This window comes from Cervus canadensis, chromosome 4, assembly GCF_019320065.1.
Source record: "Cervus canadensis isolate Bull #8, Minnesota chromosome 4, ASM1932006v1, whole genome shotgun sequence".
Lineage (NCBI taxonomy): Eukaryota > Metazoa > Chordata > Mammalia > Artiodactyla > Cervidae > Cervus > Cervus canadensis.
In genome coordinates this window covers 68,282,480-68,352,439 of record NC_057389.1, presented here as the reverse complement: position 1 = coordinate 68,352,439, position 69,960 = coordinate 68,282,480, and the positions used below count along the sequence as shown (strand labels likewise).

At 38.9% G+C, this 69,960-nt stretch overlaps 1 protein-coding gene, 1 non-coding gene and 1 pseudogene across 5 annotated transcripts; 1 reads left to right on the top strand and 2 right to left on the bottom strand.

The window, feature by feature from the left end:
• Positions 1–18,969: 18,969 nt before the first annotated feature.
• Positions 18,970–40,736, bottom strand: CLK4 (CDC like kinase 4). Of its 4 annotated transcripts, XM_043465713.1 has the most exons (14): positions 40,572–40,730; positions 37,369–37,529; positions 36,502–36,568; positions 32,287–32,509; positions 31,104–31,194; positions 30,636–30,702; positions 27,135–27,251; positions 26,878–27,044; positions 26,580–26,674; positions 26,200–26,329; positions 23,336–23,418; positions 20,362–20,441; positions 19,556–19,646; positions 18,970–19,469 (listed from the first exon to the last, which is right to left on the bottom strand). In XM_043465713.1, exons 2-14 carry the CDS (start codon positions 37,469–37,471, stop codon positions 19,329–19,331), a joined length of 1,455 nt encoding a protein of 484 aa, XP_043321648.1. In that variant the 5' UTR covers positions 37,472–37,529; positions 40,572–40,730; the 3' UTR covers positions 18,970–19,328. The 4 variants fall into 4 exon arrangements, with proteins under 4 accessions (XP_043321648.1, XP_043321649.1, XP_043321650.1 ...); XM_043465714.1 differs by lacking the exon at positions 36,502–36,568 and having other exon boundaries at positions 40,572–40,736; XM_043465715.1 differs by lacking the exons at positions 36,502–36,568; positions 40,572–40,730 and adding an exon at positions 33,588–33,646 and having other exon boundaries at positions 37,369–37,507.
• TRNAA-UGC lies at positions 36,119–36,190 on the top strand. Its single transcript has one exon. It is a non-coding gene; the product is annotated as a tRNA-Ala (tRNA).
• Positions 40,737–61,210: 20,474 nt separating the features above from the next.
• On the bottom strand, positions 61,211–62,124 carry LOC122440888 (annotated as a pseudogene).
• Positions 62,125–69,960: the final 7,836 nt, after the last annotated feature.

Genomic DNA, 69,960 nt, shown 5'->3' with positions numbered 1-69,960 from the left:
CTTTGAGAAAATTGAGACTTTTAACAAGTGCAAAAGATAGGGGAAAAGAATTCCAACTTTTGATGAGCTGATAGCTTCATTCTGTAATGGAAGCACAAGAACGCGTTAGTCGCTCAGTCGTGTCCGCCTCTGCGGTCCCACGGACTGGTAGCCCACCAGGTTCCTCTGTCCATGGAGTTCTCCAGGCAAGAATACTGGCGTGGGTTGCCATGTCCTTCTCCAGGGGTTCTTCCCAACCCAGGGATTGAACCCAAGTCTCCAGCATTGCTGGCAGATTTTTTACTATCTGAGCCACCAGTGAAGCCCAATGGAAACACAATATGGCCAAAAATAATCATCTAATATGTACCACATTTAAGCCATACTGTGATTCTGTATATTATTTAACACGTGGTTAAAGTAGGAAAACCTGAATGATAACCAAGCGGCTGGAACAGTCTTTTTTAAGAAAGGGGGGCAAGACTGAAGTCAGGCGCATTCTCTGCTGGCTCAAATTCCTACTTGGCATATTATATCCTAAAATGGGTCCTACATAGTCTCCCACTGACTCCAGTAATACTCAAATAAAAACAACAGACTAACTTGGATCTTTGTAATTTGGGCAAATACACAGTGGTTTTTGGAAAAAAACAAAAAAAGGACCTCTGTATCTTCCTGCTCCCTCTCTGGGTATCTTCGGATTTATTAGCTTCTTTGGACACATTACAAAGCTCTTAAAACTGCTGAGGACCTTCAGCTGACATGTTCCTCCTTACTCCCTTAACTTGGAGGAGAAAAGTACCTCTGAGATTGGAGTAAAACAAAAATGGTTGGCACCTCACCCCTGCAACTTCATAGCTGTAACCTTAGGTGACTTGGGGTTACAGTTGAGTCGTTCGACAGAGAAGGTCTTGCTAAAATCTAGTATATGCCCAATAAGTAGCCTGAAAAGTATTTGCTCAGCAAACTGGACTGTCTTCTTTGAAAAGAGGTCAACACCATATTATAAGTTGGCACTTCGTTCTTGCTACAAACACATAGGCAAATTGCCCATCACCTGCATGTATTGTTCACTATATTCCAGAAGCTTCTGTGTATCAAAAAAGCCAAGCTCATTGGTTCCTTTGGCCTTTGTCCTTGCCTACTGCCTCACTATCTGGAATACCCTGCTCTAGGATCTTTGAGCAAGCTCCTCCTTTAGGATAAGGTCCTCAGGTCCTTAAACCTTATTATCTCCGAAAGACCTATCCACATTGTCCAATCTAAGGAAGCTTCACTCACAGTCTTCAGAAGGATTACTCAGGGGAATCATTTATCACTGTTTGAAGTTACCTCTATTAACAAGACAAAGTTGCCCCTTTGTCTTGTTCGCCACTGTTTTCTCAAAGAACAGTGCAGGATCTGGCAAATATTTGTCTAGTGAATTAAGGAAAGGTGAAAATATGTTTACTGTCTACACATCATTTTAAAAGGTAAGGAAGAAAATACTCTATCTTATGTCAGTTAGGACCCTGGAAGGAAGAGACAGTATTCAAACTGAAGATAGTTTGATTGTAGAGACTGTTTATATGGTGGGGCAGATTAAGTGAAGCCGACAGGGGATGTGAAAGAAGCATTCTGGAGTATAAACAGTTGGAGGCCATGACTATTTCTCGCTGAAGTGAGAAGAGGGAACTGTTGTTGGAATCCTGTGAATGCTCAGAGCTAAACAAAGGTCTGCTCAAGAGGAGGTGTGTCCTTTGACAGGTCTGCAAAACCAAGACTTGGAAGATAAGAAGCTAGGAGATAATCTCTCCTCTTACTCTCTGATCTGCTGGGCCTCCCAGTGATCAAACCTACAGGGCAGGGGAGCCCAGATGATGCGGTAACAAAGAGGTCAGCCTCCTAAGGGCAGAGAGCTGAGTCAGAGTGGTGGAGGGAAGATCTGGGGGATGGGAATCCACTGCATTCCCTAACGTGCATATAGATTACCAAGGTCAGTCTAGCTACTCTTGCCTCTGAAATGGCTAACCTGTCAGCGATAGGCACTAATCCTCAGAGAGACCAACTGGCTACTTGGTGGCAAATCAAGTACTTCAGACTCCCTTCATCCCAAAAGGGCCAGCAATTTGTTCCTCACAGGGATGGATAGCTCTTCTAGGTAAGGGCTTGTGTTCCCTGTTTGCAGAGCCTCAGCCAGCACTACTATCTATATAGACTCCGCAATCCACAAGTATCCTATATAACATAGCATCCAACCAGGAAACACACTTTACGGCAAAGTAAGTGTGGGAGTGAGCCCATTACCATGGAACCCACTAGTTATATTATATGTTACATCCTGCACCAGCCAGAAGCAGCCAGCCTCACAGAACACCAGAAGTACCTTTTGAAGGCACAAGTGAAGCACCAACTCATAGTATTCAGAGTCAATACACTAAAAGACTGCACTGCCATTTTTCAGAATGTGGGATATGCGTTAAATGAGGGACCTCTCATGATGCTTCTTTCTCAATAATATGTGGGTCTAGGAACCAAGGGATAGAAGCAAGAGTAGCCCCATTCACTGTTACTCCCCATGACTCACAGTGGTGGTGGTGGGGTTACCCTTGCTGTCCTCACAAAGCTGGGCCCTACAGGGTTGAAGGTCCTACTTCTCAAGAGGGTTACACTTGCCAGGGCCCACAGCGAGAGTCCATTCAACTGTAAGCTATGGCTGCCCCCCAGGGCACTTTGAACTCTGTGTCCAGGGACCTGAACACAGGGGTAACTGACCCTCATCAGCAGGGAGAGGAGGGCCATTTTAGTACAGTCGGGGAAGTGAGGGACCTGCTAGCACTTCTTTGCCCATCACAATTGCAGCAAGTGCAGCAGTCCCAGCCTGGTGATTGTCAAGGGTCCAGATGCTTCAGGATAAAAGGGATTAACTATTAAACCAATTAACTATTTCATTAAAAAGGGATTGCTTAGGTCGGATAGGGTTGATAACCATGACAGAAAATTGTAACTAATATTAATAATGTAGAGATTCAAATATGTTCAAAATGCTCTTTTTAAGAAGGCTCCTCTGTCCATGGGATTCTCCGGGCATGAATACTGGAGTGGGTTGCTATGCCCTTTTCCAGGAGATCTTCCCAACCCAGGAATCGAACCAGAACCTCTTGGGTCTTCTGCATTGGCAGGTGGGTTCTTTACCACTAGCGCCACCTTGGAAGAGGTTTAAGAAGGCAGGGAATACTTAATCATTTTTTAATTTTTTCCAACAAAAAATGGCTTAGCTTAAACTTTAAGGCTTAAAGGGGTAAACTTCAATTACATAAGGAAATTGCTACTTAGAAAAGGCAGCACGACATTATGGGAAGAGCACCAGGTCTTGGTATATAATGCCTTATAATGCCTAGATTCCAGTTCTGGCTCCACTAATAGCTCACAGCTACTTAGTGTTTCAGACCTTCAATTTTCTAGTTTGTAAAATGGATATACCAACCAGGACTAAATTTACTCTATCTGAAACTAGAAAACTAGAGAAACTGTATGAAATGGCAGTTTTCAAGATACTGGACAGTGACCACAATGAAGGACAGTGATCCTTGGGAGATGGGGGTGGAAAGTGAAGTGAGCCCAAGGATTGTCCCAGCTTACTGTCTGGAGAGATGCTCTCAGGTGACAGTGCAGGGAGGGGAAGTTAGGCACAGTCACTCTAAGGTGAAAGAGCTGCAAGTCCAGAGACGCGGAGGCAGTCAGAATTTGCAGGGTAAAAGACTGGAGAGCAGAGCTGTAGACAGAGAAGTCTCCATCTGAGATCATCACATTTGTGAGGAAACTACCGGGGCCAGGACAGAACCACGAAGAAGGATGAGACTCTAATTAGAGAGGAAGCAAACCCTACAGCTCACACTGGCCAGGAATAGCTCTTCTTCTCACCAACCAGCATGGGAAACCTGACAATTCAGAGGGCAATGGGTAAAGTACTCAAAAGATTTTGCATCAATAGTGGGGATAAACTAGCCTTAGACTAAACGCTGCTCTGATCCTGTCTAACAGAGCTCAGGCCACAAACCTGAAAGGATCAAAATGATTCAAGTAATTTAATCATGTTGCATAATAAAGCTCAAGTAAATATAAAAATACCCAGCATCCAAGGAGGTAAAACAAAAAGCCACAATCACCAGGCACACAAATAAGCAAGAAAATATGACCCATGATATGATAAAAAGCAATGCAAGCTCAGAAATGAAAAGATGATAGCAAGGATATTAAAAGTTATATCAGTATTCCATATGTTCAAGGAAATAGGAGAGATTGAAGATGTTTAGGAGACACAAAAGATTTTTGTTAAAAGATCTAATTTAGAGGTTAAAATGGCAACACTTGACATGAAAAATAAACTGAATGGGATTAAAGGCAGAGCAGACACTGCAGAAGATTAATGAACTTGAAACTGTAACAATAGAAACTATCCAAAATGAAACAGAGGAAAAAGACTGAAAAATGAGAAAAAAAAAAAAGAACATCTATTATCTCTTTAAAAAATAATAGAAGGCTTAAGGCAAAATAGCAATGTATTGTGGGGTTTTAACGTATGGCCAAGTAAAATGTATGGCAAAAATAGTATAAAGCCCAGGATAGGAACAGGAATGCAAAAGTAGGAAGTCAAGAGAATAATAATGGAATAACCTGGAATAACAGGCAAGTCTGGCCTTAGAGCACAAAATGAAGCAGCGAAGAGCTAATACAGTTTTGTCAAGGGAACATACTGATCACAGCAAACATCCTCCACAACACGAGAGACGACTCTACACACGGACAGCACCAGACGGTCAATACCGAAATCAGATTGATTATATTCTTTGTGACCAAAGATGGAGAAGCTCTATACAGTAAGCAAAAATAAGACCTGGAGCTGACTGTAACTGAGATCATGAGATCCTGTTTGCAAAATTCAGGCTTAATTTGAAGAAAGTAGGAAAAAATACTAGGCCATTCAGATATGACCTAAATCAAATCCCATGATTTTACAGTAGAGGTGATGAATAGATTCAGGGATTCGATCTGGTAGACAGAGTGCCTGAAAGAGTTAGGGATGGAGGTTTGTAACACTGGAGAGAAGGCAGTGACCAAAACCATCCCAAAGAAAAATAAATTCAAGAAGGCAAAGTGGTTGTCTGAGCAGGCTTTTTAAATAGCAGAGAAAAGAAGAAAAGGCAAGGGAGGAAGCGAAAGATGTACCCACCTGAATGCAGAGTTCCAGAGAATAGCAAGGAGAGATAAAATGACCTTTTCAATGAACAATGCAAAGAAATAGAGGAAAGCAATAGAATGGGAAAACCTAGAGACCTCTTCAAGAAAATTGGAGATATCAAAGGAACATTTCATGCAAGGCTGGGCAGCACAATAGACAGAAATGGTAGGGACCTAACAGAAGCAGAAGAGACTAAGAAGAGCTGTCAAGAATACACAAGAACTATACAAAAAAGGTTTTAATGACCCAGATAACCACAATGGTGGGGTCACTCACCTGAGTCAGACATCCTGGAGTATGAAGTCAAGTGGGCCTTACAAGCATTACTGCAAACAAAGCTAATGGAGATGATGGAATTCCAGCTGAGCTATTTAAAATCCTAAAAGATGAAGTGCTGCAGTCAATATGACAGCAAATTGGAAAATCCCCTATGATGAATGGACATTTTTTTTTTTTTTTTTGGGTGTTAGTTCTAGAAGGTGTTATAGGTCTTCATAGAAATGGTCATCTTCAGCTTCTTTGGCATTAGTGTTTGGGGCATAGACTTGGATTACTATGGCTATATTACTATTACTTTGCCAACAAAGGTCCGTCTAGTCAAGGCTATGGTTTTTCCAACAGTCATGTATGGATGTGAGAGTTGGACTATAAAGAAAGCTGAGCACTGAAGAATTGATGCTTTTGAACTGTGGTATTAGAGAAGACTCTTGAGAGTCCCTTGGACTGCAAGGAGATCCAACCAGTCCATTCTAAAGGAGATCAGTCTTGAATGTTCATTGGAAGGACTGATTTTGAAGCTGAAACTCCAATACTTTGGCCACCTGATGTGAAGAGCTGACTCATTTGAAAAGATCCTGATGCTGGGAAAGATTGAGGGCAGGAGGAGAAGGGGACGACAGAGGATGAGATGGTTGGATGGCATCACTGACTCAATGGACATGAGTTTGAGTAAACTCTGGGAGTTGGTGATGGACAGGGAGGCCTGGTGTGCTACAGTCCATGGGGTTGCAAAGACTTGGACACGACTGAGTGAGTGAACTGAACTGAACTATGACTATAGAGGATACACAAAATAATTTGAATGTTTCTAAAAAAATTGAAAAACATAAAAAATAGCAACATCTTTTAAAATTAAAACTTCTCTATTAATGACACACTCTAATCATTTAGGCTTGTTCTTGGCATTTATTCTCAAAACTGTACCTACCTATGTTGCCTTTAGTCAAGAGTAAATCCAGCAGTTTTTAAAAGCACTGGATTTCTTTTTAAAAAGGCATCCAAATTGGACAGGAAGAGGTAAAATTTTCATTATAAGCAGGTAGCATGATATTCTATATAGAAAACCATAAATATGCCACACAAAAATTATTAGAACTGATGAACTAATTCAGCAATGTAATGGGATATATGATTAACATACAGAAATTTGTTGCATTTCTTTACACTAGGGTTGACATATCAGAAAAGTAAGTGAAAATAATGTTTTATAATCACATAAAAAAAAAAACCTAGGAATAAATCTGACCAAAGAGGTGAAAGACTTATTCGCTGTGAACTATGTAAATGATAAAAAAAATTGAAGGATTCAGAGACATGGAAATATATCTCATGTTCTTGAATTGAAAGAATTAATATCATTAAAATGGCCATACTATCCAAACCAATTTATAGATTTAATGCAATCCCTTTCAGCTTACCCATGACATTTTTCACAGAAGTAGAACAAATGATCCTAAAATTTAGATAGAACCATAAAAGACACAGACTTGCCAAAGCATCCTGAATAAAAAAAAATAAACCCTCCCAGAATTCAGACAATAATACAAAATTACAGTAATCAAAATAGTGTGGTCGTGGCACAAAAAGACATATGGATCAATGGAACAGAATAGAGAATCCAGAAATAAACCCACTTATGGCCAAAAAATTGATGCTTTTGAACATCAATTGGATGTTGATGTTGGAGAAGACTCTTGAGAGTCCCTTGGACTGCAAGGAGATCCAACCAGTCCATCCTAAAGGAAATCAGTCCTGGGTGTTCATTGGAAGGACTGATGCTGAAGCTGAAACTCCAGTACTTTGGCCACCTGATGCAAAGAGTTGACTCATTGGAAAAGACCCTGATGCTGGGAGGGATTTGGGGGCAGGAGGAGAAGGGGACAACAGAGGATGAGATGGTTGGATGGCATCACCGACTCGATGGACATGGGTTTGAGTAAACTCCGGGAGTTGGTGGACAGGGAGGCCTGGCATGCTGCAATTCATGGAGTCGCAAAGAGCAGGACACAACCGAGCGACTGAACTGAACTGAACTGAACTGAACTTTTCAATTAACCTTTCACAAAGGAGAGAAGAGTTTACAAGGGAGAAAAGACAGTCTCTTTAGTAAGTAGTATTGAAAAGCTGGACAGTCAGCCACATGTAAATTAATGAAGTTAGAACACTCCCTCACATCATACACAATAATGAACTCAAAATAGCTTAAAGACTTAAATATAAGGCATGGCACCATAGAACTCCTAGAAGAGAACACAGGCAAAATGTTCTTTTACAGGAATAATAGCATTAGTCAGCCTCCTAAGGCAAAAGAAATAAAAGCAAAAATAAACAAATGGGACCTAATCAAGCTTATAAGCATTTTCACAGCAAAGGAAACTATTAAAAAATGAAAGAACAACATACAGCCTGGGAGAAAATGTTTACAAACAATGTGATTAACAAAAGCTTAATTTCCAAAATGTACAAATAGTTCATACAGTGCTCTCTCTCTCTCTCTATATATATATATATAATTTTTTTTTTTAAACAGTCAAAAACTGGGCAGAAGACCTAAACAGACATTTTTCCAAAGAAGATATCCAGATGTTCAACAGGCATACAAAAAATGTTCAATATTGCTAATTAGTAGAGAAACACAAATCAAAACTACTGATTTATCAGCTCCCCCATTTAGAATGGCCATCATCAAAAAGTTTACAAAAAATAAATGCTGGAGAGGGTGTGGAGAAAAAGGAACCCTCCTACACTGCTGCTAGGAATGTAATTTGGTGTAGCCACTATGAAAAACATATCAAAGTTTCTCAAAAAAGTAAAAATAGAACTACCATTTGATCCAGCAATCCCATTCACTCCTGGGCAAATATGAAGGAACAACGAAAATTATAATTCTAATTAAAAAAGATACAGGCACCCCAATGTTCATAGTGGCACTATCTACAATAGCCCAAACATGAAAGCAACCTGAGTGTACATCAATAGATGAGTGGATAAAGATACACACACACATACGCATATATCCACAATGGAATATTACTCAGCCATAAAAAGGGAATGAAACAGTGCCATTGGCAGCAATGTGGATGGATCTAGAGATTATTGACTAACTCAGGCAAAGATGAATATATCACATGTGGAATCTAAAAAGATGATACAAATGAACTTATGTACAAAACAGAAATAGACTCACAGACATAGAAAACAAACTTATGATTACCAAAGGGGAAAGGGAGGTAGGGATAAACTAGAACTTTGGGATTAACAAACTACTGCATATACAATAAACAACAAGGACCTACTGTATAGCACTGGGAACTACATTTGATATCTTATAATAATCTATAATGGAAGAGAATCTAAAAATAAAACATATACCCATACATATATTGCCAAATCATTTTGCTGTGTACTTGAAACTAACACACTTGTAAACCAACTATACTTCAATAAAAATAAATTTCAAACCTCATGATTTTAAAAAGTAGCACTGATTTTTGAAGTTAAAAAACTTTTTTCACTTATATTTGTAATGGGAAACATTTTAAATCACTAAGGGGGGCTATGCATGGGAACTCCTCCAGATCTACAGTTAATCTTTAACTAACCTCATTACATGTAACTGCTGTTAATAGGATCTAGGCTATGAGGTGCCTGCCTCAAAGGATATTTAGGGTGGTTTCAGCTCTTTATAATTAAACCTACATTAAAGTCTTTAATTATATATAACTTCTCTCCAGAACTACATTTAAAAACAAACTGAATCCACGTAAGGAGTGAATGTTAGAAAATGTATCTGAATAGTAGACATTCTTGATGGGTTAAAAATTTTTTTCTTTGAAAATTCTATTCCCCCTTCAATTTCAATGGAATGTCACAATAAAAACAACTATACTAGGGAGTCAAAAGCAGAATTCTTGATAGCTTTGTCATACCTGGTGCCATAAAGAGGAACAACCAACATTATTGGGAATTTTTTTTTTTTAATGAAGTAACCTGGGTTAAAGCATAAAACAAAGTACATAATTGCTATTTACTAGTGAGACTACTAAAAGCCAGGTAATCTTCTAGATGTTTTTAATCACCCTGTAACATAGATACTACCCCTAAGTAATTCCAAGTAAGGAAGCACAATTACTTTAAAGTAACTTAGGGGTCTCTTCAAAATGGCAGAGGAGTAAGACGTGATCACCTTCCTCCCCACAAATACATCAAAAATACATCTGCAAGTGGAACAAGTCCTACAGAACACCTACTGAGCTCTGGCAGACCTCAGACTTCCAAAAAGGCAAGCTCATGTCCACATAACAAGATAGGAAGGAATTGGGACAAGATTTGTGCTTTTGGGAAGGAGCTGTGAAGGAGGAAAATTTTCCCCACACTAGGAAGCCCCCTCACTGGCAGGAACAGTGGAGAGTTTGGAGACTGTAGCAACAGGTATGCAGAAGGCAAAGCAGAGAGAATTCTGCAAAGAGATCAGTGCTGACCAGTATCCCCACAGCCTATGCTTTCTTTGCCTTTTTCTAGTTTGCTTTCTGCATTTGATTTGCTCTTGGTTTTGTGTTTGTTTTCATTTATGGGTTTGTTTGTTGATTTGATTGCTCTCTTTTTTGTTGCCTCTTTTTTCTTTTTTGTGAGTGTGAAATTGCCTTTCTTTATGTGTTTTTGTATGTTTAATTTTGCTTTCACCACTTGTCAGAGTTTTGTCTGTTTCTTGTTGGTTGGTTGGTTTTTGTTTTTTTCTTTTTTTCCTCTCCTTCTGTGCCATGTGGCTTGTGGGGTCTTGATGCTCCAGGCAGGGGTTGGGCCTGAGCCACTGAGGTGGGAGACCTGAGTCCAGGGCTTTGAACCACCAGAGAACTCCAGACCTCTTGGAATATTTGTGAGTGCTCTCCCAGAGGCTTCCATCGCTACACTAAGACCTGGCTCCACCAAATGGCCAGCAAGCGCCAGTGCTGGATGATTCATGCCAAACAACTAGTAAAACAATAACACAAACCCACCCATTAGCAGACAAGCTGCCTAAAGCCATACTAGGTTCACAGACAGCCAAAAACACACCACTGGATCCAGCACTGATCATCAGAGGGATAAGATCCAGCTCCACCCACCACAACAGAGGCACAGTCCCCCCACCAGGAAGTCTAAAGAAGGCAATGGTACAACCACAGCCACAGGGGGCAGACACAAGTAAGAACCATAACCCTGCAGCCTGCAGAAATGAGACCCCAAACAAAATGAGAAGATAGAGAAATATGCAGCAGATGAAGGAACAGGGTAAAACCCCACAACCCCAAGCAAATAAGGGGAAATAGGCAGTCTACCTGAAAAAGAATTCGGAGTAATGATAGTAAAGATGATCCCAAATATCAGAAATAGAATGGAGGCAGAGATAAAGAAAATGGAGGCCTGGATCAAGAAGATACAACAAATTTTTAACAAAGACCTTGAAAAACTAAAGAACAAACAATCAGCAATGAACACCACAATAACTGAAATAAAAAAAATACACTAGAGGAATACACTAGCAAAATAACTGAGGCAGAAATACACTAGCAAAATGCATTAGCAGAATAACTGAGGCAGAAGAAAGGATAAGAATGGTGGAAAAAAGCAGAGCAGAATAAAGGGACAAAAATGAAAAGAAATGAAAATACTCTTGGAGACCTCTGGGACAACAGTAAGCACACCAACATTCAAATAATAGGGATCCCAGGAGGAGAAAAGAAAAAGTATATTAGAAGATATTTGAGGAGATCATAGATGAAAACTTCCCTACCATGGGAACAGAAATACCCATCCAAGTTCAGGAAGTCCAGAGAGTCTCACATAGGATAAACCCAAGGAGAAACACGCCAAGACACGTATTAATCAAACTAACAAAAATTAAACACAAAGAAAAAACATTAAAAGCAGCAAGGGGAAAGCAATAAATAACTTACAAGGGACTACTCATAAGGTTATCAGTTGATTTTTCAGCAGAAACTCTGCAGGCCAGAAGGCAGAGGCAGGATATATTTAAAGTGATGAAATGAAAAAACCTACTACAAAGATTACTCTACCTAGCAAGGATATCATTCAGATTCAACAGAGAAATTAAAAGCTTTACAGGCAAGCAAAAGTTAAGAGAATTTAGTATCACCAAACCAGCTTTACAACAAATGTTAAAGGAACTTCTCTAGGCAGGAAATACAAGGTAAGGAAAAGACCTACAAAAACAAACCTAAAACAGTAAGAAATGGTAATAGGATAATAGATATCAGTATGCAGGCGTGCATGCTAAGTCACTTCATCTGTGTCTGGCTCTTTGCGACCCTATGGACTGTAGCCCGTCACTTTCCTCTGACCATGGGATTCTCCAGGCAAGAATAATGGAGTGGGTTGCCATGCCCTCCTGCAGGGGATCTCCCCAACCCTGTGATCAAACCCGCATCTTTTACATCTCCAGCATTGGCAGGCGGGTTCTTTACTGCTAGTGACATCTAAGAAGTTCCAATACATAACAATAATTACCTTAAATGAAAATGGATTAATGCTCCAACCAAAAGACACAGACTGGCTGAATGGATGTGAAACAAGAACCGTATATATGCTATCTAGAAGAGAGCCAGTTCACATCTAGGGATACATACAGACTAAAAGTGAGGGGCAAGAAAAAGATTCCATGCAAATGGAAATCAAAAGAAAGATAAGAGTAGCAATACCCCTATCAGCTAAAATAGACCTTAAAATAAAGACTGCTACAAGAGACACATGATCACTTGGATCACAGCACCATGTAATTCAGTGAAACTATGAGCTATGCCTTGCAGGGCTACCCAAGATGGCAAGGACATGGTGAAGAGTTCTGACAAAATGTGGTCCACTGGAGAAGGGAATGGCAAACCACTTCAGTATTCTTACCTTGAAGACCCCATGAACGGTATGAAAAGGCAAAAAGATTTGACAGTGGAAGATGAGCCCCAAAGGTAGGTAGGTGTCCAATATACTACAGGGAAAGAGCAGAGAAATAACTCTAGAAAGAATGAAGAGGATGAGCCAATGCAGAAATGATGCCCAGTTGTGGATGTGTCTGCTGGTGAAAGTCTGATGCATAGGACCTGAAATGTTATGTTAGGTCCATGAATCAAGGTAAATTGGATGTAGTCAACAGGAAATGGGAAGACTGAATATCGACACTTTAGGAATCAGTGAACTAAAATGAATGGGAATGGGTGAATTTAATTTAGATGATTATATCTACTACTGTGGCAAAGAATCCCTTTGCCACAGAAATGGAGTAGCTGCCACAGTCAACAGAGTCCAAAATGCAGTACCTGGGTGCAGTCTCAAAAATGACAGAATGATCTCAATTCATTTCCAATGAAAATAATTCAACATCACAGTAATCCAAGTCTATATACCCCAGCCACTAATGCCAAAGAAGCTGAAGTTGAATGATGCTATGAAATCTACAAGACCTTCTAGAATTAACAACAAAAAAAGATGTCCTTTACATCATAGGGGATTGGAATGCAAAAGTAGGAAGTAAAGAGATACCTGGAGTTAACAGGTTAAGTTTGGCCTTGGAATACATAAAGAAGCAGGGCAAAGGCTAACAGAGTTTTGCTAAGAACACATTAATCACAGCAAACACCCTCTTCTAGATGACTCTACACATGGAGAGTACCAGATGGTCAACACCAAAATCAGATTGATTATATTCTTTGCAGTTGAAGATGGAGAAACTCTACACAGTCAGCAAAAACAAGACCTGGAGATGACGGTGGCTCAGGTCATGAGCTCCTATTGCAAAATTCAGACTTAAATTGAAGAAAGTAGGGAAAACCACTAGGCCATTCAGGTCCTAAGTAAAATTCCTTATGATGATACAGTGGAAGTGACAAATATATTCAAGGGATTAGATCTGATAGAGTGCCTGAAGAACTATGGACAGAGATTGGTAACAATGTACAGAAGGTGGTGACCAGAACTATCCCAAAGAAAAATGAAAAATGAAAAACAGATGTCTGAGGAGGCCTTACACATGGCTTAGAAAAAAGGAGAAGCAAAGAGCAAAGGAGAAAGGGAAAGATATACACAGATGAATGCACAGTTCCAAAGAACAGCAAAGAGAGATAAAAAAGCCTTCCTAAGTGAACAATGCAAAGAGAAAGAATAGGAAAACCTAGACCACTTCAAAAAAAAAAAAAAAAATAGAGATACCAAGAGAGCATTTCATACAAAGATGGGCACAATAAAGGGGAGAAATGGCAAGGACCTAACAGAAGCAGGAAGGAAAGTTATGACCAACCTAGACAGCACATTAAAAAGCAGAGACATTACTTTGCCAACAAAGGTTCATCTAGTCATGGCTATGGTTTTTCCAGTGGTCATGTATGGATGTGAGAGTTGAACTATAAAGAAAGCTGAGTGCTGAAAAATCGGTGCTTTTGAACCGTGGTGTTGGAGAAGACTCTTGAGAGTCCCTTGGACTGCAAGGACATCCAACCAGTCCATCCTAAAGGAGATCAGTCCTGGGTGTTCATTGGAAGGACTGATGTTGAAGCTGAAACTCCAGTACTCTGGCCACCTGATGCAAAGAGTTGACTCATTGGAAAAGACCCTGATGCTGGGAGGGATTGGGGGCAGAGAAGGGGACAACAGAGGATGAGATGGCTGAATGGCATCACCGACTCGATGGGCATGAGTTTGAGTAAACTCCGGGAGTTGGTGATGGACAAGGAGGCCTGGCGTGCTGCGATTCATGGGGTCGCAAAGAGTCGGACACAACTGAGCGACTGAACCAACAGAAGCAGAAGAGATTAACAAGAGGTGGCAAGATTATACAGAAGAACCATACAAAAAACATCTTAATAACCCAGATAACCATGATGGTGTTATCACTCACCTAGAGCCAGACATTCTGGAGTGAGAAAACAAGTGGGCCATAGGAATCATCACTTAGAACAAAGCTAGTGGAGGTGATAGAATTCCAGCTAAGCTATTTAAAATCCTAAAAGATGATGGTTAAAGTGCTGCAATCAATATGCCAGCAATCGGGAAAACTCAGCAATGACCACAGGACTTGAAAAGCTGTTTTCATCCCAATCCCAAAGGGCAATGCCAAAGAATCTTCAAACTATTGTACTGTTGTGTTCATTTCACATGCTAGCAAAGTAATGCTCAAAATCCTTCAGGCTAGACTTCAGCAGTATGTGAACCGAGAACTTCCAGATGTACAAACTGGGTTTAGAAAAGGCAGAGGAACCAGAGGTCAAACTGCCAACACATGTATCATAGAAAAGGCAAGGGAATTCCAGAAAAACATCTACATCTGCTTCATTGACTACGCTAAAGCCTTGCACTGTTTGGATCACAAAAAACTGAGGAAACTTCTCAAAGGCATGTGAATACAAGATCACTTTACCTATCATCTGAGAAGCTTATATGCACACCAAGAAGCAACTGTTAGAACCGGACATGGAACAACAGACTGTTTCAAAATTAGGAAAGGAGTATGTCAAAGCTGTATATTGTTTCTCTATTTAACTTAAATGCAGAGTATGGGCAGTGGAGAGGCCAGGGCACCCTCTGTCCTGGGCAGCATATCGGCCCCAGGGTGGCCAGTGGCAGCAGTGATGGCAGGGACCGTCCACTCCTGGGCATCCTCCAACACCAGCTCGAGACTTCCCTGGACCCCCTTCCCTGTGACTCCAGCAGGGCCTCTGCCTCAGCCCCCAGGCAGCACAGTGATCAACATCCAACAGCTGGTGAAGGTTTACACACTCAACAAGGACCAACAGTGGGACACCCAGGATGCCAGACATGTCATCCAGCTATGTGGAGCAGCTGAAGGACATGTGCCTGCTAGTCAGGGCCTGACAAAATGTGGTCCACTGGAGAAGGGAATGGCAAACAACTTCAGTATTCTTGCTTTGAGAACCCCATGAACAGTATGAAAAGGCAAAAAGATACAACACTCAAAGATGAGCACCCCAGGTCAGTAGGTGTCCAATATACTACTGGGGAAGAGTGGAGGGCAATTACTAGTATCTCCAGAATGAAGAGGATGAGTCAAAGCGGGAACAACGCCCAGTTGTGGATGTTGTCTGGTCGTGAAGGTAAAGTCCAGTGAAATAAGGAACAATATTGCTTAGGAACCTGAAATGTTAGGTTCATCAATCAAGGTAATCTGGATGTGGTCAAACAGGAGATGGCAAGACTGAGCATTGACATTTTAGAAATCAGAGAACTAAAATGGATAGGAATGGGTGAATTTAATTCAGGTGACCACAGTATCTAACTGTGGGCAAGACCTCAGAAAATAAGCAGTAGCACATTTAACAATGGAAATAAAATATTTCACTGCACTTTTAAAGCCAAGTTTGATGTCAATGAGATTTCTAGAAATACTAAATTATGAGACATCAAATCATTAGGGAAAATGCTTTTACAAAAGATGCATATTTATACACTGGCCATTCTCTAAACCTCTCCCATTAGTCCTGACGCTCCCAACACTTTCAAATAAAAACCTGGTGCTTTCGGAAAATGAGTTCAGAAGTACAAGGAAAAAGGCAATTAAGAGTAGGAACGTGGTAATCCACCTTCTAATACTGGGAACATGGGATCTCTGGCCGGGGAACTGTTGGGTTGGTGCAAAAGTAATTGTGGTTTTGCATTGTTGATCTTTGCTTTGATACTGAAATACATTCTTAAATAGGGTTATGCTATACATCATTTTAATGTGCAGTCGTCGCTTTGTTTTTCTAATGACAATACTTGCTGTTTATATTTAGACTAGGGAGATGTTAGACAAAAAGGAAAATTGAGTAATTCTCTTATTCGAGTTCAAAATGGGTCATAAAACAGCAGAGACAACTTGCAACATCATTTGCAAAGACAAGAACCTTGAAGATGAGGAGTGCAGTGGCCAGCCATTGCAAGTTGACAATGACCAACTGACAGCAATCAGCAAAGCTGATGCTCAAAATTGATTCTCAATTACATGAGAAGCTGTCAAAGAACTCAAAGTCAACCATTCTGTGGTTGTTCAGAATCTGAACAAATTGGAAAAGTGAAAAAACTGTTAAGTGGGTGCCTCTCTAGCTGACAAGAAAGTCAAAAAAATTCTTATCGTATGAACAAAGGACCATTTCTCATTTATATCGTTATGTGCAATGAAAAGTGGATTTTATACACCCAACAACCAGCGATGACCAGCTCAGTAGTTGGGACCAAGAAGCTCCAAAGCACTTCCCAAAGCCAAACTTGCACCAAAAAATGGTCATGGTCACTGTTTGGTGCTCTGTTGTCCATTTGACCCACTACAGCTTTCTGAATCCCGGTGAAACCATTATACCTGAGAAGCATGCTAAGCAAATTGAGAGGCACTGAAAACCGCAATGCCTGCAGCAGGTACTGGTCAACAGGTCCAGTTCTTCTCCATGACAACACCCGACTGCACATCACATAACCAACATTTTCAAAAAGTTAAACAAACTGGGTCACCAAGTTTGCCTCACCCACCACATTCACCTGACCTCTTGCCAAATGACTTAAGCATCTCAACAGCTTTTTGCAGGGAAAATGCGTTCCAAAAATTTACTGAATGCCAAAGCATGGATCTTTACTTTATAGGAATAAACAAACTTATTTCTCATTGGTAAAAACATGTTGATAATAATGGTTTCTATTTTGATTAATAATGATGTGTTTGAACCTAGTTAAAAAGACTTACAATTCATGGTCTGAAACTAAGTTTGCACCAACCTAGTAAGATCCCACATGTGTGTGCTCAGTCACCAAGTCATGTCTGACTCTGGTGACCCCATGGACTGTAGTCCATCAGGCTCCTCTATCCATAGGATTTTCCTGGCAAGAATACTGGAGTGGGTTGCTGTTTCCTCTTCCAGTGGATCTTTCTGACCCAGGGACTGAACTTGCGTCTCCTGCATTGGCAGATGGATTCTTTATCACTGAGCTACCTTGGCAGCAATACCCCACACGTTGCACCACAAAAAAGACTCAGCAAAGCCAAAAAAAAAAAAAAGGAAAGTTTCCAGAAGACAGGAAAAATTAGTAGACACTCATGTAATAAAAGTACCATCCTCACACCACTTAACTTTTTCTACCTAATTCACTGAAGTTTCACTTTAATTCCTAAACTTCCATGAATTAGGCCTAGACACTAGCAAGTACCCTTTAGTAAAGAATGCAAACGTTTTTCAGAAAGGAAAGGAATTAGCAATCATTAACTTATTAGTAAGAAATAATGCGATTTTTTCCCTTCCCTCCTATATCCTGGTATCAGCTAAATAAATTTGAGTTTCTGATAGGGGAGAATGTAAACATTAATTTGGGAACTTGGAAGTACTTGTAGGGAAAGGTTGGATGCTTAGGTAGTTCACCGGCATAAGCAGTATGGAAATGGAGAGGAAAATAAAGGATGGCTGACTCCTTAATCTCTATAACTGTGTTCAGGAAAAACCTTTTCATCAAATGCGCCTTTAAGAAACCTTATTACATATGACATAGTTCAATTACATGTGGACTGCATCAGAGGACTTAACATAACTTATGCAGTGATGCTTTGCCAAAATTTATTTCAGCACTTTAAAATTTCTAGCCAACTTCAGGAACTTATCTCTACTGTATGTGCAAATGCTGCCAGTGGATTCCATACAGAAACCCACCTTGGTTTCACTATTTGTCATGCTAAAACTTACATGCACTTGATGTTCAAAAGCGATAAAACTCAAATCTTTGGTAATGCACTTCAGAAATGGGGATACCTTTAACAAAAAACCTGTATCCAGATAATCAATCATGAATTCTACAACAAAAAATATTTTTGCCTTGCAGACTGATCAACAGCTTTTTTTTTTAAAAACTAACATTTACCATATAGTTTTTAGTGTGAAATAGGTAATAATAAGGAAAAATACTTCCAGGCAAACAAAAAGGTCATATTAGCCAATGAGGGTCTGAAAACTGCAGTTTTCTTATCCAAGTGTTTTCCATTCAAATCATCTTTTTTCCAATGAAGATTAACATAAATATAAGCTGCTTAATAATAACCTTAAAGTCTCATAGGCTGAGGTGTAAGTATTTATACTTCATATGATAAGGAAATAGATACTAGACAATTTCAACACCTGAAGATTTGGCATTGAAAACCTCAGTAATCAGAAAGTCTATTTCTATGTTTGTGATATAGCCATTGGAAAATAGGGCTTTCCAGGCTAACTTCCCATTTAATCTTAACTGAAGTGTGTTGTGCTTTCCTTAACCTATCACAATGCACAAGTTGATATCTTTCCATGCTACTTACCACCACTGACATCACCCAAGGAAACAGAACACAGTACTTAAAATTTAATGAAATTTCAACAGCGAACATTTCCTATGGGATCTGGTTTCTAATGCCTGCCTACCTAGAGTTAACAACACTTATTACCTGTTCAATACTACAGAAAAAAAAATTAAAAGTGTGAGGTAAAGTCATTTAAGAATGAAGTAGTCAAGAGTTCCTTTTACTCAGAAAAAAAAAAAAATCACTTCAAAGAGTCAACTTTCATGTACAAAACACAAGATCAATCACAATTATCACTGGACACAAAGGGTATTCCAAAAGTTTTTAAAAATGGTAATTAATCTCAAAAAAGGAAAATTAATTTTAGCTTTTATATTTCATTATCAAGACCATGTTTGCTTAATAAGGTAATTATGCTATTGATACAAAACATACAGTATTTACACTTAAATGTACAAAATAATTTAATGTTTACAAAAATATCAGAATGTTGAGTTGACTGACACAGTCTTAAGTAATCTCTTCTAGAGAAGTATAGTAAGACCACTGATTTCCATTTCATTTCTTTTTTAATAAGTCAAAGAAAGGATGCTGCAATGCTTCATCCAAAGTAATTCTTTTCACTGGATCATATTCTAACATTCTTCGAACTAGGTCAAACAGTTTCTCATGTTCTTCATCATGACAAAGCATAAATTCCTGAGGAGAAAAATGATGTTAAAGAAGGACATTAAAAAATAGTTAAAAGTTAAAAAAAAAAAAAACTTAATTCTTTTTTTTCTTACCTTCAACGGTTTACAGCGTCTCCTAACATATCTACCAGCAGAACTATGTTCATCCCAATCTAGCTGATTATGATGAAAATACTTGCGTTTTCTATAGGAAAGAGAAGTCTCAGTTAGTTTAAAAGATTCACATGCTTACCCTGTCCTCACCAGAGAACAGGGGTAACAGACAGAAACTTGAACCATAAGCAGCTCTCTATATATACTTAAGCACACAATTTCTAAAAATCTCAACAAAAATTACTTATCAGATATCTTGAATGGTATCTTTCTTATCTTGTACCCTATAAGGTTTTAGTATCCCACCTAAGTTGTCCCAAATAACCACACATATAACAATGCCAGCTTTAAAAACAGGTTCTTATAACCATTTGTGTAAATTCTAATGTCATTAGATCTGGAATGAGGCTGCAAATCTTTAACAATTCCATGGGTGACTTGTGGTAAAGCTGTTTTGAAACCTCTTATATAGTATCTTGTCCAAAGACATACAGCTAGTTAGCAAAAGTGTGGAATTCAAACTTAAGACTGACATGACTCCAAAATCAAGGTCTTTTTACTACGCTATGTATTATTTTTGTATTGACCTAGGAAAACATTTATGAAAAGTTTAGCCTGAGTATAAAAACACCATTTTATTAACTAGATCACAAAGTAAACACTGCATTACTTTTCAAAAAACTTCATGAAAAAAACCCACAATCTACAAGTTTTTGGAATAAGCGATAATAAACAAAGATGGATTTTCTGTAGTTTGAATAAGGCCATTGTACGTACCCAAGGGCTTTAATCTTAAAAAAACATACCTTGTTTTCTGAATCATGTGTGTTGGTATGGGTCCTAATATTCGTTCCATCATTGCCAGGTGCTCTTTACTATCATGAGTCTAAAAAAAGTAGGAAAAAGAAACTTAGCACTTTCCATTTCTCTACATGCAACAAAGGGAAACAAAACAGTGCTTCCATAAAAGGACCAGGTTAGACAATTATACAACTTATAGTACACTCCACTTCAGAGGACTGTAACTCAATGAGCTGTGTTATTTAATGCAAACCCAGTAAAATTGAAGTCTTTCCGAATTGGATCAGTAAGGGCTGTATAGCAGATGCTGAACAGGTTTTTAAAATGTATTTTATTGACGTAGAGTTGACTTACAAAGTTTGAATAATTTGTTTAATGTAAAACTGAACAGTTTTTCCTTATTTATATTTATTGCAGTGTTTAAGATGCGTGGGGAAGATTACCAAAAATCTGTCCCATTTTATCAGTTGCTTAACTAACCTCCATTTACTGAGTGGACAGCGCCCCTGTTAACACTTCCTAATCCTAGACCATCCCAGTAATTCTTACAACCCAGAGCTAAGTATGTTGGAACATGACTTTCAGAGAGGTTAAGATACTAGCTCAATATTATGTAGTTCATAAATGAGGAAACTTGAGCTATGAACCCAAGTGAAAATGTTTTATTTTTAAATTACCTAGTAAGAGTTTTTGCTAAAGTAGAATAAACTGTTAAACTGACAGCTGAAATCATACACTCCTTGAGCAGAGGCTGGCAATTTTTCTATAAAGGACCAGAAAGCAAATATTTTAGGCTTGGATGGTCACAAAATGGTCTTTATCACATATTCTTTTTCATTGTTTAAAACAGGCATCAGGCAGGATACAGTTTGCCAACCTCTGCTCTGGAGAGCAGTCTGTGAACAATGCTTTTTAAACCCATTAACTACTGTGCCTAGCACACTGCTTTCAAAATGATATTCTTAATTCATGACAGGAATAAATAATACAAGCTCCATATCTTCACAAAGCACCTTAGCTGAAGACATTTTGGAGGGTGATATCCAAATATAAACCGAATGTCAAACCAAAGCTAATAATCCATGCTTAAGATCCCAGTGATTTATAATCATAAAACCATTTGAAAAATTTTTTGTGTCAGAATGAAGAAAGCATGCACTGTGCTCAACTTCTTCCTTGACCCTACAGCTTACTACCACAAAATCAGATACCACCTCCTAGGAATGATGCAATAGCTACTTCCTAGAAATCAAACTTATCTAGAGTACTTTTAACAAGATCGCTACAGATCGGACAAGAGCATGAGGTGTCCCACAGTAGTAAACACATGCATTCTGCAACAGCCACCTAAATGACTTAATTCATCACAGTTTCCTCCTCATCCTGCACTGTCATAACCTCAAATCAACCTTGACAGAATTAGCCAGGAACTCCCTAACAGCCCTCACCCTGCCCAGAACATACTTTGATCATATTACAACCCTATTTCAAGTTCTTCAATGGTTACACCACTTGAAGCTTTCAAGAGTTTGAGCTTTCAGACATTAAGTAAAATTATGAGGAAAAAATGTGGAGACCTAAATAACATTTTCACCCTTTTACTTTGCCAAGTGAGGACTTTTATTTTTTAAAAAATAAATAACTATTATCATCTCATAAAAGGGACATTTTAATTCTAAAAAAACCCACAAAAAACCAAACAACAAAAAACAAGGAGGGATAATTTCTACTTGAAAGCCAGAATGGCAACTCTACAAAATCATTTTCATTTTAGACCAGTCTGTATCTGGAAACCACTGACTTGTAGGATCAGTGAAGCACTGACTCACTGGAAAAGACCCTGATACTGGGAAAGACTGGAGGCAGAAGGGGACAATAAAGGATGAGATGGTTGAATTCTATCACCGACTCAATACACATGGATTTGAATAAGCTTCAGGAAGGCAGGGAAGTCTGGCATGCTGCAGTCCATGGGGTTGCAGAGTTGGACATGACTGAGGGACTGAACCGACTTGTAGGATAAAACAAATGGCAAACAAGTACACTGCAAGTGTCAGTACTTGCCTACTGACACTAGTTTTCTACTTATCCGAAACACTTAATAGCACTATTCATTCTTCTTCAACTAGAGTACCTTCCTGTATGCCCGCTGCATTTATGAACACAATTTCTTCTTCCTGATATGGCCATCACACACACTCTAACTTTATGACAAACTTCTCCTCCTCCTTATGCCATGGATTAAATTCTCTACTCCTCAGTGATGCCTTCTCTAAGGAAACTTAACTGTTCACTGTTTCTGGGTTTCCACCACACTTTTTACACTGTTCCATTTTAACAAATATCACATTATACTCTTAACAGTTCTCGCATTATCTATCTTGTGTATGACTTCCTTGAGGACAGCGATACTGTCTTTTCATTTTTGTACACGTAGTGCTTAGAAATGTGCCTAAAAGTGTCACAGATGCTTAATACAACATACTGTTTCTGAATTCCTTTAAAAAACAAGTGCAACATAACCAGAACTGAATGAAAACTGACCATAGTTACACTAATATAAATTCATGAAAGCATGTCACACACACACAAAAATGGATTACATTCACATGAACCATGTTTTTCATATTCAATACGAACCATATGTTTAAAATCTTCAATCACACGCAGAATGAATTATGACCATTCACTGAGAGTAGTATTTCATTCCATTATGGTTTTAAAGGATGACTATTTTGCATATGCAAATTTTAATCTTAAAAATAATGACACACAATGGCAACTTTTCAAAAGAGAAACCAAAACTTCAATAGGCCTGTAACATTTAAAGCTCCTTATAGTGCAGTGGAACGAGAGGAACCCTTGCTCACCATAACTAGAGAAAGCCTGTGCATAGCAATGAAGACCCAGTGCAGCCAAAAATACATACATATATACATAAAGCAAAGAATTAGTAAATAACATTTAGTAAATACATACCTGAAAGACTGTGAAACCAAGGTAATATTCAATAAGAATGCAACCTATGCTCCAAACATCACAAGGCTGAGACCAACCTAAAGCTATTTAAAAACAAAACCAAACATTTTATTATGCAACAATTTAACTGTCAATACACTAAATCCTTTCCTATGTGGGTGCTCTCTTTATATAGCCTATTTAGAAGAATGATAGTAAATCCACAGCTTAAGTTTTTAGTTTTATATCAAACATATTCAGTATCCTTTGAGTCCTCCATATCCTCGTTATCAAATTAGAGTATTTTAACCTAGGGGAAGAGGCTTTCTATGTAAAACAAGAGGGACTAGGAAATGTTTCATAGTCTTTTTAATTGCTTGTGCAAAGAGGAACTCTGTTATATCCAGTTCATGGCTGTTCTATGAAATTTTACATTTTATTAACGCAAATACAGATCAACAATTATCCTCAGAATATAATTACTAACCCCCTATCAATTGTCAGCTTGATATCTGAGTTTCTTGTTTCCATTAAAAGAAATATTGTACCACATAAATTATGTAGGAATTGTAAGACAGTATAATAGATACAGATATAATAGATATTAGATATTCTAAGCACCTATAAGCAGAATTACATATTTAAAAGTTCACACAGAGCTATTTATATATGTACTTTCAGATTGTTTATACATGATCTATATTATACTTTCTCCTTCAGAACTCTCAATAGTAATATTATTCAAAAAAGAAAAAGACACCTAGCCTTAAGTCTATATTTAATTAGAAAAGAGGAAACCACACAGATGTTTTAATCTTTCAAAGTTTAAATATTTAATACAACAATAATGTACAAAGAAAACCTACTTTAAAAGACATTTCAATTTCTTCCAGTAATATCACTGAATTTAAAGACAAAGGAAGAAACGATATATGCAAGGAACTTATGATTTAGTCATTTTTGTTAACCCTCACAGGGCGTATCATTTGAACAAATGGAAGATGGAGCCTGTTTCTACTTACAGTAACACATAAAAAATTTGCAAATGATTAAGAGCTTCAACCTAAGATGAAAGTTTTCTTTTCCAACCACTCCTTTCTCCCAGTTCAGCTTTCTCGCAAATGACTGTAACCTTCTGTAGCATACCACTGTACATCATCTCATTCTGTTATGGGTTAGCTCCAACACTCTTTGGAATTTCACATCATTCAGTTTTACTGGAATTTCCCAACTTCTGTTTATTACCAACACCCAAGACGTAAGATCAACTGTCTTCCTCTTACATCTTCCTCTTCAACCTAATTCTGCCTTTATCTTCAGGAGTAACACTTCACACAAACACATAATGAATGCTTCTAATCTTCCCATCTCTTCATTTCTTCTCCTAAAGACCAAGAACCCCGGTTTCGGATTTATATCAACTATTTCCAGCCTGGCAACCCATGGGACTGTATTAATACCAAGAATCACTATATCTTACCCAACCTAGGAAAAGGCCATTAACTGAGTGTAAGATACACTGCCGTTTTACGTACCAATAACAAAGAAAAAAATGCCATTGTTTTATGTTCTCCCACATTTTAACATGTGGGAGAAAATCTGCTTCTTAAAATTGATAAAACACAGCAAGTTATCTCTCTTAATTTTTTTGGCTGCACTGCACAGCACGCAAGATCTTAGTTTCCTACACCCATTGCGGCAGAAGAGCAGAATCTTAACCACTGGACCGCTGGGGAAGTTCCAGCAAGTTTACTCTTTTTAAGCTCTCAAAATACCTCTCCATCCACATCTCTTTCCACACTCTTTTCTCTTACCTTCATTGCAGCCTTCAGTCCTCAACCATAAACATACTTTCTGAACTACTGCAACAGAAGCAGATTCTTTCAGACCACACTAGGCAGAAATCCTAGTAACATCAACCTCAATTTGAAGACATGCTCTAAACCTGCACTGTCCTATGTAGTAGCCACTAACTACACGTGGCTATTTAAATCTAAAATTTAAATTAATTGGCCATACTCTAAAGTACACAGTAGTCTACTTATAGCTACTAATGGCCACCATATTGGACAGTGCGGATAAAACACTTCTATCATCATGGAACGTTCTACTGGCTAGTACTATAGAACATTCTTAATTTCCTTACCCTTTTAGCAATCCTCTACTCTAGATAAACATCATTAGTTTGATTTCATACTCCTATTCTGAACTACCAGTCTTCTTGGACAAAAACGTAAAAAGTGGAAAAGACTGATTCCATGAAAATGTTTTTACTATCCAACCTCAGTTGAAACTTACATTCAGCCATGTATTATGGTTATTCCATTTAACTATTATGTCTCCCAGTATCACCCGATCTGAATTTTCCCACTGTCTCCAAGCCCCTCAAAGCCGTCTTTGACTTCCCTGCTCTATCAACATGACCTGGTGGCTAACTTCTAAATTTTGAGGCACAAGATGCTCTTTCCCTAAGCTCCCTCTTATCATCCACCCTGCATACAAATGTCTGCCCACTAGCTCTTCAGCATTTTCATCAGCACCAAGCTTTAGTGATGAGACAAAAATAGGTGTTCACATCAGTTCAAAAAAGACACTACGATGTAATTAAGCCAACAGAACTTGTTCTCTTATGATCACGTAAGACTGACTTGTTCAAAAATAACGACCACTTGGAATACCTTTACAGATGGTATCATATTATTCCCACTCAGGAAAAATAATTATAGCAATGACCAGACAGCTTTTATGGAAACAGAAAACATTTTCTGTACACTGCTAAGAAAATCACAGCTATCCACCCACTACCTGGCCCCCTACAATAGAAGCTACAGAGAACAAAAATATCTTTTTCAATTCAAGTATTAGGAAGTCTGGTGTCTACTGACCCAAAATGACCTCTGGAGCTCTGTAATGGCGTGTAGATACCAAAGTACTATGATGTTCATCATCGTATGTTGCACTTCCAAAGTCAACAACTTTGATATCTGTGTTTTTCAGTGTGCGTTCATCACGTTTCTAGAAAACAGTTGAGTAAACACAAAGATCAATATATAAAATACTTTACAGCACTATTCCAAAAGGCTTGCCAAAGAACTGCCTTTTTGATTTTCAATATAACCCCATGAGAAAGGCAAAGGATTACCCTTTTTGGGTTAAACACCAGGATATAATAAGTCTTAGAGGTAAAATTTCTCATCCAAGCATCATATCAAGCTAAATTAATTTTAAAGATAACTACCAAAATTAAAACAAGTCTTTAACTTACCATTTTAGAATTGTATTTGACTACATAGTCAGACTTCACAAATAAAATATTTTCAGGCTTCAGATCTGTATGGGTTAATTTATTATGATGCAAAACTACAAAAGAACAAAAAGACATTATTAGTTTCACTGACAAATTTAATCTATACTGGGGGAAGGGAGGATTGGTGATAGACGTAGGAACCAAAAGCGGTTTCATCTTTACTTGTAATACGTGCAGTTTTAGTGACAATGCTTTGATGTTACTTATATAATAAAAACTTTTATTGGTATTTAAAAATTTAACAAAGTGTACTTACAATTTATTGACTGGCAGATCTGATATGCCATTTGCCTGATGTGGTCAATTTGAAATGGCAGAAAGCTATTTTCCTTAATGAAATCATAGGTACTAAGTCCCAAAAGTTCAAACACAATACAAACATGACCATGATGATCAAACCATTCTAGCATCTGGACACATCGGCTACAACAGATCAAAATAAAAATGATTCAGTTTGTAGAACTCTGATTATTTCATGTAACGTGATGACCACAGTTCCAAGTTTATACTTACAAGACACTATTGGGATCAGTACTATTTAAATGCTCTAACACTTGAATTTCTGAACGAGCTGCTTCACGATATCGTCCCACGTTTTTTACAATTTTCACTGCTACATGTATGCCATCCCTTAAAAATAAAATGAAAATGATAAATGTAGAGGATGTGGTTGAAGACATGTGTCCTAAAATAATCTTACAGGGCATATTATAGCAGCTCTATATTAATATTTTTTCAAAACATTTTTAACAAAATTCACTTTATGTGGAGTGATGATTCTCTTAATACGTGTGAATGCTAATATTTGTTTCCAAAAGTTTAAATTTACTGAGATTTTTTTCCCCTTTTGGAGAAGAAAGATAAAAATATAAACCTTGAATAGAGTATTCTACTGCTGAAAGCATTTGGTCATTCACTAAGATAGACTGACTGTGACAGGTGGTGCACAGATATTAGTGATTAAAAAGGGCTTGTCCTATGTATCTCAGTTTAATGGAAAAGACAGACACAAACAACATATTCTGAAGGTTAAAAGTGCTTGATATGGAGTAGACAGAAGAAAGAACCTAATGACTGGGGTTAGGGGGGTTGAGACATCTTCAGAAAAGAGGAGACACACAACTGAGCCCTGAGAGACAACTGTCTATCCATTAGATTTGGGAGAAAATCCCAGCAGAGGCGACACCATCGTTAAGCCGTGAAGTGGAAAACATGTTTAGTTCATTCACGGATGCCGCCAGGTAGGAACAGCTACAATCCAGGGCAGTGTGCTTTAGACTGGGGCTTCCATGTGCATGCGTGTGCTAGGTTGCTTCAGTCGTGTCCAACTCTTTGTGACCCTATGGACCAGAGCCCATCAAGCTCCTCTGTTCACGGGATTCTCCAGGCAAGAATACTGGAATGGGTTGCCATGCCCTCCTGCAGGGGATCTTCCTGACCGAGGGACTGAACCAGGTCTGCACTGCAAACAGTCTCCTACACTGCAGGCAGATTCTTTACCAACTGAGCCACCAAGGGATACTTCCTACAAAGTCTAGAGGGAAGTGGTGGTCAACTGGTTAAGACACAGGCTTTTACTGCTGTGGATTCAGGTATGATTCCTGATGATGAACTGAGATCTTACAAGCCACGTGAGGAGGCCCACCCACCCCACCAAAAGATACAGCTCTGAATGATTTTCAGGAAAAAGGTTTCCAAATATGAAACTTCCTTTTGTCCTCTTTCCTAAAGCTGAGCTTCTTGAAGACAAGCAAGCATTCAAACCTGTTTTCTTCACTATAGCCTTTTCATGTTAGAAAAGAAAACCTCATGGATGTGAAAATTAATATGGCAAGGTATGTGCCCTAGGCTGTCCAAAAAAAAAAAAAACAAAACCTTTGAGGCAAACAAATTTTTCTAGTGGCTGGATAGCAAATCTTTCCAATTCGCTTAAGAAGGCCGCAATGAAGTTATAGGCTGGTAAATCATTCAAAAATTATTTTGATGATCATAAAACCTATGATGCATGGCATATATCTCAAGGCTGAAAAGAATTACTGTATTTAGCATGGAAACATATACACTACCATATGTAAAACAGAGAGCCAGAGGGAATTTGCTGTGTGACCCAGGGAACTCAGAGCGGGATCTCTGTGACAACCTAGGAGGGTGGGATGGGGAGGGACGTTCAAGAGGGAAAAGACATTATATATACTTATGGTTGATCCATGATGATGTATGGAAGAAACCGACACAACATTGTAATGCAATTATCCGTCAATTAAAAATAAATGAATTAAAAAAAAGAATTACTATAAAACTGCTGTGACAAAACTTCTTGTCTCATCTGTTTAATTGTACAGCCAAGTTTTCTAAGGGCTAATAGCTATAAAAATGAAAGATGGGTAACAGTGTTAGCTAATGTTACTATAGTAACCATGCGTGGTGACTGCTTAGCTGTGTCTGTCTCTTTGCAATCCCATGGACTATAGCCTGCCAGGCTCCTCTGTCCATGGGATTTTCCAGGCAAGAATACTGGAGTGGGTTGCCATTTCCTCCTCCAGGGGATCTTCCCCTCCCAAGGATCAAACCCAGGTCTCCTGTATTGCAGGCAGATTCTTTACCACTGAGACACCTTATGAAACCCATTTTAGGTCTAGTATCAAAATTTGTAACAGATATTTGTGTACTTGATCAAATTGAATACTATTAATTGGAATGTCTCAAATACTTAAGTCTTGGAATCTCAAGATATTTTAAGAAAATTTTAATGGGACAACTAGTGCAATCTGAATCTAACCTGCAAATTAGTAGACAAAATTTGAAAATACATATAATATGAAAATATAGAGAATAAAAAATACTATAAAATGTTAACATTTGTGCAATCTGGGTGAAGAATACATGGGAATTCTTTGGACTATTTTAGCAACCTTGATAAGTCAAAGTGGGGTTTCCCCGATGGCTTAGATGGTAAAGAATTGGTCTGCAATGCAGGAGACTTGGGTTGGATCCCTGGGAAGAGCCTCTGGAGAAGAGAAAGGATACCCACTCCAGTATTCCTGACCTGGAGAATTCCAGGGACAGAGGAGCCTGGTGGGTTACACTCCACTGGGTCACAGTCGGACACAACTGAGTGACTAACACTTTCACTAAGTCAAAGTATTTCAAAATATCTTAAAATGTTACTTTATGTTCACATTTTTGTGGTAGAGAGAAAAGGGTAATAAAACAAGACATTTAGGAAAATGTTCTTTATGAAAAGTGGAGTAAAAATAAGTTCAAGGAAAAAGCATTTCTAAGTAGTCAAGAAAAGTTTGTTCGTGGATGACAGGAAGTATGAAGCTATTGCACTTACATTCCCCTAAACATAAGGATACATGTTTACTAAAAAAAGAAAAATCAACCCTTACAATAAGCTGGAAATTATACCCTCAACTATTTTATGATGACAAAGTTAGATGTCAATTTTAAAATGTGCACTTTTCACTCAATAGTTTTAAGAGTTTCACTTACAAAAAAACTTGCAACCACAGAATAGAGATTTTAGAGCAAAACATGAAAAGTGAAGCAGAGAGGATCAAGTAACAAAAAGGTTAGTATAACTCAATCTGAACTTTATTCTGTAGGCTTTAAGTAATTTCTTCATAGTTTAAGAAGCTGACCGTAACGTGCAAATATCTTTTGGAAATAAAGGTTTTTGAACCAAGATTAGCCATGGTTTATTGTCTCTGCAATTCAGAAGTAGGGTAAAGCACTCCGTATCTTTTTTAGAAAGCTAAGGGCCTACGTTCTGAGAAACTCTTCACTGGAACACACTTTAATTTCAATCGACTCCATCTGATAAAAATTTTCAACATTCCTGATCAAAATTCACATTCATGGTAAATAAATCATACACAGTTAAAGAAATTTTGAATACTTACACCTCCCAGGAAACACACAGCTACCAGTTAAATTCAATTTCATCCAAATTATGATCCTTCCCCACCAAAAATATTAGAATATTCCAAAAAGAAAAAACAACAAACTTACATGCCATGATCAATGCATTCTACAACTTTGCCAAAGGCCCCTTCACCCAAAGTGTCCACGATTTCATCTAAAGTGAGGGGGGGGAGAAAGAAGTATAAGTACCTGAGTACAAATTATCAGTTATTCAAACAATGAATGCTTAAGTGTGGAATATTTTCAAATGATCTCTATCAAAGCATAACTAAGGTTTCAGCACTCAAAATTATTTTATTTTCAGCTGTTACAAAAACAATTCAGACAGAGCTATCTTTCTTGCTCTAATCTCAAATTCCACTGATTATTTTGGAACTTTAGAGTAGAAATATTTAAACTCTATAGAAAAGAAGAAATACAAAAGAACAACAAACAAACCCACGAAAAACAAAACAAAAAAGCAATGAAGAGTTCTTTAGCCCCCCGCTGACAAACTATTCTTAAAAAGATTATTCTGTCTGCAAAGTTTAAAAAGTGTTGAAAAATATTCTATACATCTTGCTCTTAGAACGTCTCCACTTTGACAGATCAGGTGACCCTCCTCATCATCCTCTATACTCCTGGATCTTTTCCTTCGGTGGCTCTTCTGGAACGGCAAGTGGGCAGCACCAAGATCGTCCAGCCAATCAATATATCAGAGTGAATTCAGGGCAGAATACGCAATTCATTCAGCGGGGAGATATTCAGGCATTCAGATAAGCACCAGGCCACGAACAGTTGGCAGGAGCAATTTCAAATTCAGTCCCCAGAAATTCACAGGGCACAGTTTATGTTACAGAAGAAAAACATGGCAAGGAACAGATTTTCAGATAAGATACTTAAAGTGGCAATAGAAAAAAACAACACAATTGTCTCTTTAAAATACTGACTTAATTGAAGTCTGAAATTTAAAGAATGCAAATGTCATGATCTATTAATCTCGTTATAAAACAGCATATGCTGTGAGTTGGGATGTCTAGTTTGTCAGAAAAATGTTTTGAAATGTCAATATTAGTTCAACAAATTTATTATTTAACTTATTTTTAAACATACATGATTAAAATATAAGGGGAAAATAAAGGCTAGTTAATTTCAATGTTCAATCTAATCAATGCTAGTTCTATTGAAGAAAATTAGGGAAGGAAAATAATTAACTCAATTTACTTATCAAACAAGTGAAGATATGTGAATTAAAAAAAAAGAACGGGCTTTTTGGACACTTAATTTCCCATTCGGCACCCACTTTCAGAACTCCAAGGTAACTAGTTGCAAGGATGATGCACTGTGCTATGGGACTGTGTTATATTCAGGATTAAGTATCCACCAGTGCAACTGTCTACATTTGTTTCCAAGTATTGGGAAACAGGTTTCTTTTAGAAAAAAAATTTGCGATGAAAGAAAAGATGGGTGCCTTTTCTTTTCATAAGATTGTTATAAAGCATAAAAATACTTTTAATATTAATATGAAGAAACTCATGATCTGGTCTACAGAAAATGAGTAAATGTAGGTAAATGAGAGCTAACTATCAATAAATACAGATTAGTTGTAAGAATTTTGATACTTCCTTTAAGGATTCAAGTAATTTAAACACAATTATATTCATACAGTATTATAAACTTTTCCAAACTTACTGGCCCAGTAAGAGCTTTTACACACAAGTTAAGTATCCACCCAAAATAAAAACAAAATTAATCATACCGAATGTGACTGATGACTTGAACAGTGTCTATTACGCTTCCTTTTAGGACTGCTTCTCCTGCTTCGGACTGAAGATTTACTGCAGTGGATTCGATAACTGCTTTCAACGTCTCTGTGATAATGTCTAGGAACATATCTTTCGCAGTAGTCATTTCTGTATTCATCAATGTATCTCCGGTCCCGATAATCTCTCTCATTCAAGGACCTTGCTTCTAAATAATGACTGCAAACACATTAAAGTATTAAAAATTACACTCTTCATTCTAGAATAATATGGTTAAAAAGTATTGCTGGTTTAAACAGCTAACTCAATAAAAGAAAAAAGTACAAACTGATGGATCGATTTATACTTAATTCATAAAACCTAAATAATTTTACTTTAACCAACAAGTAAATGTGTTCATATATTTCTACTACTATATACTGCTATCAAGAAATAAAGTTGGAGTCAAATCATTCAACATATTCAGTGCTTACTTAAAGAGTCCCTTTATCTTCTGGTCAAAGACAAGACCAAAGAAAATTCACAAAACTGCTCTTCTGAAATTCATCAATCTTAGGATATACACATCTGTAACTAAGCTCTCTTCCTTTTTTCAGAACTACACACAATATGAGACAGGCAAAAAAGGATTCTTTTCTTAATGTAAGTGAATTTTAGATTTCTCTGGCACAGAGAATTCTCTCAAGAAAGCTGAATCAGAGATAAAAGGAATCAAATATATTTCAGTTCTTTCATATTACATGGCTAAACTGAGATCCCTAGAAGGGAAATAATTTGCTATGGTTGAAGAGCACATTGTAAATACTATTGTGTGAGCCAATTTTACACCTCACCTATCCCATCTCTCCTCTTTATTTCGAGCTTCCTATATCCTCTGAGAAATAGACAACACAGTTTTTGAAGGCTGCTTCATGTGCCAAAGATATCTAAAATATATTCCTCGTAAATGGGGAAAAGATCTTGTAATTGCTTGCCTTGGTTTTACCCAACCCCCTACTTCCCTGTGCATTTCGAATTTCCTGTCATTCCTGCTTGAGAAATAAACAATAATTCAGGGAAAATAGCATCACCTGGTACCACAGTGCTTAACTTCCGAATCTACAGATCCCTTTGAAAATCTGATAAAAGATATGGACCCTGTCCCATAAGAAATGCAAAAATGCATAAACAAAACTTGGTGAGAAATTTCAGAGGCCATGGACCTCAGGAAGTCAATGGATTTCAGTTAAGCAGCCTTGATCTGATGGAAAGAAAAAGACACACATTCAATTGGCCCAGTTTCCCGACCCCCCTCTACCTGGGATGAGAGTCCTCTTCAACAGAGTGTGAAGCTTCAAGAGGGATGCACATGGAGCACTGAGGGAGAGAGGGGACACCTGCCCAGTCAGACACATCAGCTAAAATAATCCTAACAAGCAATGGAGTGACAGATGTTGACTAGATTGCCCTCACCAATAGGTTTCTTTTCCCCAGAATATGCTGTCATTCTTTTTCACAGGGGAGCTGGTTTAGGCAGAAGTAGAAGGAGAAGCATCTCTAAAACTCCTACTCAACAGGGCTGGCATCAAATCCAGGCTGGGGAGATGCAGAAACCCCTTTTCCCCTTTCTCCAGTGTCAGCCTTAAGTTCTAGCCACTGGAGAAACAACTCAGGATGTTAGGGTAAGACTTTAGATCTATCAGTTGCTTGGAACCATATGGGATTTACATCAAGCTAGACATTACTATACTCTGAAGGGCACCTGTTTAATTCTGGAAGGCATCCTTCCCATAAAAGGCTAAAATTTATCAGAAAAAAACTAACACTAATTATCTTTAGCTGGACTGGTGCATGAGATTAGAGCTGCTGATAACCATAATCTTCAGAATAACAAACACAGGGTGAAGTAATACCATGAGAATAAACCAAAAAGCTGAGGACTTCTTCAACCTGTAACAACCAAAGCTTAGAGATTACATGAACAAAATCTACAGAATTATAAAGGCTACATGGACAGAGTGAACAGGATGAATAGATTTGATTTCATTTTTAAAAATATTCACTAATCACCCAGTGAATATTTCACTACAGTTCTTCAAAATAGTCAAGACTAATGAGGCTATGCTCATTCCTTTTTATTTCCACACAGGTCCTGTGGGAGATAAAAAATATATATGAGGCAAAAATCTCTGCCAACAAATAATGACTCAACAATGCAAGAAATGCCAAAAGCCTGTATATGAGTGCTTAGGGTCACAGAGGGGAAAAAAAATCTCAAAATGCTTAAAATGGTCATGGAAAATCTCAGGAAAAAGGGAAGAGTTGCATCTTAAAGGGAAATCAGAATTTGGACAAAGTAAAAAGTAGAAGAAATGAGAGGGGAGAAAAATGGCATATTACCATCTTATATTTATAGAGCACTTTCACCACAGTGGCTCAGAGATGAGTTTGTCTACATACTACTTAGGAAATAATTTCAGCAAGACCAATTTTCAAATAGGGATGCATAAGCAAATAAGCCGGGAACAGATCATCCAGAATCTTGCATGCCAGCCTGAAGAGCTTAAAACAGTGTTCTCAGAGGATGGTTTGTTTATTAACAATATCAAAATACTGAATTATTAAAAATGAAGATCTCTGGTCTCAGGTGAGGCTCACTGAATAAGCTGGTAATATGCATTTTAAACATACCTCCAAGGTGATCCTATTCACACTACAGTTTGAGAATCACTCGTGTAAGGCTTGATACTCTTAGGTTATAGGGACTTCCCTGGAGGCTCAGCAATAAAGAATCCCTCTGCCAATGCAGGAGACACAGGTTAGATCCCCAAGTTGGGAAGATACCCTGGAGAAGGAAATGGCAACCCCTCCAGTATTCCTGCCTGGGAAATACCATGGACAGAGGGGCCTGGAGGGCTGCAGTCAGAAGAGTGCAGACACAATTTAGCAACTAAACGACAACAGCTCTATGTTACAGGAAGACATTTAAGGATACAAAGTCAGCGTTCACAGCTACATCAATTTTCCTGTGCATAATTAACCTATCAAGCCTGTAGAAAATGGGCAATTCACAGGCTACTTACAAATCAGGAAAATAAGACACTTCACAATATATGTGAAAAAAGGTACGATAACTCATATACAATAAAACTGCTTATAAATCAGTAAGGAAAATACACTTTTATAGAAAAAAAGGCTAAGAATACCAAAATAATGTTCAAAATGAACTACAATCAAAAAAAGTAATGTTCAAGTGGTCAGTAAATATATGACAGAGGACAAACTCAACAGAAATTTAAAAATTCAAATTATAACAAAACACTATTCTTGGCATTTCAAAATAACCAAGACTGATGAGAGAATGAAGAAACAAGTTGTAGGGAATATAACTTGGTACAAACTTTCTGGAAAAATAAATGAATATGTAGCAAGAGTCTTCTAAGAGTTCACACTCTAAACTGTCCTGCCTCTTCTTAGAATCTATTTCCAAGAAATATCAGAGGCAAAGATTTGTACCCATAGGTATTTTTAAAAATAATCAGAAATAATTTTACTTCCAAATAATGGGAGATTAGCATCCTACCAAGATTACCTTTATATGCTTCTGTATTTTTCATTTTTTCAATATTTTTATTAAAAAACACTCGTAAAGTTTTGAATCTTAAAAAGACTATTAGACTACTCCAGATTATAGGGAGTAATTACCACCAGACATCTCTGGTGCCAAGAAGAAACTATTAGTCTAGCGGTTATTGGACAATGATGTTTATACAGTTAATTATAACATAAATGAACTGTTCATCAATCATAAGAGTTCTTTTTTACCTACACAATGCATAATAAAGGGCTGGGGATGTAGCTCAATGGCAGAGCACATGCTTTGCATGTATGAGGCCCCGGGTTCGATCCCCGGCATCTCCTTTTATAACATAAATGAACTGTTCGTCAATCATACGAGTTCTTTTTCACCTATACAATGCATAATAAACTTATGAATAATTAGTATTATGACATTATGCCTTACAGAGTATTTTGTATTTATTTTAATATAGGATACAAATATCCTCTATAGTACATTAATTTAGCTCAGGTCATTGAAATCCTGGCAGAGATTCTCTTTTCTCTTCATACAATAGCATGTGAAGAATGATTAGTCTGCACTGATTACCAACAAGCTCACTGTTCTGCAGAACAAGTCTGTTTTAGCATGGAAAAGGAAAAAAATTACATACTGTTTTTTAAAGTAACCCCAGCTGGCTAATTTAGAAAGCAATCTGGCAAACAGTCCCAATGGAACATCTGCACAAAACAAGGAGAAAACATAGAACCAACAAAAACAAATGAGAAAGGGAAATTAATGGAGGACAAAATGAAAGAAACTACTCACCTAGGCTTTGTTTAATCGTTTAGGAACTTTACAAAATTCCTCCAATTCTACATAAATGTATTACCTCCAAATTTTACACTGGTAAAAATACACTAAAACAGAACACATGCCATCTGGAATTTTTATTGCGGCCCTTCCCTAAATTACTGGCTACTGCCTATGCAAAGGAATGGTTCTTAAAACAGCCAAGCTTTGAAAAATCCCAAATATATTCCCTGGTCTTATCGTCAATAGAGTATAAGCAACTAATCCCCAAAGCATGTTAACATTCTCATAGGGCACACTATTTTTCTAATCTGGATAACTCTCCCCACCCTTCACTCTCTCTCATTTGTGGAGCTCTAATAAGTGCCCAATGTACACATCTGCCTAGTATTCACATACAAATTGAAGGCACCTGCTGGTCCTTTAATCACTCACTTCACTCGTGTGTGTCCTATTACCACTTTGGTGTCTCGTTTCACACAACTACCTTCCTGGCAGCAAGACTTGGTCAACTATCTCCCACAGGTCCCAAATGGATACATGAGGCAGGAACTCTGTTCTACTCACAGTAATGTCTAGCATATAACAGGCACTCAGGAAATGTTTTCTGAATGAGTATTTGTTGACGGATTTATAAAAACAATTTGACAGATGAAAGCTATACAAGCTAATGGCAAATCATTTAAACTCTTTGTGTTAAAATGGTACTAGTTCAAGAGTAATTTACCAATCAGATTCTTTAAACTGGTGATGTGGTTTACAATATCTGTTCTCTTGCGTGCTGCTGTGGGATCTCCTCTTCCGTTTGTGACTTCCATTGTAGCTTTCATGTCCCCAGCTTTCTCTGCTATCCCAATCAGGGCAGTGAGTTCTTTTGGAATGCCGCATCTGTTAATGGAAATGAAAAGTGAGCTGTGGAATCACAGATGGCTTGTTTAGTAAATACAGTACTTTACATTAATATTGATTAAATACAAAAACACCCAAGACATTGGGTCGTAGAGGTTCTAAAATGTTTGCAGATAATGTTTCCCAAGGCATGGGGGCACTATCCCACTGGTCTGTCAGATGATAGGTTCTAAGTGGCACACAGATCCTGGTACTAAATGATAACACTGTGAGACCTTAATTCAATTCTTCTGGATAAATTCTCAGTTTGGTGCATGTCTTCAACTAACATTCGCCAACTGCTATTTTAAAAATAAAGAGTCAGGATTCAGGCTTGGAGTATTTCTCGTGTCTCCTGTCTTGGCAGGCGGATTCTTTACCACTGCGCCACCTGGGAAGCTTACCTTTTTCCTATGGTAAATTACTACTAACCCCTTAAATTACTGCTATTATCAAACTATAAGTTATTGATGTTAACTTTAAAGGTGAGCTAGTTTAAAACAAGTATCACCAAGTATCATGCACCTTTAGCAAAACATTGTAACACAAATAACTGCAGTCAGAGAAATACTTAGGGATACTAACATAGGAGGTGACTTTGTTTTAAAGGTAAAGAACCACTAATGAAGATCCTTTTTCTCAAACACTCAAGAGTTCCATTCTCTAAATCTTGAGAGAATGACTCTCAGCTTTGAATAGAACTCAGGGTGTGAATAGAACACAGTATTCAACTGAGAACCTGAAGAGCAATAAAAAGTCATTTTATGAACTCATTTCCTCTAACCACAAGTTTATTTTCAGATCATCCTGCAGCCTTCTTAAAATTAAATGTTATCTGTTGTAGATCTGGCGTGACTAAGAAAATGAACCTATAAGGATGAATATGGTCACACCGAAATCCGACAGCAACCTACAAACTTCATTAGGTTTTTCAGGATCTGTGTTCTAACAAGTCATCCCTATCTGCCTCTCCACATCTTAGCTCTTTCACAAAGCAGCTTCGTTTTTAACAGGTGTCCAAAATGTGTTGAAGGCCGTGAGTTTCACAACCCAGCAAGGAGCTGCAAAAAAAGTAAACTGGAGCAAAGCCAGCTTAGTTAACCTCCCTCAGTTTGACCAGATGGCTCAGTAACAAGAAATGAATTCAAGTAACAAAACCTACATGATTTCAAATGGTTTAAAAAAGATTTTGAAATGAGGCATCTCCTGAGAGGTATTCCCTAAGAAAATATAAGTAACATGCCATCAGAGCCTGAAGCCACTAATATCCAGATCTTTTAACTCCCTTCTCTTGCTGATTCTAACGCTATGCCCATCAAACATACTTCTCATATGTAGCTTCTCTTTTAGCATGCTTTAAAAAAGGAAGACAAAGGCACTGGTTAAGTCAAACAAAAACTCAAACATTAGTCAAGGTACTGGAAATTGGTTAAGTGAGCATTCGAATATGACCTATGACATATTCATAGGTCATTTGATTATGGGAAACTGACATAAACCAAAGTACAAATTAAGGAGCAAAAATGACCATCAGAAAAGCCATAAAAAGAATTGTATTTCTAGTGGAATTCTTCTGACCTTTTGATTACCCCCCAATTGTATTTTAATCACATAGTAACTTTAAAATTGCTTAGTTAAGCATTCTTAAATCATACCAAGCAAAATCCCATCTGATGATTGATGCTTATTATTATGACTAATACATAGTTTTTGCAAAACATGTCTGCTTCAGCTTTTTTCCTTCTACTGTCAGCCACCCATAACTAGCTCACCTGTGAACAAAACAATTCTTATATAACCAGTTATCAGTGTGCAAATATTAAAATAAGAGTCTTGGGAGAGCCAAAGTTTTTTATTTCTCTAGCCAAGTTCACTACTTTCATTTTAATTCATCTGTTAGGAAGCCCTCCTTCACTACTGTTCAGAAAAATTTTCTCAGGAGGCCAAGAAAAGAATCCCAGACCCAGGTTACACAAATTAAGTTCCTTCACATACACACACACCAAAAAAAAAAAAAAACCCCACCCCCTAGAATTACTGCATTACCTCTATAATTAATAAAGAATTCTACATGTTAGAATCATCAGACAGCTTCCAATAAAAACACCAAATACAAAAAACATCAGATATGCTTATATCCGTCTTGGAAACCTGATTCTCTACTGCCTTTTAACACTCTATTTTACCCAACAATTTTATATCTATATATATATGGCTTTAAAATACCTATAAAGGTTAAAGTTATGATTAGATGGCTCCAAGAGGGCTGTACCTGATAACAAGAAGCCTGAAGGTTTATGTATGGAGCACCAGCAAAGATATCTAAAAAATGAGACCAGGAGATTGACCCGGTCAGTCTGGAGTGTTGTTTCCTAAGGACAGGATAAGCATATCACGGTTGCTTCAGTAATCAAGGACAGTGTGATTCAAAAGCATCAGAAATGCAGATCTGCTCCAGTAATGACATGCTCCACTTTAAAAACAGTTTGCACAAAGGATGAATCTCTCCGTATTTAAACCTCATAAGCACGAGCTAAATCCCACCACCTGGACTCGCAGACTTGCAGTTCCTCGGACGCCCAGTCCACAGCCCCAGCCTATCCGCCAGGGCACCTGGCCAGGGCCTTTGGCGCACTCAAGAGATTTGACCCCGGAAAATCCCCGAATGCTACAAACAGCTGAGGCCAGGCATCCTGAGGAAGGCTTGACCTAGGAGTACACTTGCTACAGGCGGTTCTAGAAGGGTTCCAGACAGGTCCTCACTCTGACCGGCGGACGAAGCACGGCCTAAGTAGCCATGATGCGAGAGGCCTGGGTTCTCTGAAAAAAGCTAGCGGCAGAGCCGAGGCCTTTTATCCCTTATATTTTAAATCTACTATGACGCCTGGGCAACTTTAGGTTTTAAATGTCACAAGCAGAGCTGTGTCCCAAACCCACCCCGGTCGCCGAGGCCCCGAATCCCGTCGTTTTTCCCACACCTGGCTTCGAGACTTACAAAACTGGGAAGCCGCCCAGCCCAGAACACACTGCCCGAAGCCTTACCTCCGCAAAAACAAAAGGCCCTTTGGCCGAGAATTGTCGGCAAACCGCCGTCTTCTCTCTCCAGTAGCTGCGACAAACACCCCACAAAATGGCGGCAGCGCCGTCTCCCTACAACCCCCCGCAACCTCTAGCACCGCCCACACCAGGCGAACGCGCCTGCGTGACAGAGCTCGCGCGCTCCCGCCCCACCCCTAAGGGCGGGGTTCCACATGTCGTCAGGGCTGGCCCCGCCCTCCACTACGCAGTTGTCCCAGCCAAGCAGTCCCCGCCCCGAGACCTGCTTTGGTTGAGGCTGCGCCCTAGATTGTTTTCGTTCTGGGAGCACCTGGGTCAAACTGGGAGGAAACGCCCTAAGCTTGTGGCGCCTGTCTGCAGCTATGGGAGGAGTTATTCTGAATGCAGCACCTCTCAGCAGAGCCAACGATGGCTCCGTTTCCTGCCCTTCTGCCCAAGTGGGCTGCACCATGGCACTTTGGCTGCCTGCCTTCCGCCTACTGGAGGACCTCAGTTCAGTTCAGTTCAGTTCAGTCGCTCAGTCGTGTCCGACTCTTTGCGACCCCATGAATCGCAGCACGCCAGGCCTCCCTGTCCATCACCAACTCCCGAAGTTTACTCAAATTCATGTCCATTGAATCGGTGATGCCATCCAACCGTCTCATCCTCTGTCGTCCCCTTCTCCTCCCGCCCTCAATCCCTCAACTCAGGCACAATCATCACGCAAGAGACAAGCCCCAAATCGGCTCTCTACCAGGTCCAGACTGGTGCTGGGGATAGTGTAGTTGAGCCTGCTTGCAACTTCTTGTCTAAAAATGGATTCCGATAGTTTAGAGGATAGCCTAGGAAATAAGCTCAGAGGTGCTTATCTTTTTAAGGCCTGTACGCCTGAGAGAAACAGCAACAAAAAGAGAAGTTTCAGTTGAGACTTCTTAGCTGCTTCCTGAGCAGATTTGGTAACTGAAGTTTCCCTAACAAAGTTTTTCTTATTTACCCCTGTGGGTTTTATTCAACCAAGGCAAAATAATGTATAAGAGCTAGTGAGCCCAGTTAAAATAAGGGATTTCACAGTTGTAAGAATCCCTGGACAGTTTCCCATTGTGAGCTTTAAGTAAGAAGAGCGAGAGAAAAAAAAAAGAGAGAGTCAAAATTTGAGCCCCGGGGAGCACTTATGGGACATGAAAAAAGCCTGAAAAGGAATGATCAGAAGGAGAGAACCAAGAGCTTGGTGTCAGAGTAAGGTAGTAAGAACGGGTAGGAGTAAGGATATGTGTGCTCAGTCGCTAAGTGGTGTCTGACTCTTTGCAACTCCATGGACTGTAGCCTGACAGAGTCTTCTGTCCATGGGGTTTTCCAGGCAAGAGTACTGGAGTGGGTTGCCATTTCCTACTCCAGTATTCATTAGAAGGACTGATGCTGAAGCTGAAGCTTCAGTACTTTGGCCACCTGATTGGAAGAGCCAACTTATTGGAAAAGACCCTGATGCTGGGAAGGATTGAAGGCAAAAGGATAAGGGGGTGGCAGAGGATGAGATGGTTAGATAGCATCACCGACTCAACAGATGTGAAATAGAGCAAACTCCAGGAGATAGTGAAGGAGAGGGTAGCCTGGCATGTTGCAGTCCACGGGGTCACAAAGAGTCAGACACAACTAACTTAGTGACTGAACAACTCCTCCAGGGGCTCTTCCCAATCCAGGGATCAAACGCCTGTCTCTTACATCTTCTGCATTGGCAGGCAGGTTTTTTCCACCAGCACCACTTGGGAAGTCCAGGAAGCCCAGATTAAAGGAGAGAAGGGGTTAAATGAGAAAAAGACTGACAGTGACAGATGCTAGAGAAGCGGCAGGAAGGGTTGGTGCTGAAAAGTGTCAAGACGATTTTGTGTTCTGACAAACAGATGAATAAAAGAAAAAGTCAGAAATCAAATTTGAGAGGGCAGAGTTGGGACTGTGGTGGGCTTAAACCAAATAGAACATGGGTTTGTACCTTGTTAGGTGAAAGGAGGGCACTGTCATTTCATGATCTAATATCATAGAAAACGTGCCACCCACTTTGGATAAACTGAATTGTTATGGAGATTGTATCCCATGTCAAGAAGTGAAGAAGTGAAGTTGAAAAGACAATTGGAAAATTGGAAGTGAAAATTTGCTATGCTGTAGAATGAAACAGACAACTTTATTCTCCTCACCTGGAATAGCCACCATTTCTGCGTTTACAATTTTAAATCTCAGCCATCCTTCGATGTCTGTCTCTAAGATGCTGTCCCCGACTGCATTAGTTCCCACTCATCTCCCTCTTCTTGACTACTCCAGTTATAGATGAAGCCCTCAAACAGTTGGCCAAGGCACACTGGTGTGCCTGGAGCCATCAAAATATGCTGACCAGTTTTGCGCATAGAGTGAAATGTATTGGTTCTACAACTGATTATACTTACTGTTTCAAGAACATCTATCAGTTAGGATGCTTAGCTGAGTAGACTGGGCCATCTTGCAAGGTAAAGTCGGACTCAGCTTGAGGCATACAGAGGCATAAATTAAGCTGGCAGCAAAGAAAACTTCCTGTTTTTGCTGGAGCATGAAAGATCTTTGTCTCATGAGGATCAGGAAAGTGCACAGTTTTGCTCAAACAGCAATATGAAGTTAAAAGACAGCCAAGTGGGAAGGACACCAACAGAGTGATAAATAGACCTCACAAAACATTACCCAGTAGTAGATTGTGTTTTGTAGTTGTTGCTGTCTTGCTTTAGTGTCATTTTGAGTATTTAAATTTGTGTGCCACTTAAATATTAAGGCCTAATATTTGAAAGTGTGTTGTGATCAGGAGGAGGCTGAGAATGTCCAGTGAGTAGCATTTCTCTTATTACATGCATGGTGCTCCTAGTTACTCTCTGCAGCTTATGTGCTTTGAATGGAGATAGAAACCTAATTTATATTATCTTTGGTGTCTTAGTGGCTACAACTTGGTACATATTTGTAGGTTGCTTATGAAAGCTGCTTTTGACTGTTTTGCTCAACCGAGTTAAGTTGAATTAAATCAAAGTTTGAAATTCCCCAAATTCCTGTGCTAGTTGACTTAATAATCTTATGTGACATCTTAACTCTTTGTATTAAGTCAGTTTCCTGGAAAATGAACACCTTGAGTTAGAGGAATTAATGACAAAAATCTGTCTAAATTTCTCGGAATCTACTACAAACACCAGGGTGTCCCTGGTGGCTTGGTGGTAAAGAATCTGCATGCTAATGCAAGAGACACAGGTTCAATTCCTGGGTTGGGAAGATCCCCTGGAGAATGGCAACCCGCTCCAGTATTTTTGCCTCGGAAATCCCATGGACAGAGGCCTTTGGTGGGCTTACAGTCCATGGGGTCACAAGAGAGTCAGTCATGATTTGGCGACTAAATACCAACGACTACTAATACCAGAAAAAACTGTCTAATCTGGTATCTTCATCTCAATACAAGAACAAGTATGTCTTAAGAAAACCTTAAGGTAAGCCATATGTAAAGAAAATCTTAGTTTTGAAGAGCAACCAGAGGAATATTCTTATTGTATATTCTAGCATAGATATTCTACAGGTTTAACTTCAGGCATAGGAAAAGCAGAGTTCTAGAGTAAAAGTCATCTCTGAAAGCAGAATTCCAGAGTAAAAGTCTGTGTTGTAATGTAAATTAAGTTTAACAAAAGCTTGTCATTTTTTTGGAGAAACCTTTTCAAAGGTGTAAACCTTTATGGGTTTATAATTTCTAAGTTGTTATTACTGATAATTTATATTTAATTATACATTTTTGTGTGCTTTTAGCTATCGTTTATACTCATTTATGTGCTAACCACTTGGTATACATGATCTCATTTAATAACCTTAATAGCTCTATAAAGTGATCATTGGTTACAGGCTTGCATTCACAGTTATCAAGTACCAGAACCAAGGTTCAATCTCAGGCTTTACTTGCTCCAAAGCTCTTGTGTTTAACCCATTCTACTGACTGCTTCAAATCATATAGCAAAGTATTGATACATAGCAACTTACTTTACTTAGCCATTAGGGAAAACTGGCTGAGTCCATCTTTCAGCGAGACCAAGGGAGTTTGCCTTAAAAAAATACCTTTCAAGATGATATATCATCGAAGGCTCCTCATGATGAAACAATGAGTGAGTTTATCATCCGCACATCAAGGTCATCAAAGATCTCAGGGTGCCATAGTCACAGTTCAGCAGCAGGTCACAAAGGGTCTCCCATGCATCCCATGCTGCTGAAGATGGATAACATCCCAGGTTTCTCCAATATTTCCTGAGATTGGTTGTGAGGATATTCACACAGCACACTGTGAAGCAGGATCCAGCCCCATCAAACACTGTCAGAAACATCCCCCGATACACAGTGCACTTTGCAGTGTGTATATGAGGTGTGGAATGGAGGAGTGCTAGGAATGATTTAATTCAGAGGTTGTGTTAGGAATAGGATGGACTGATCTTTCCAATCTTATTGTCAGTTTTCACTACTTCTATATGAAAGGGCTTTGGACCTAAGTTAGTAAATTAGTTTGTCAACACATGCTACCAATAGTTTCAACTGTCAACTATCCAGGGAAACCATTGAAGGGAAAATACACTTACTTACATTCTAAACTTCTTAAGAATACTGTAGAATCCTATACAAGTATATGAAAACATGTAATACATATATTTGTTTCCAAATCTTCTGGGTTTATCTTTTATTTTAGTGTATGAGTATCAAGTTCCTATTTTATGTAATTGTAGGAAGTATAGTATCCTTCAGAGTATTCTGATGATTTCTAGAGAGGGTGTTAACTTCTCTGGAGCTTCCTGTCACCATCCCTCAGTTCCTGTATACTATATTATCTGCAGTAGCTATCGTTGCTTCATAACATTTTGTACCAAGTATTGACACAGACCTCCTCTTCTTGGTTTTCTAAAGACTATGTAGCTTTTATGAGGAATAGGCTTAAAATTTTGAGGATACTTGGGTAGGTACAGTGCAGAAACAAAAAGAACTTACATTTTAGTATCAGAATTCAGTTAGTTCTGAAGGTGCCAATCATTTCTCATCACAGATAATTTCTTATTGGCTTTTAGCTCCTTAGGACTCAACTGGCCAAGTTCCTTAGGATCATCCTCACATTTTCTCTCAAGAGTGTTCTCCCTTTTTCTAGTCATTCTTTCTGCCTTCATTCATTCATAAAATGTTTATTGGGCACCGACTTATACCAAATACTGTCCTAGGTGCTGAGGATGCAAAAAGCACACAAGATCAAAGTAACTGCCTTTTTAGAGTTCAGGTTCCACTGGGGAAAGAAAAAAAAATAAAAGGAAACAAATATTTCAACACTTTATATTTCTTATGAAGAAAACAAACTAGAAACCAAAAGAATATCTGAGAAGGGCTTGCTAGACGTAGGATGGTAAGAGAGGTGTTCTTGGCAGATATGACATTTAGTTTAGGGCTAAAGAAGAGAAACCTGTATGCAGGTCAGGAAGCAACAGTTAGAACTGGACGGGGAACAACAGACTGATTCCAAATAGGAAAAGGTGTACATCAAAGTTGTATATTGTCACCCTGCTTATTTAACTTATATGCAGAGTACATCATGAGAAAAGCTGGGCTGGAAGAAGCACAAGCTGGAATCAGGATTGCCAGGAGAAATATCAATAACTTCAGATATGCAGATGGCACCACCCTTATGGCAGAAACTGAGGAGGAACTAAAAAGCCTCTTGATGAAAGTGAAAGAGGAGAGTGAAAAAGTTGGCTTAAAGCTCCACATTCTAACATCATGGCATCTGGTCCCATCACTTCATGGGAAATAGATGGGGAAACAGTGGAAACAGTGTCAGACTTCATTTTTGGGGGCTCCAAAATCACTGCAGATGGTGATTGCAGCCATGAAATTAAAAGACGCTTACTCCTTGGAAGGAAACTTATGACCAACCTAGACAGCATATTAAAAAGCAAAGACGTTACTTTGCCAACAAAGGTCCATCTAGTCAAGGCTATGGTTTTTCCAGTGGTCATGTATGAATGTGAGAGTTGGACTGTGAAGAAAGCTGAGCGCCAAAAAATTGATACTTTTAAACTGTGGTGTTGGAGAAGACTCTTGAGAGTCCCTTGGACTGCAAGGAGATCCAACCAGTCCATCCTAAAGGAGATGAGTCCTGGGTGATCTTTGGAAGGACTGATGCTGAAGCTGAAACTCCAGTACTTTGTCCACCTCATGCAAAGAGTTGACTCATTTGAAAAGACCCTGATGCTGGGAGGGATTGGGGGCAGGAGGAGAAGGGGACAACAGAGGATGAGATGGCTGGATGGTATCACCGACTCGATGGACATGGGTTTGAGTAAACTCCAGGAGTTGGTGATGGACAGGGAGGCCTGGCGTGCTGTGATTTATGGGGTTGCAAAGAGTCGGACACGACTGAGCGACTGAACTGAACTGAAAGAAGAGAAGTTGGTCACGTGAAGATGAGCCAGAACTCCACTGGAAGTCTCATTTAACCCCATACGGACATGTATGTGAAGATATTTTGACATTTTGTGATAGGCAGAAAAAATTGGAAACAATGTAGATGTCCATTACTAGGGGAATAGATAAGTAAAATGGATGTATACTGTGTATTAGTTAAAAGCAGTGAACTTGATTTACAAATAGACCTAAAAACTTAATGTTGAGTGAAGAAGAAAATGTAATTTATAACACAATCCCATTTAGGCAGATTTTTAAAAACACCAACCACACTACATATTTTCAAGGATACATATATATTTAAATAAAGATTTGAGAACAGATTGGAAGGGCAATGTATTAAATACACTAGAGATGTGCTTCTCAGAATTCTGATCTTTAGAGTCGAAGACCATTTAGGCTATGCACTCAATTTACTCTGTAGCTTTGTTGCCCTTAAAATTAGATCCTGTGTCTAATTTTCAACACAATCTTCCCTGTGGCTACAGGAGGCAGCTGACTCTATAGTTGACAGCTAGCTGACCTTGTCGTTTTCCTTTTTTAAAGCTTTTAAAACAGCTAACCAAAGTCATTTTGTTGTGTTAGTCACTCAGTTGTGTCTGACTCTTTGTGATTCTTTGGAAGGTAGCCTGCTAGGCTCCTCTGTCCATAGAATTCTCCAGGCAAGAATACTGGAGTGGGTAGTCATTTTCCTTCTCCCTGGATCTTTCTAACCCAGGGATTGATCCCAGGTCTCTGGCATTGCAGGCAGATTCTTTACCCTCTGAGCCATCAGGGAAGCCAAAGGCAGATAACTCAATAATTCTTATAATTGCTATTGCCCCTATACTATTCAAGTGCTTCCTGCTACTGCATAAGCTAGTGTTTGACCTCTTATTTGAATCTCATCTGAATTCACCACCAGTGAGAGTTTTTTCCTAGATCCAAGGGCTGTGTTCTTTGTTCTATTTCACCACTTCCTCTTTCTAGGAAGGAATGATAAGGGACATCTTTGCTTTATTCCTGTTTGTAAAGCAACAAAGTTCCAGTTTTATTTGTTTCATGTTGTAACTTTTCTTTGCAGTATACTGTGGGGAAATGTCCAATAAATACCAATAAATATTTGTATATAACCAATCCTCATTATTTGTGGGGATTATGCATTTGCAAGCTTTGCTTCTCATTAAAATTTATTTGTTGTTATTTTTCAGTTGCTCAGTCATGTCTGACTCTTTGCGATCCTGTGGATTACAACATGGCAGGGTTCCCTGTCCTTCACTATCTCTGGGAGTTTGCTCAAACTCATGTCCATTGAGTCAATGATGCCATCCAACCATCTTATCCTCTGTCGCCCCCTTCTCCTCCCAAATCAATCTTCATTGTGCCTTCACGCTCATTCATGGACGTGAGCACAGCAGCAAAAAGATTTCTCTATCAATGTGTACATTCCCACCTGAAGTCAAGCAAGGCAATGCTCTGCCTTCTTGTTCCAGCTTGCATACTATAAAGAAGTGCCTTTTTCACAGTGTATTTAACAGTACTTTTTTGGGCTTTTTTTTGGTGACTTCATTGTTTTTGTTTTTTTTAACAATGTCATCAATGAGAGGACAGCTCTTTAAAAAATTTTTTTTTGCTGTAAAAGTCGTTAATGGGTTTTACAGTTTTGTATTTATTTCAATTTAGTGTTCAACTGTATAAGAGAGAGAACTAGCAAAGTAAAACACGAAGTAATCAATACAGACAAAGCACAGGTTAAAGAAAAACAAAAAATTAAGTCAAAGAATAAAACTAAGATCTTTTTCTTTGGAAAGACTAACAAGTAAGCTTTACACTGGAGTGATTTTTAGGAATGAGACACATACAACATGAGGAGCAAAAATGGAATTTAACGGACAACAATATAACAGTTAACATAAAAGTCCAAGCCAAAGATTATTTTCCAGATAAATATAAACTATTAAAACAAACTCAGTAATAGAAAACTAAGTAGACCAATGTGCAAAAAAAGTGTTAACATAGCAGGCCTGAAGCTGCTCTTTTCAGAAGGACCTACTTTCGGGTTGGCTCTTGGCTGGCATCTGAGACCTTGGCACTTGACCTATTCTCCTCACTATTTTTTTTTTCTTGAATATTTTAAGCTATATAATTTTTAGAATTTTATTTACTTTAATTGGAGGATAATTACTTTACAGTATTGTAATGGTTTTTGCTATACATCAACATGAATCAGTAACAGGCATACAAGTGTCCCTCCCCTCCTGAACACCCCTCTCACCTCTCTCTCCACCCCACGCTCCAGGTTGTCACCCAGCACCAGCTTTGGGTTCAGTAGGTCATATGTCAGACTCCCACTGGCTATCTGTTTTACATATGGTAATGCATATGCTTCAATACTGTTCTCTCAAATCATCCCACCCTCTCCTTCTCCCATTGTGTCCAAAAGTCTATTCTTAATGCTTGTGTCTTCTTTGCTGTCCTGCATGTTGGATCATAAGTACCATCTTTCTAGATTCCACATATATGCATTAATATATGATATTTGTGTTTCTCTTTCTGACTTACTTCACTCTGTATAATAGGCTCTAGGTTCATCCACCTCCTTAGAACTGACTCAAATGCATTCATTTTTTATAGCTACGTAATACCCTATTGTATATATGCACCACAACTTCCTTATCCATTCATCTGCCAATGGACATCTAGGTTGCTTCCATGTCCTAGCTATTGTAAATAGTGCTGCAATGAACACTGGGGTACATGTGTCTTTTTTCAATTCTGGTTTCCTCAGGGTATATGTCCAGTAGGGGATTGCTGGGTCACATGGGAGTTTTATTCCTAGTTTTTAAAAAATCTCCACACTGTTCTCCATAGTGGTTGTATCAGTGTGCATTCCTACCAACAGTGTAAGAGGGTTCCCTTTTCTCCACTCGCTATCCAGCATTTATTGTTTGTTGACTTTTTGATGACGGCCATTCTGACCACTGTAAGATGATACCTCATTGCGATTTTGATTTGCATTTCTCTAATAATGTTGAGCATCTTTCCATGTATTTATTAGCCATCTGTATGTCTTCTCTGGAGAAATGTCGTTTAGGTCTTCTGCCCACTTTTTGATTATTTGTTTTTCTGATATTGAGCTGCTTATGTATTTTGAAGATTAATTCTTTGTCAGTTGTTTCATTTGCTATTATTTTCTCCCATTCTGAGAGTTGTCTTCTCACTTTTCTTATAGTTTCCTTAGTTGTGCAAAAGCTTTTAAGTTTAATTAGGTCCCATATGTTTATTTTTTAATTTCTTTAGGAGGTGGATCATAGAAGATATTGCTGTGATTTATGTCAGAGAGTGTTCTGCTTATGTTTTCCTCTAAGAGTTTTATAGTTTCTGGTCTTACATTTAGATCTTGAATCCATTTTGAGTTTACCTTTGTGTGTGGTGTCACAAAGTGTTCTAAGTTCATTCTTTTCCATGTAGCTGTCCAGTTTTCACAGCACCTCTTGTTGAAGAGACTGTCAAAACAGTATAGTACTGGCACAAAAACAAATATAGATTGATGGAACAGGATAGAAAGCTCAGAAATAAATCCATGCTCTATGGCCAATTAAATTAGGACAGGAAGGCAAGACTACACAATATTGGAGATCGTCTCTTCAACAAACGGTGCTGGCAAAATTGAACAGCTACATGTAAAAAATGATATTAGATCATTCTTTAACAGCTTACACAAAAATAAGCTTCAACTAGATTAAAGACTTATATGTGAGACGGGACACTATAAAACTCCTAGAGGAAAACATAGGCACAACACTCTCTGACATAGTTCGCAGCAATATGCTTTTCAATCTTTCTCCCAGAATAGTGGAAATAAAAACAAAAATAAACAAATAGGATCTACTTAAACTCAAAAGCTTTTGCACAGCAAAGGAAACTAAACAAAATGAAAAGACAACCCACAGACTGGAAGAAAATAATTTCAAATGATGTGACTAGAAACAGTGACAGATTTTATTTTCTTGGGCTCCAAAATCACTGCAGATGGTGACTGCAGCCATGAAATTCTTTAAAAGATGTTTGTTCCTTGGAAGAAAAGCTATGATGAACCTAGACAGCATATCAAAAAGCAGAGACATTACTTTGCCAACAAAGGTCAGTCTAGTCAAAGCTATAGTTTATCCAGTGTTTCATGTATGGATGTGAGAGTTGGACCATAAAGAAAGCTGAGCACTGAAGAACTGATGCTTTTGAACTGTGGTGTTGGAGAAGACTCTTGAGAGTCCCTTGGATTGCAAGGAGATCCAACCAGTCCATCCTAAAGGAGATCAGTCCTGAATATTCATTGGAAGGACTGATGCTGAAGCTGAAACTCCAATACTTTGGCCACCTGATGTGAAGAACCAACTCACTTGATAAGACCCTTATGCTGGGAAAGATTGAAGGCAGGAGAAGGGGACAACAGAGGATGAGATGGTTGAATGGCATCACTGACTTGATGGACATGAGTTTGAGCAGGCTCTGGGAGTTGGTGATGGACCGAGAAGGCTGGCGTGCTTCAGTCCATGGGGTCACAAAGAGTCAGACTTGACTGAGCAATTGAACTGAACTGAACTGATGTGACTCCAAAATTTACAAACAGCTTATGAGACTTAACATCATGAAAACAAACAACCCAATGAAAAAATGGGTGGAAAACCTAAATAGACATTTCCCCAAAGAAGCCATAGAGAAGGCCAAAGTCACATGAAAAGATGCTCAGCATCACTAATTATTAGAGAAATGCAAATCAAAACTACAACGAGATATCACCTCACACCAGTCAAAATGGATATCATCAAAAAATCCACAAACAATAAATCCTGAGGAGGATGTGGAGAGAAGGGAATCCTCCTATGCTGTTGGAGGGAATGTAAATTGGTACATTTTAATATTATTAATATTCAGACATGAAAAGATTGAAATAATGCCATTTGCAGCAACATGGATGCCCCTGCTGCTGTTGCTGCTGCTGCTAAGTCGCTTCAGTCGTGTCCGACTCTGCAACCCCATAGATGGCAGCCTGCCAGGCTCTGCCGTCCCTGGGATTCTCCAGGCAAGAACACTGGAGTGGGTTGCCATTTCCTTCTCCAATGCATGAAAGTGAAAAGTGAAAGTGAAGTCGCTCAGTCGTGTCTGACTCAGCAACCCCATGGGCTGCAGCCTACCAGGCTCCTCTGTCCATGAGATTTTCCAGGCAAGGGTACTGGAGTGGGGTGCCATTGCCTTCTCTGATGGATGCCCCTAGAGATTGTCATACTGAGTGAAGTAAGTCAGACAGAGCAAGACAAATATCATGTGGTACTGTTTATATGTGGAATCTAAAATATGTTACAAAAGAACTTATTTACAAAGCAGAAATAGAGTCACAGATGTAGAAACAAACTTTGGTCACCAAGGGTGGGGGAGGGGTAATTTGGGAAACTGGGATTGAAAAATACACACTACATTACATAAAATAGATAACTAATAAGGACCTAGTGCATAGCACAGAGAACTCTACTCGATACTCTGTAATGGGAGTATATAGGAAAATAATCTAAACAATAAATGGATATATGTATAAATGACTCACTTTGTTGTACACCTGAAACTAACACAACATTGTAAATCAACTGCATGTGTGCTAAGAAGCTTCAGTCATGTCTGACTCTTTGGGACCCTATGGACTGTAGCCCGCCAGGCTCCTCTGTCCGTGGGATTCTCCAGGCAAGAATACTGCAGTGGGTTGCCATTTCCTCCTCCAGGGCATCTTCCTGACCACACTCGAGTAAAAATTTAAAAAACAAACAAGTTGACCCCCCAAAACTTTCTTTTTGGAGAACATTCCAAGGACAGGGGATATTATATGCTTAGATCCTGAGGTGGAATGAAGATGCCCTGTTGATGTATAGGAAGAAATTTAGAGGCAAAAGTGCAATGAAGATTAAAAAAATTATAGTCCTGTCTTATTTTTTTCCCTGAAATTAGTTAAAAAAAAATGGACGAGTAAATTCTTTCCCCAAATTCAGTGGTTATTTTGGGGGTGATAACCTTCTTCCTATGAGTTATAATATACAAATTTTAAAAAAAGTTGACAGCATTTGCCTTAGTTCAAAAGCGAAATACTTCAGTCCCAACAAAACAAGAGTAAATTGATCAATAGAAGCATATCCAGAGAAGACACTGTTGACCAAGGGCCTTATATGTCAGTTATAAATATACTCTTTCCTTTGTACAAGATAGTCAGAGGAAATTATGCGCATAAGTCAGATGCTCCTGAGCACATTCTAAAAGCTGGGACACATTGACTCCTCTGACTAGTTTCTGGGGGGAATGTGGGGTGACAGATGCCCTTGACCTCTGGGTCACCATGCAAACAGAGCATCATGGTATTCCACTGAGACTCCTGGAGACTTCTATGCGATGTTATTGCTATAACATAGTGCTATAACATATAATAACACAGTGCGATGTTATTGCTAGCATCCTGTGGCAGATGGGGGATGGAGAGAGGATTAATGAGGGTTAGGGTCACTCCATCTCAGGAAGCCCCCTGCCCTTAGATGAAAACCCCAGGGCCAGCCCCTAGAGCCCTTGATGAGTTTGGGTCTGCTTCTTCCGCCTGATCTCTGGAGAGCCGCTGAAGGACGCGGCACCTTTGGGACATCTGGAGCCCCTGGGCATCTTCAGGGCACAATGAGTAGGTCCCATGGGGAAGGCCACTGAGCCCAGGTGGGAGTGCTGCAGTCACATCTTGATGTGATGCCAGTGACCACACTTGCCTAAGTGGCCTACCAGCATGTCCTTAGCGCACAACCAAGGGGTCTGGCAGAGCCCCATGCATCACCTGGGGTTTCCCAAACAAGCCCAAAGGTCTTGACATTCTTGAAGGATATTTCACCTTAAGGACTAGTGAATGGAGCCCTAAGTTGGCCACACAGTCAAATGAGTTCTCACAAAACTCATAATCTCCTCCTAGAAAGCAATATTGGACAAGGGACGCAATTCTCATATTTTTTGCCTTGTATTTTTATTACTAGAGAAGTGAAAATAAAGTGATGTGTGTGTATGCGTGCGCGCATATGTGTGAATAATGTAAAAGTTGCTTAAGGTGAAGACTTGTGAAAGTAGTGTCTGCACAGAGGAGAAGTGCTTTCTTTCTGATAAATATCTCCTAGGACATGTGCAGAAAGTGATGAAAGAGACATAGAGATACTAACATGTATCTATGTTATATTGTCAAAGAAACTGTGAAGGAAGGAACACCTGCTGCAAATTTGCCAGGAGGAACAGTTGTTGTTCAGTTGCTGAGTCTTTTCCGATTCTTTGAGGCCTCATGGACTGCAGTGCACCAGGCTTCCCTCTCTCTCACCATCTCCCAGGACTTTGCCCCAGTTCATGTCCCTTGAATCGGTGATGCCATCCAACCATCTCATCCTCTGATGCCATCTTTTCCTTCTGCCTTCAACCTTTCCCAGCAGCAGGGTCTTTTCCAGCGAGTTGGCTCTTCACATCAGGTGGCCAAAGTACTGGAGCTTCAGCTTCAGCATCAGTCCTTCCGAAGAGTATTCAGGGTTGATTTCCTTTAAGATTGACTGGTTTGATCTCCTTACTGTCCAAGGGACTTTTAAGAGTCTTCTCCAGCACCACAGTTCGAAAGCATCAATTCTTTGGTGCTCTGCCTTCTTTATGGCCCAGCTCTCATATCTGTATATGACTACTGGAAAGACCATAGCCTTGACTACATGGACCTTTGTCAGCAAAGTGATGTCTGCTTTTTAACACACTGTCTAAGTTTGTTATAACTTTCCTTCCAGGAAGCAATGGTCTTCTAATTTCATGGCTGCAGTCACTATTCCAAAGTGATTTTAGAGCCAAAGAAGAGGAAATCTGTCATTGCTTCCACCGTTTCCCCTTCTATCTGCTATGAAGTGATGGGACCAGATGCCATGATCTCAGTTTTTTGAATGTTGAGTTTTAAGCCAGCTTTTTCCACTCTCCTCCTTCACCCTCATCAAGAGGTTCTTTAGTTTTTGTATGCGGGTCAGGAAGCAACAGTTAGAACCTTGTATAGAACAACTGACCGGTTCAGGATTGAGAAGACCTAGTAATGCTCAATCAAAAGATGATGCCTGTAAAAATTAATACACAGAAATCTCAACTGTTGATAAAAATGGAGCCAGGAGGCCAGAAGGGGGAGCCCTAACACCCTACAACCATAGTGGAAGGTGAAGAAAGACTTTCTTCCTGGCAAGAGCTCAGTCAATGAAAGATGGTTACAGTGCAATCAATGAGAAGCTACTATAGTTTGAACTCTTTCCTTCACTCCCTATCCCCATAAATAAGTTCTCTCTTTATTGCAAAAGATTGCATGTGGCTTGCCGTGGTTGCTGATGCCAAATTGCAATTCTTTGATGATCATGAACAAACCCATTTTTGCTGGAGAAATAACTGTCAGTCTATTTAAGGTCAGCATTTTTGGCCCACATAGGGATCCAGAGAAGACCTCCAACAACTGGAAGGTGGGTGCTCAAACAGGTGTGATACCAATAATGAGCTCACTGATGCTTGATGCTTTTCTTAGGGACCCTGGGGTTTGAAGGTTAAGTCTTTCTCCTGGATCTGAGTTGCCCCCTTTGCTTTGCAGATCTCCAGGTTTTATTCAGGATCTATATTAAGGTTTTATCTTTTCTGATTAAAGCCTTGTTCATCTTCAAGTACTCTTTTGGCACATTGACCTGACTTGAAATCAAGCTGTTCCAACTGGAATTCCCTCACTTTCAGCTTGATTCCTTTTGGAACAGGGACTCTTCTATTTGATCTGTGCTGTTAAGCTTTCAGCCTGAGTCTTTCAGGACTGGGCTGTGCCCTTGAAACTGGCTGGTGTTAATGCCTGCAGGATTTTTGAGCTGTTAGGGCTTTTTGTAAATTGTCCTTCTACTCTAGAGAAAAACTTCTGGGAAATAGGATCCCAGTTATCTAAATATTTTGAAGGAGCATTTGCCCCTGCCCCCCTCAACCACAGGGACCCTGGATTTTATGTTTTAAAACTGTGGTCCTTCCTCATGTGCATGTCTGTGTAGATTTGAGGCAGGAGATAGATGGGCTCCAGGCCAGACATTTACAACTAGCCTCCTTTTCATATTTCTTGAGGCAGGGTATAGATGGGCTCCAGATCAGAAGTTTACAGCCAACCTCCTGTTTATACTTCAGGATAGAAATAACAACAAGAACAGGGTAAATAGCTGGACTTTGTCTCCTGTGGACACTTTAAGATAACAATAATGACAGGGACAGAGAGGGATTAAGCACTGCCTGGGTAAAAGATCAAGAGGTCATGTATTTCTCATCTTTGGGGTTAGGGAGACCTTGACTGTACATGTGCAGAAAGGTTCTGTGGGGTCAAAAAGGGAGGGGATGCCAAACCATAATAAGTTTTACTAACTTCCCAAAGGCCCTTGTGCGAAAATCCTTCTTAGCTAAAGGATGTGCAAGCACAGAGGAAAGGGCCCTGAGTCAAAGAACAAAGCAGGTTGATTGGGCAGAGAAAAACAAAGACATGGAAGACTGCCCTCTTACAAATGATTTAAACTTCCCTGGAGAAAAGGGAATGCTCTTGCACTGTTGGTGGGAATATAAATTGATACAGCCACTATGGAAGATGGTATGGAGATTCCTTTAAAAACTAGGAATAAAACCACCATATGACCCAGCAATTCCACTCCTAGGCATATACCCTGTGAGGAAACCAAAACTGGAAGAGACACATGTATCCCATTGTTCATTGCAACACTATTTACAATAGCTAGGACATGGAAGCAACCTAGATGTCCATCGACAGATGAATGGATAAAGAAGCTGTGGTACATAAACACAATAGAATATTACTCAGCCACAAAACGAAACACCTTTGAGTCAGTTCTAATGAGGTGGATAAACCTAGAATCTATTACACGGAGTGAAGTAAGTCAGAAAGAAAGATAAATATCATATTCTAACGCATATATACAGAATCCTAAAAATGGTACTGAAGAATCTGTTTACAGGGCAGCAGTGGAGAAACAGACATAGAGAATAGATTTGTGGACATGGGGAGTGGGGAGGAGAGGGTGAGATGTAGGGAAAGAGTAACATGGAAACTTACATTACCGTATGTGAAATAGACAGCCAACAGGAATTTGCTGTATGGCTTAGGAAACTCAAACAGGGGCTCTGTATCAACCTAGAGGAGGGGGATGGGGAGGGAGACGGGAGGGAGGTTCAAAGGGGAGGGGATATATGTATACCTATGGCTGACTCATACTGAGGTTTGACAGAAAACAACAAAATTCTGTAAAGCAGTTATCCTTCAATAAAAAATAAAAAGAAAAAAGTGCATCTTTTATTGGTAGCATATAGTTGAATATGGCTTTTATATGTAGTCTGACATTCTTTGCTGTTTAGTTGAAATAAATATTTCATTTACATTAAAAAAATGAAAAATGATACTTAACATACTGAGAATATCTATAAAGAAACAAAAAACAAAAAGAAAGAAATGGAGTGTCACTTCTTTCTCCCACCTCCAGCCTTAAACAATCACTAATCCACTTTCTGTCTCTACAGATTTGCTCTATTTAACATTTCATATAAATGGAATCATATAATATTGGATTATTTTTGACTAGCTTCTTTCACTTAGCCTAATGTCTTCAAGGTTCAACCATACTGCAGTGTTTGTCCCTTTATGTCTTTTATGAGTGAACAATATACAATGTATGGATATATCACATTTTGTTTACCCATCGTTTAAGCTGCTGTAGTCCACGTTTTGCTGGTTCCACTTTCACCTTCTCTGGACCAAGATCAATGTCTCCTGTTCTCTGTCTTATTCACTGCCATCCAGTCCTCTCAGATCTGCTTAAAATGCCAACTCTTCTCAGTGGGATCCTTGACAAAACACCTACTAGGGGCCCTTAAAGCTGGCGTCTGCTTTCACCTAGACGGCAACTCCCTGTGGTCATCTAGCTGACTGTCGAGTCGAACACATGCTTTGTGGCATCAACAACTGTAAAATAAACTATTAGAGTGGAAGGGCTTCCCTGGTGGCTCAGATTGTAAAACATCTGCCTGCAATGCAGGAGACCTGAGTTCAATCCCTGGGTTGGGAGATCCCCTGGAGGAGGGCACGGCAACCCATTCCAGTGTTCTTGCCTGGAGAATCCCCATGGACAGAGGAGCCGAGCCTGGTAGGCTACAGTCCATGGGTTCACAAAGAGTCAGACACAACTGAGCGAATAAGTACAGCACATTAGAGTGGAAATCCCAGGGCAGATGGCATGCATGGTCTCTAGTGACTCCTCTTTGTATAAGTTGAAGTATGCAGGGCCCTCTGGAACCCATCATCCATCCTTTCAGTTTCTGATGTCTGGGCCTTTATCTTATGTTTTAGGAGTTTATGCACTTTATGGTCTTGGGAAGAAATAATACAAAATCTTCCAGAAAATAACAGATGCTTCCATTTGCAGCCTCTTCACTGCACTTCTGGAATCAGATATACTCATGTAGACTCTGAATCTGGACATAGAAACAAGAAACTTGAAATCGAGCAACAGCTAATAGAATCTACCTCAGTGGGGCTCTGAGCTCAACTTCCTGTCCTCCTAAATGCTACAGGAGAGATGAAAACAAACAAACAAAGTGCAACCCTCTATTGCACACAGCTAAGAACCTGAAATGATAGAGCCTTGTGTTTATGTTGGAAGGGGCAAGTGACTCAGCGTAGGGTGGTGATCAGGTGTTCTAAAATTGCCTCTCTGCGAAATAAGATTTTTAAGATCAACTGAGGCAAACAAATGATTAAAGAACGATAAAATAGCTCCTGAAGACTCACGTTCTTCCCCAGCCTCTTTGTCTCAGGCTCTGCCTCTAGTACTATCTTGCTCCCCTCTTCTGGGCACTTGTGCTCAGACCCTGCCTCCAGAGTCACCTTTTTCCTTCCCCCTTTACACTGCCTATTCCTCCTCTGTACCCTCAGTTTCCCCACACTAATTCTCTCAATGAGCTTCCCTTTCCTCCTGAAGCTCTCCTCATCCCATTTTCTTCTGAACCCCTCAGAACCTGTCCCTTTGAATCAAGTAAGCCTTCTGAGAATCCAGAGGCAAAACTCTTAAATTTTTATATTCTTTGGACTAAAACTGAACTGCAAGCATTATTCAAAGTATTTCCCAAAGTAAACAAAGATCCTTGCAGATTTGCTAAGGAATTTAATATATCAATCTTACCAATCAATCTTGTTTCTTTGATCTGTATCAGTTAGATCATAAGCTTGTTGCTGCTGCTGCTCCTGCTAAGTCGCTTCAGTCGTGTCCAACTCTGTGCGACCCCATAGATGGAAGCCCACCAGGCTCCCCTGTCCCTGGGATTATCCAGGCAAGAACACTGGACTGGGTTGCCATTTCCTTCTCCAACGCATGAAATGAAAAGTGAAAGTGAAGTTGCTCAGTCATGTCAGACTCTTAGCGACCCCATGCTTGTTGGTGAAGGCCATTTCCAGCATTGAATGAAAATTTCTGATTGGGAAAGTCCTGAAAGGTCTCTAGAATTAAACCAGGAGAGCAACCTTCTAACTTGTACCATCAGGCCCAAGAAATCCCTAGATGACTTCATTGGGCAATTCCTAGCACTTTTCCAAAGCTTAATGACTGGAATAAAGGAACAAAACTCATGCTTACATACAAACATCTGATGAGTCTGTTCATTGCTATTATAATCAACTTTGGGTTATTTTTAAAGAAAATTCTGGTCTTCTTTCAGATGTTGATCCCACTCATGTAGATTTAACTCTGATTTTTTTTTTTCTTGGAAAATTTTATTTTAATGAATAGACACAGCTCAGAATGTCTATTATCAATACAAACACTGCCAAGTTCTTCTTTTTTTAAAATGTCATCATTACAAAAGTTTAATGTTTTAATATAAAAATTTCACATTAAATCTCCCTCCACATTAATAACTCACCACATCTATTAGCACTAGGCAAGGCACTGAAGAAATGCAGGCAATAAGTTGCAGGATTTTTCGTCCTTTTTGCTTTTTGGGAAAACTTTATGAAAAATACATTCAAAAGAAAGTGTAATACATCTGTGTGGCACTTTTTAGTAACCTCATGTTGTATTATATTACTTCACTTAATCCTTATGACAGCACTATATGTTTTGGAGGGTGAGAGTTTATACCATTTTAGGGGTGAGGAAATGTGGATTCAAAAGCTTAAAATGACCTGAATCAGGGCACAGAGGCAGTAAACGAAAATTCAGGGTCTGACATCAAGGTTTTTATAGATCTTGCTTCATCATCCTCTTCATAACACTGGTGATGCTTTTTCACTTAACTCTGATTATTAATGGTCTGAACAAGGATCTAGTAAAAAGGAACAGGGTGTAATGGGAAACTGTCCACTCCAGATTTAGTTAATCTGATAAACTAGCTCTCTCACACTCTGGATGAGTCACCTAAAAGGAAAACTGCCTAAATTCTTAATCTTAAATTTCAGCAAAAAAAGCTTACTAAAAGAAACAAAAACCTTCCTAGCTTCTGTTATTAGTGCAAAGAGGACACTGGAAAAGAGATTGTTAACAGACTCAAGCACTTCAGTCACCATCAGCTCTCTAACTGGGCTTTCTAACTTCTTCCCAATTCCCAGTTGTGGGGCTCCAAGGAACTGTAGGGGCTTTTCTCAATCCTCCCTCTTAATCAGCTTGGAGAACCATTCCTCCACATTTGAGATGGATCTCTCCTAGTCCATCTGAGCCACTCTTGATGCTCAACCCCACTACTATAAAGCAGTCCCTGCCTTGAGTTCAAATAATGGGGATCTCTAATGATATTCACAAGAGATTCCTGTCTGTAAACTGATTCCCTTTTGTTTGGGCCTTTTGAGAGACACACACTCTTTTCTCCTTAGTTCCTCTGCCCGCTTTCATATATTATGCTGATAATTCTTCTTAAAGTAATATCATGCTGAAACTGCTTTCTTCTGAAAAGGGAAAATAATTCTGGAATTTGACAATAGTCATCAAAGCAGCCAACCAGATGAATTAAGTGACTCTTTGACATCTGTTTTTTGTTTTTTTTTTTAAAGTCTGCAAATTCTTTATATTTCCAGCTATTGAGACAACATTTCTGAGTTGAGGTTACCTCTAGTGGCAAAACCAGAGCCAGAATGCTACAGTAATTGAATACATGGCCATTTCTTTTTAGCATGTTCTTCGTTCTCCTCTTCCAGAAGCTGCAGACGTCTATTTAGTTTATCTGTAGTCTTATTGATGCTGTATCGACAACTGTCATGGCTCCTTAAGTACCTTCAATCATTGCATATATATTTGAAAAGCCATACATGTAGTCAGTTCTAACCAGCTGTCCATTTTGGTGAATAGCATTTTCACTCATAGAGAGCTTTATTTTTAGCCTGACAACTGCATGGATTTCTTCATTTTGAGGGGATAGAGGAGGTCCTTCTCTACCCAGAAAATCTAGTGGTCTTTCACTTAGGGTAAGCCCGGGAGGTGGTGTTTTTAGTGCCATAGGCTTAAAGGGAGTTGACTGTGTAAGGTCTGGTCTTGAAATCTGCTGGTCTTGAAAATGGAATGTTCATTATTTCCTGCTACAGTTCTCTCTGGAACCTGCATAATCACACTAGCATTTGAAACTCCTTCTTGGAATCCTTGTTCCAGGTCAGCATTTGTTGGTGCTATCGTTCATTTTTCCAGGACCCTCACTTACTGACCTTTGGTGTATTCCATTTCCTACTGAATTCGACTAATTTCTGCCATCTCAGCAGCAGTGGGAGAAGGAAATGCTGCCCCACTCACTAAATGTATACCAACTACTGCTTGCTTTCTGGCATTATCTGCTTCTAAGCTTCATATTAAATCCTTTAACTTGCCTCAATATGCATGTGCTGGACTAAGAGCCACTTCTGTCCCCTTGGGTCACTGGCGGGTCCCCAGCAAGGGCCACCACCCGCTGGCTCTCCTTTTTGACATCTTTTATCAGCTCTGTCTCTGAGCTGATTCTGGAAACACTGATCATTTATCTTTATTAAACCAACTACTACCCTCCTTATAGACAAAATCACTAATTGATATTGACAAAATTCACAGTGTACTAGCCATTGATTCAAATTGGGCTTCCCTGGTGGCTCAGAGGTTAAAGCGTCTGCCTGCAATGTGGGAGACCTGGGTTCGATCCCTGGGTTGGGAAGATCCCCTGGAGAAGGAAATGGCAACCCACTCCAGTATTCTTGCCTGGATAATCCCATGGACGGAGGAGCAAATAGATCCCTTAAAACCTCTCCCCAGAATTAATCAATATCCTATAAGTAAAGAATCCTTTCATGGCATAAAGCCCATGATAGGACATTACAAGTCTCAAAGACCCATTTCTTGCAATAGTTCCTGTAATACCCCTATTTTACTAATGAGAAAACCTGAGGGCTGAGGGTGGAGGTTTGCTGGGGACCTCAGAACAAAAAACAATGTCGTTATCCCTCCACACCCTGTTGTTCTTAACCCTCATACTTTACTAACATCCATTCCCACTGGATATAAATGTTCCACTGTAATTCAATTTATGTAGTGCATTTTTTAGTATTTCAGTTGATGGACTATTGTGTATCATTTTTGCCTTCACCTTGGTACAAAACCAGTTCACCTGTACAGTAATGCCTCAGGGTTTTACTGAGAGTTCTTATTTCTCACAAATCCTCAAGGCTGATCTAGATAATATAAAGTTCCCAGAAATTCTATTTTGTTGCAGTATGTGGATGATTTGCTTTTTGCTGTCCTCAGGCCTCGTCACAGGAAGACAGTATCCACTTGCTGGAGCTTTTAGCATTAAAGGGACACGAGGTTGTCAAGGAAAATTGTAGTTTGCCCAAACCCAGGTTTGATATTTAGGGCATCTGATATCAGAACAAAAGCTATATCTAGTTCCAGATAGGTTTTATGGTGTCCTTAAGTATCCCCAAACCCCAAACAAACATTAATTGCAAGGTTTTCTCAGATTAGTCAGCTTCTGCTGAAAATGTATTTCAAGTTTCTCTCATATAGACAAACTTCTGTATGTTTTTGTAGCTTATTATTTTGGAATGTTGTAAATGTGTCATGGCTTACTTCTAGCTGAAGTAAAATTTGAAATGGCCCTTATGTTTAGGTGTTATTAGATGCAATACTTTTACCTGCCAATTTAGCTCTTAAGATTTCGGGTCATTCTAAACTTAATGCTCTAGAAGCTAAGGGAAATTTATCTTATTGACATTTCCACAAGGAATGCTTCTCTTAAAGGGACCGATAGCAGCTGAACCTCTGTCATGGTCCAAAAGGGTATTTCCCCAAATGATAACTTAGGAAAACTGGCCCAGAGAAGTTCAACAATTGGCCTCAGGAAAGGAAAAACAAGATTGGAAATTCAATAATTGTTTTGATAAAAAAAGAATGCTCTGCTCAGCCCAGTGCTCTGTGATGTCCTGGGGGTTGGGGAGGGGAGCACGGGAGAGAAGCTTAAGAGGGAGGGGATTTATGTATACTTATGGCTGATCCACATTGTTGTATGGCAGAAATGAACACAATATTGTAAAGCAATTATTCTTTAATTAAAAATTAATTAAAAAAAAAAGAGAGAATGCTCTGGCTTGGACCAAACAACAACCCAGTCTTACTGGAGACTCTAAAATTCCTACCCTAACTGGACCTGCATATCATTAGGTGACCTGAAAGTAAAGATTTCTCAGAACTGAAGCAGACAATGTTTGAGTTCTACTTCTTTTGCTGTTTGGGGGACTTGCCTGTGATTTGCCGTGCTTGCAGACCCTGAATTGTAATTCTCTGTTGAATAAACTCAATTTTTGTGGTGAAATAACTGGCAGTCTATTAGTTTTTAGTCCATACAATTCAGTGATATTTAGTACAACCACTTTTGTGCAACCCTCACCATTACTTAGCTTCAGAACATTTTTATCATCCCCCAAAGAAAATCTTGTACCCATTAAGCAGTCACTCCCCATTCATCTGTTCTCCAGCCCATGGAAACCAGTAATTTACTGTCTCTTGGCTTGCCTATTGTGGATATTTTGCATAAATGGAGTCATACAATGCACAACCTTTGTGTCTGACTTCCTTCACTTAGCATACTGTTTACAAGGTTCATCCATGTGTTGGCTTATATCTACATTTTATTCCTTTTTATTGCTGAATAATATTTCACTGTATGGATATACTACATTTTATTTATCCATTCACCGAGTGATAGATACTTGAGTTGTTTCCATCTTTTGGCTATTGTGAATAGTGCTTCTTTGAACAATATTGTGAACAGGTTTTTGTGTAAACAATTGTTTTCAGTTTTCTTGGGTATATACTTAGGAGTTGAATTTCTTGGTCTATGGTAATTCTGTATTTAACATCACTAAACTGTTTTCAACAGCAGCAGCACCATTTAACATTCCATCATTTATGCACAAGGGTTCAATTTCTTCACATCCTTACCAACATCTGTTATTAAAAAATAGCCATGTGGTATTTTTGGATTTATTATATCACATAATGGATCTGATATATCTCGTTGTGGTTTTGACTTGCATTTCTTGCATTATGATTAATGATGTTGAACATCTTTTCATTTGGTTATTGGCTGTTTGTATATTTTCCTTAGGGAAATGTCTATTCAATTACTTTGCCCCCCTTTTAATTGCATTGTGTTTTTTAATTGAATTGTGTTGCATTATGAATTTTTTAAAAAAAATTTCAGACTTGAGGCTTTTAGAAAATATTTGCAAATATCCTCTTCCATTCTATGAGATGCCCTTTTAATTCTCTTGCTAGTGTCTTTCGATACACGTCTTAATTTCAATGATGTTCAATTTATTGACATTTTCTTTGCTTGTGTTTTGTGTCATATCTAAGAAAATGTTGCCTAATTCGAGGTCATGCAGATTTTCACCTATGTTTTCTTCTAAGAATTTTATAGTTTTTAAAAATACTTTTAGCACTACATTTAGGTTTTGATTCATTCAGAGTTAGTTTTTGTATGTTGTGTGAAGTAGGTGTCCAGAATCAATTTTTTTTTTTGCATGTGGATATCCAGTAGTCTCAGCATTAGCCATTGATGAGATTATTTTCCCCACTGAACAGTCTTTTTACTCTTGTAAAAAATCAATTTTACAATTTTTTTTGTAGACTCTCAATTTGATTCCATTAAACTATATATATTTCTACATGCCAATACCACACTGTTTTGATACTGTAGCCTTGTAGTAAGTTTTGAACCTGGGAAATGTTCTTCTAGATGTGTTCTTCTTCCAGATTGTTTCCACTGTACGGGATCCCTTGCAATTGCACATGAATTTTAGGATCTGCTTTTCTACTTCTGCAGAAAGGCTATTGGAATTTTGATAATGATTGCATTGAATTTGTAGATCATTTTGGTAGTATTGTTATTTTAACAATATTATGTCTTCTTGTTCATGAATATCAAATGTTCTTTCCATTTATTTACATCTAGGCCTTCTTTAATATATTTCAGCAATGCTTTGTAGTTTTCATTGTATAAGTCTTGGACTTACTTGGTTAAATTTCTCCTTAAATACATTATCCTCTTTGATGCTATTGTACATGAATTTTCCTTTTATATTTTCTATTACTTGCATGTAGAAATAAAACTGATTTTTACATGCTGGTCTTGTATCCTGAAACACTGTAAACTCATTAAAAAATTCTGTTTTTTTTTTTTTTTTCAGTCCTACCACTTTATTGCTACCAACCCATCTCCCTCCACCCTCGTGCACACATGCTCAGTCATGTAACCCCATGGACTGCAGCCCGCCAGGCTCCTCTGTCCATGGACTTTTCCAGGCAAGAATACTGGAGTGGGTTGCCATTTCCTTCTCCATAAAAGTTCTAACTGATTTTTGATGGTTGTTTGGATTTCTATATATAAAGTTCTGTCATTTGAAAATTGAGAAAATTCTTGCTTTATAGTTTGAATGCCTTTTATTTCTTTTCCTTGCCTAATTGCTCTGACTACAACTTCCAGTACAGTCTTGAATAAAAGTGGCAAAATCAAGCATCCTTGTTTGTTCCTAATCTTAGGGGGAAAGCTGTCAGTTTTTCACTCTTCAATATGAGATTAGCTGTGGATTTTTCATTAAAGTACTTTATAATGTTAAGGAAATTTCCTTCTATTCCTGGTTTGCTCAGTAATTTTATCATGAAAGGTTACTGAATTTTGTGAAATGTTTTTCCCGCATCAAGATGGTTGTGTGTGTGTGTGTGTTGCCTTCATTCTACTAGTGCAGTGCATTATATTGATTGATTTTCTTATGTTGTACATATCCTCAATTTCTGGGATAAATCCCACATGGTCATAGTTTTTTATCCCAGATTTATGTTAACTTGGTCCCTGGTGGCTCAGAGGTTAAAGCATCTGCCCACAGTGTGGGAGACCTGGGTTCGATCCCTGGGTCAGGAAGATCCCCTGGAGAAGGAAATGGCAACCCACTCCAGTATTCTTGCCTGGAAAATCCCATGGATGGAGGAGCCTGGTAGGCTACAGTCCATGGGGTCACAAAGAGTCGGACATGACTGAGCGACTTCACTTCACTTCCTGGCTAGGAGTTGGGCAACCATAGCTGCCAGAGTCTTCAAATTCCTCTAGTATCCTTGTCTTTGTCTCCACTATTGACAAAACACTGAACACTCCTGAAGTGAAAGTGAAAGTCGCTCAGCTATGTCCGACTCTTTGTGACCCCGTGGACTATATAGTCCATGGAATTCTCCAGGCCAGAATACTGGAGTGGGTAGCCTTTTCCTTCTCCAGGGGATCTTCCCAACCCAGGGGTTGGACCCAGGTCTCCCACATTATAAGCGGAACACTCCTCAAAGAGAGTCTGTATCTTGTAGCTCTTTCTGCTGTAATCTAGAGTTGCTGGTGTGGCGGCAAGTTCTGGGGTGGGGGTCAGGGTGTAGTGGAGGAGTCTATAATTTTCCAATTAAATCTCAGTCTTAGTGGGACTATCTAGGACAAATATTTATCCAGTGCTACAGCTTTCTCCCAAGCTCCTTGCCCTGTGCTCTCTCCTCTGATTGCATCATTCCTAATATTTTTCCTCGAATAACCCCCCCACCCCCAACTCCATGTTTGTTTGTTTTTTTCTCCTCCTTAGTGAGACAGCAAGGTTCGATGGGGCTAAAGTAGGAGGAATGACCTCATCTCAGCTAGCATAAGACTCTGGTAAACTTTTTTCCCCAGGAGAGTAGACATTTTTGGTGAACTCTAGATGTGTTTCACAATGGTTATCCTTCATCTCTTAGAGCACTGAGGGAGTATTTCTCAGGTCTCCACCATGCAAATCCATCAGAGTTTCTGAATCTAATGGCAGTGGAAATGTGGATGACATCCTAAGACTGTAGCCCCCAAGGAATTTCTCACTCTCAAGACAGTCCACATTTGGACTTCCCTGGTGGCTCTACAATGCGGGAGACCCGGCAATTTATCAAAATAAGCAATTAATATTTCTAACATTTTGTGGTTCCTGTAGTTTCTGTTCCAGGTAAGCAGATCTTGGCTGTATTTCTCTGGAATACAAGTATGCCTGTCATACCAGATTTGCATACGAGTGTTGCAATTTGCCCAGCAACCTCAGTTCTCAGGAAGATAAAAGGAAAGTCATTGGTTTTCAGCCTGTCCAACTTATTCTTCTTGTAAGAATGTGAGTAATCATTTTCAAACTGTTCACAGCATAGAAGCTGAAAAAGCAAGACCAAACAAGTTTCTGAATGCCAGAAAATTGAAGATTATAAAATACAAGCAAAGTCACAAAAATTCTTTAACTCCTCAAATGTTTAAATGCTCAAGTAATGCAACAGTTTCACAATAATTACTCTGCGGTCAATAGAATGTCAGATGTTGTCTGTGCAGAATTATGCAAAAGTGCAGAATTGTGTGCAGAATAGCCAACACCTTGCATAGAATCCACTACACTTTGATTCAACTTTAAATTGTTTGCACTTCTGCATATACACCGAAATTTGCATTTGTATTATCGCTAGGAAAGCAGTACACTTCTCATTAACTCATTAAGTGAGCAGCAGCCTTCTAAGCAAGGCTTTTTCATGAGGAAAAACATACAACGAAAGGGAATTTTTTTCTGATATTGTGATTACCTGCACCTTGGGCTATGTTTTTAAAAAATGAGGTATTTTAGATCTTTAATAATCTCTGTAATAGTAAATAGAGCTATTACATTTTTTATTATTGTAGCATTTTATCCTGGCACTTAAAATTTCCTTTCAATTTTAGAATCAGAAAATATTCCTGGTATGTTTGACCAGTTATCTGTGCTAAAAAGGATGATCATGATGATACACAATGTGAACAATCTTACAACTTCTGCTGTGATTATTTTCATCTGAATTTGTTTTAATTAGAAAATGTATTTTTTTTAATAGCTGAGGAACCACATATCTCTTAGGTTTAGCTGTTAATAGACTGGTTTATAACTGACTTTCTATCATTTTTTTGTATTGAATGAACAGTTTCATACTGCAAAAAAAGTTTCAAAAGGACTTTTCTCTCATTTAATAGATAACCAATGCTCTGAAAGTTAATCACAAATCTATATTTGCATTCAAGATTCAAATACACAAATAAAAAATATATGCTAGCAAACACCACAGAAATTGAAAATATTGAATTTGATAGTCTCATAGCATCATTAATGTATTTGTCACTCATGAAGCTAAATTTGTAACAGTAAATTGGGGTTGAACTGTTGAAGTAGTTGCAACCTAACAATAAACTGAACTTTGGTATGTGCTGCAGAAAAAATGAACTTCATGTATGGCTGCAAGGGAGAGCTGTATCTGCAAGGAACAACCTCTCAATGAAAGCCACAGCTGATCTTATACAAGGTTTTGGGAAGCTTGGTCCAAGGACTGGTGGATTTTCAGAAGCAGGAGTGTTTATGGAATGACAGTCTTTCAATTGTGTTAGTGTGATCACTAGAATAAAGCTGTTATTGACTGGCATACTTTTAGAAATATAGTTACTGAACTGAGGCATTTGATGACTGACTTGTTTAGAGGCATGGGATAGTAAATGATAGGCTGACTTTCAGAAGCTGGAGTCTCATTAACTTGCTAACTGTCAGATGCAGGGGTCACTGCTGCTGCTTTTTAGAGGATGTGTACTGATCTAAAGTAATCTCTAATTAATGGTGATTACTTGCTTACAACTTGAGACCATGACCAAAAAACGTCTTTTCTTTAACATGGAAAAGAAGACTTTCAATTCTCAGTTACCTTCTCCCACCCCACCCCCCGGGCTTCCCTGGCGGCTCAGACAGTAAAGAATCCGCCTGCAATGTGGGAGACCTGGATTTGATCCCTGGGCTGGGAAGACCCCTGAAGGAGGGTATGGCAATCCACTGCAGTATTCTTGTCTGGAGAATCCCCATGGACAGAGGAGCCTGGTGGACTACAATCCATGGGGTTGCAAAGAGTCAGATGTGACTAAGCTTAGCACATACCCCACCCCCAACACCTAACCCTCCAACTTTGGTCTTTTCTCAGCCAAAAATATAGGAGAGACTATAAAGAATTGTTCAGATCTGTGGAGGTACAGTTTTCAGCTAGCATTGCTATTTAAGTAATTTAAGTGCCAATTATTGAAACAGAAATACAGCTCTAACTGCTCAATTTTCATTACCAGGAAAAAAAATGCAACTTAATTACATTAAGGGCAACTTAAAAAAAATCAACACAAGATGCAATTCAAAATCAGTCCATACAAGACATATTCACTATATACAGGATACCTGTCAAACTTACTTGTCTTCTTAGCCTTCTTCTCACTCACCAACCTCATTTATTTGCTTCTGAAGGCCATCTTATTT

Excerpts from the sequence above, each read along its gene's own strand:
- CLK4 (XM_043465713.1), bottom strand. The coding sequence starts at position 37,471 with ATGAAAGCTACAATGGAAGTCACAAACGGAAGAGGAGATCCCACAGCA. Across the intron at positions 31,195-32,286 it reads CAAGTCATCAGTCACATTCG|AAGAGCCACCGAAGGAAAAG; the intron begins GTATGATTAATT and ends TTGCCGTTCCAG. Across the intron at positions 26,675-26,877 it reads GATCTGCCAGTCAATAAATT|TTTTGCATCATAATAAATTA; the intron begins GTAAGTACACTT and ends GTTCTTTTGTAG.